Below are 72,089 nucleotides of genomic sequence, written 5' to 3'. Positions count from 1 at the left end.
TGATGCTATAGTAGCTTCATTCCCATTTTCGCTCTGGAGGAGGGTCGTCTGATTGGCCCAGATTCCTGCCGGTGTCCAACCTGAGCCATCATTTGGGTGTCTTCACCTCACGACTTCAGTGGATAAAACGTGTAGACAGATGGGCAATTCTTGGTCCTTGAGCTTGGAAGATCCTCCAAAATCATCCCCCACACTGGATGAGCACCTGGCAAAAATGTTTGTGACAATCAGGCATCAGATGTGATTTTCAAGCAAATGACCTTGCAGGTCTCCTCTGATGCCACTCTAACAACATGGTGGACAAGGAAAATTGAAGGGACCGCAAGAGGAGAGGACAGCACTAGGGTTGTGCCTACCTTAGTGACATGTTGAAGATTAATTCCATGTTTTAGTAAGAGCTTGAAAGATGAAAGGGGCTGGAAACGGTTTTGCATCTTTCCTACCAATTCCTGGGAATGTAGACTGAGAGAGGAATTTGTTTCAGGGCTCTGATTTGTAACAACATTCACTTAAAAACTGCCTTCGCTGTGTGTTACGGGGTATCTTTCACCTCAGAGGAAACTTATATAAGGCCAAGAAATTGGATCTCTGAAGGGAGAGGTAACGAGGTTTTAGGATTACCAAGTGGCCCCGGGTTAAGCTCACTGTACTCACCCGATACATAACCAATCCTTCACAGATGGGGTGTCGGGGCTGGAATGGTCCCTGGAAGCGATCTGGTCTCCCTTCCTCATTTTACAGGTGAGGAACTGAGAGCCTGGAACTCAGTGCTGTCATAAGGGTCTTATTGTGCTCATTTGGATCATAGAAAGCACAGGAAATCTCTCTACATGGTGTGATTTGGGGGATTCTGGGAAGCCCTTTCTCAGCGACTTGAAAATATCTTAGGTACTAGGCTGTTACCCATGCTAGGAAAGTTAAGTAATTCTTAACTTTCCATTAGGCACTACTTGCTACTGCACATCCTCTTGTAACATGGAAGTATCTGGAAGACAGACACGAGATGGATTTAGCAACCATGGAGGTGTTTATTGAAATAATAAAGGAGATGGACTCAAAAGTCACACAAATGGGATACTGAGTCTCCACTGTCTCACTCACGCGCTGTGGGGCTTCTTACAAATTATTTCCACCTGGGAGTGTCAGTTTTATCATCTGTAAAATGGAAAAACAGAGTATCTGTCTCATAGGATGGATAGGATTACATGAAATACGGTGCAAAGCCTGACCTGAATCAGCACTGAGTAAATAACGTGCGAATGGTGAGCACCGAATAAATAGAAGGCACTGTCCTCATCGTCACCACTGGGGTCCTCATCATTTCCGGACATGTGTCTACTTGAAACAGTGTCTTCCAGTGAAGGATGGGTCTTCCTGGAGCAGGACGTAAGAAGGAAAGCAGGAGCAGACAAGATCTGGGGCGTCAAAGGCAAACCTCATACTTCATAGTTAGGTGGATGATCAGTTCTGGCTTATGTATTGGCCAAACCAAGATGCTTATGGATTCATGGCATCCCTGAGTTCAAGAAATCCTCAGTGATGGTTACACTGATATCAAAGTCGCCACCAGTCACATTCCAAGCCCTTGATTCTTAAGAGGTCTTTCAAAAAGAAAACAATACATGACCAATGGAAGCAAAAGTGGCTGTATATTCTTTTCACTGTTTTGACCTCGTTTTTCATTTTGAGCGTAGAAAGTTTTGAGAGGCTCTTGGATTCACTTTTAGCCAAGGATACGAGGACTTATGAAATGGCCCTGCATCAACTGCGTCTGACTTTGGGAGCTACAGATAATTCCTGAGGCCGGTCTGAGGTCAGTTCCTCAACGTGTCATGGAACCCAACTGACCAATTCTGGTGTTGAAGTTAATGCACCTTATTTATTTAGTATTTGCTGACTCGTGTAGTCAACAAACTTTTATGATCTACACAACCCTAAACGTGGCTTCAATCAATTTTGCAGTGTATTCTGGGCTTTGCCGCTGGAGCACGAGGTCTGCAATTGTAAGCCCCCCATGAGGCAAACTGCTACATCCTTCTCTGCTGCATTTTCTTCCTGTAGGTCCAACTACTTCCAGAATTTCCAAAAAGGCAATTGTGCACAGAGGGCATTCAAAAATGATGGAGCTTGTTTTATTTCTAGCTCCCTCGTGGTTCTTACCACCCTCTGTGTTTCCCAAACCCAGGGAGCTCCTGTATTTCTCAACATCGATGTGACTCCTTTTGCTCCTTTAGCAGAGTCTATAAGTGGAGGTGGACTGAATGACCTTACCTAGGGCCCTTGCCTCAAGCTTATACCCTGATCTTGGTACTCTAGACTTGGCCATCCTCTTAGTGAGAAAAGAAAAGGCAAAGGAATGGAGAAAGAGAAGCTTATTTATTTATATTCTCTGTGAGAGCCAGTAAAAGTGTTCTAAGATATGTTCTCCACGTCTTCTCTCCTAGATACTCTGCTGGTCCTTGTAGGCATTCCAGGTGTCCACTGTAGGCAGAGTCATATCTTTCCATCTTGGTCAAATGTGAACAAAACATAGTTGAGAACATAAGGCAATCCACGAAGAGAGCCCAGTAAGCATTGCTCAGTTGTGATAGTAAAATCCTTGTTTTTCCTGCTAGAAGACCGCTCCCAAGGCACAGGGTCCGCTATTGTTCCTGGAAGGCCATTCAGTTATTGACTCATACAGAGGCCTTTTTCTTACATGGGAGAGGTGACGAGGTTGACAGAGTGTACAGAGAAAGAATTGAGTTTACCCTCAGATTGCATCCTTGACCTATTTAAGAGCATCAGGTGAGAAGGAGAGACAGTGGGTTGACAGTGAGTTGTGACCAAGTGATGAGGGCTTTGTGAAGCTTGCTCAGGAGGCTGGACTCCATCCTGCATGCCATGAATGGAAGCCCATGGGCAGTGTCTATGGACGGGAGTGACATGTTCGAGAAGGATGATCTTGCCAAGAGAAGTTTACTTCGGTGAATTGCATCAATGAAAATGACCCGTTTAATTTAGGCTGTAGAAGCCACAATACTCCAATTGGCAGGTACTCCGAGATTCAGTAGCTGAGTTGCTGGGTCCTCCAGTAGAGACGACCTTACCTATCCATCATGCCACCAAGGAACCTGAAGTTGTACATCAGGAAAATCCGTGGCAAAGTGGAAAATGTACTAGGCCTGGGGGAATGTGAATTTAAGCCCCAGCTCTACTATTTATTCCCTTCATGACTGGAAACAAGTCCCTTAAAATTCCTGGGTCTCAGGTTTCTCACCTGCAAAGGGAAGATAAAACCTGCCCTATAACACTTAGCTGTTGTGTGAATAAACGAGATCATCAAGTGAAAATGCTCGATCATTGGAGTACGGATGAAAGCCTGTGTGTGTCAGCTCCGACTTCTGGCTCGTTACTTTATCAGCAAAATCAAATAGCCTTTCATTCAGTCTTCTGTGGATTCTTTGGACTACAAAGGTTTGTTGTCGAGAGCTAAAGACTGATTACCTTCTGTGCGAGGTTTATGAGACTTTCACAAAGCAGTCCCAGCAAGAGAAGTCACTAGCTCAGTAATCACTGTAGACTCTTGATTCCTCTAAGGTGCACATTTTCCCACTATTCCCCTTCCCCATTCCATCTCCCTTCCAATCCTCTAGTAATGACTTCCAACCGTGTGGCTCGAATAGGACCTGTCGTATGTCTTGAACAGGTGGGCAGATGCAACACGAAGGGGGTGTCTGAAGCATTCTCTTCAACGTGTCGAATGTGAACCAGGAAGAGGAGAACCTTCTGGGTGGCATTGGCTGGTGCTGAGAGTATTGTGAGGGTAAGGGTCACAGTGCGTGACAAGTGGCCAACATGCAGAGAGAGGCAGATGTGGTTTCAGGATGAAACTCCCACTGGTCACCACTCTTAAGGAAAGCCACATTCATCCTTTCTTTCCTGTGATCTGCCTCACAAACCTGTCACTCTTTTAGTCTTGGCCTCAGTAGCATTAAGTTTCATCATTTGCGAATAAAAATATTCCTTTCCTCTATCTACCTTGAATTGCAATCAGAGGTTTTGTTGTTTATAATACATTTGAGTGAACTCTTTCTGGCTGTTTCTGAGCAAGTATGATAATTTTAAAATACAGCCCCAGCAGAGTCTGACATTGTTTTTACCAAAAAGGGGGGTTATGTGCTTTTCTTTGGAGTCTTTGGCGGGCTTCTCAGTGTTCCATCCAGTCGAGTACAGCAGAGTGATGCTATGTGATTCCTGAAGCTGGTCACAAAGGGTTACATGGCTCGGACTCGGTCCTGTGGAGCGCTCATTATGGGGAAAGCCAGAAACCATGTAAGAAGTCTACTTGTCCTGAGGCCACCACTCTGGCTGGAGAGGCTATGTGCGGGTGTCTGGTCAACAGCTCCCAGCTGATGGGAGTCCCAGTCCAGCCTAGCCTTTCAAGGACTGAAGCCCCACTGACATCTGACTTCTACCCCCAAGAGGCAATGAGAACTGCCGAGCCGGGCTTCTTCCAAATTTCTGACAAATGTATCTTGAGAAAGAGAGAAAGAATGTTGTTTTAAACCCCTACATTTTGGGACACATTCTTAGGCAACAATAGTAATTGAGCAACAAGTCACTTAAGAACTAGGAGGCTCTGGGAGATTATCTGTAAAACCCAAGTACCACCTCCTTCACAGGGTTGATATGAGAAATTAAGGACGTGGTGTCAGAACAGTGCCTCCCAACGTGTCTGTACATCAACAGCTCTCATTAAATGCTCCTTCTCTCTGCCATCCTTCCATTAAGTGATAGGATCTTGGTAAGAAAGATTCCATAGACTCTAGATATTTTGCTGATGCTATTTTTTTCTTTTGGACCCACTATCCCAGAGATAGTGGATTCCCAGAGAATTCCTATTCAATCATTAGTCTGAGGCATACTTAGAACTTTCTTTGGGTTCATTTATTCAGGATCCTTCTTTGGTGTCCACAAGTTCTTAGTAACTGTCATGTTCGTGTTAATTTTCTGTCCCTTTTAACTCTTTAATGAGTTAACAGCAGGGGCACTATTTGGTAGAATATTCTTTTAGCTCCGTAAGTAGATCAACAGTCATAAATTCTTGTTGAAGTTCAAGACCAGATGTTTGAATGTTCAATGGTAGGAGAAAAATCATATGCCTCATTAGAATGAAGAATACCAGTTGTTTTCCTCATATACAGTGACTTCTTATTCTACTAGTTGACAGATTACTATTATTTTGTTGTTTAAATGATGGCAGAAAAAGCTATCACAATTTCTCTTTGCTTTCAAGTTAAACAAATGTTCAAGATTTCTGGTGAGAAAACCACAGTAGTCATGAAAACTGACAGTAATCCCAGCAACAATATCTCCTTCTCAAGTAAAAAATCCCAGATATTAGGAAAGAGACAGGAAAAAATTATATAGGCATAGACTAAGGTAACAAATGGTGCATCTCCTGCCTCCCTCTGAGTCTTGGACATTTGGAAAAGTTTGAGCGATTTCATGATGGGGCGAGGGTTTTAGGACTCTATTTGTTGAATTTATTTTTCACGGTTCAGTGACGAAAGTAAGTTCCACAAATAGATTTCAAGTGGATCAGGCATTTTCAGTTTGGAAAGCTAATCTCCTGAGCGGCGAGCTCTGTGCACGCCTGGAAAGGCTCAGAGCAACAGTGACGTGAGACAGCCAAGCATCCGAGTTCTGGGCCGTTCTGGTCCTCGTCCCGCCACGTGGGGTTTGGGGGGTGGGGGGCAGAGAGGACCAGAGTGATTTTTTGTTGTTGTTCTGTTGTAGCCCTTCTTTCTGTCACTGCTGCCAAACTCTGTGCTGGAAGCACACGGGCTTTTTGGTGTTGACGTAACTGGTCCTAATGGAGGAATCCTCACTCTACCTATTTGCCTCCAGACACCACTTGGTGCTGTCAGGGCCCCTGGGTGGAGAACCGAGCCAGGGGGCCCATGGCCCCCTCAGGGATGGAGTCCCAGGGCTGGAAGGAACCACAGAACCCTTAGTCTCCCCTCTGAGGACCAACTCTAGCCCTCCCTCTGGATGACCCCCTCACTGTGCGCTCTGGTTTAGATGCTCTCTCCTCTCCTGCCCTCCATGGATTTGTGGCCACACGTGACTTCACGTATGGTCATCGGGCCACCTTTGGACTGCCCCTTAGATCTCTAAGTTGAGAAGCCCTCATCCATCAGTTGTACCAGGTTCTCTAACCCACGGGGATCTCCTGTGTCGGTGTCCTGCTTGCCCGGACTGCCTCACCACATAAGAATGTCATTCTTTCCACCTAGGCAGTCTCCTCTATTTATGCCTCATAACATACAATAGCAGTGGTTTCCTGGGCAGAATTCTAAGAAGGCTGCCAAGATTCCTGGCCCTGTATGCACCTCGTAGAATCAATCCCTTTCCCCTGAGTGAAGGTAGGCCTGTGGGTGGCAGTCACTCCCGTGACTAGGGTGCATGTTGGCTGACTTTGAGCTAACCACAGTGGGGAGGATTCTGGTAGTCCTGACCTAATCAGGTGAGCCTTTCTGAAGTCACAGGTATTGAAAGGATGAGTGAGATTCAATGTGGATGGTGGTTGGGGGAGGTCTCTGTCGTGGACTCTGACTGTGAAGGGGACCCGTGACAACAACTTGAGCATGGCTCCTAGCAGGTGAGAGCAGTCCCCAGCAGAAACTGGCAAGGAACTGAATTCTGTGGAGAACTTGAGGTAGCTTGGAAAGGATCCTTCCCTAGTCAAGTCTCTAGGGGGAAAGGCGTGGAGAAATCAGCCACAAAGAGCCTGGTTATCTTAAACCACTAGATTTATGGTAATTTGTTGTGCATCATAAAAGTAAGTAGGGGCACTCATCCACGTGCTGAACATTGTGGTAAATATGCTCATTTCATTCCTGTAGCAACCCTCGAGGCCATCACTGTGTCCACCACTAGGACAAGAAGACTGAAGCCTGGCCCAGTGGACAGAACTGGAAAAGATTGCTTCCCGAAATCCTTCTGTGTCCCCCTCACTTTCCTTGAATTTGTAAGACCCACTCCCAAGCAATGCTGTGTCCTCTACATTGCTTGGTCTGTCCTTAGAATTTGAATGGTACAGGCCGATGCTGGCACCTTGCCTGAAGGATTTCGACCCAACCCATTTCGTCTCTTATAGGTAGCAGCCAGTGAGGGTGCTGCTTTCCATGTAACCATGCCTTTGAAGAATCTCATTCTGCCTTGAGTCTTCCAACATGAAGCTTACACTCTTTCTTTCACAAAAGACAAACTGAGTGAAGCTATCTCTGGCCTTTGTTTTGAAGAAATGGGCAGTATCCGTATTCCCAGCTTGCCCTCCCAGCCCTCACACTACGTTCCCCAGCTAGTGAGCCCCTACACCACGGCGGGCCCCTCCCTCAGCTCCAATCTCCCACCCAGGCTATGACAGCAAAAGTGCTCAAGGGATTTCTCTATTTTTAGAACCACCAGAAAGTCAGTCTTTCCCCACCAAAACACAAGATTTCCAGAGAGGTGGAAGAAATGTGCCCTTGCTCCCACATGGGAGGGGAAGGAGGGCATGGTGAAAATTGCAGGACGAATTGACAACAGAGCGGAGGGCAGGGGCCAGTGTGGGGACAGGCAGAATATAGAAAATGACATTACAGCGAAATGAACAGGCAAGATCAGCAGAGTAGATAAGCACAAAACCACTCCCGCCAAACGATGAGTAAGGAAGAAGATTCAGCACAAAGTCCAAGTGCAGAAGACACGCCAGCAAGGGCTCCAGAACCCAGCAGTATTTGAAGTCTGTGAGTTGTAGGTCTCTGCAGCGAGGGGTTGTACAGATGCTTCCTAGGAAGAAGCCACGAATTAACAGGATGCTGTCAGAGATTATTGTCAGTTCAGGAGTCCAATCATTAGAGACTTCGGGAAAATCAGATGAAGGTAATAAAAAGTATGACGGTAATGATACAATATTGAGCATTCAATCTACTGTTGAACTGATTGAATCCTAACAAACATCTTCTGAAGCTCTTACTCTTATTATACGCATTTTACAGACAAGGAAATGGAGGTGCTGAGGACTTAAGTAATTTGGCCCGAGGAAGGGCAGGGACAGGAATGGTGAGGAGCCCCCTGTGGCCAGAAACAAGTGAGAGAAGATGGAAAAGGGATGCAGAGAAACAACAAGACATGATCCTGGAGGGTCTCACGGGGCCATCGCAAGAAATGTGGCTTTTACGCAGAGTGATATAGTAGACCACCGGAGGGTTTTGAGAAGGGTCCTGGGGTGTGACCCACATTAGAATATCATTCTTCCAGCTGCGAGGGTGAGAAGAAATGGGAAGCAGGGCTGGGGGCAACGGGTGAGGCGTGTGGATCAAGAGTGGAGCCACGCAGGAACGCAGCCCAGGGGGACGGGGCGCCGGGTCACCAAACGGATGCCGGGTGTAGACTGACCCTACTCGATGGGCATCCCTGCATCTGTCCTATGTGTGGGGAGGACGTGGTGAGTGATGCCACATGGATTTACGGGACGCTGTTGCAGCTGTGTGTGCTCCCTAGTTACAGTGTGCAACATGTGCACGCGTCTCACTGAATGTTATCTTTGCGCGCTTTGGAAAATTCATGGTCAGCCCATGGGGATAAGCATATCTTACAAAGCAACTTCTCGTGAATTGTTTTGGAAGCAGCCCGATCAGGGAAGCCGGTCAGTCACACATTATTCCTGCCACCGGCCACAAGAGAGTATGAAAGCGGTGAACACGCAGGCTGACCCGACCCGGGTCACGGGAACTGCGGGTCGGAAGGCGGTCCTTTGTCCCCCACACCCAGCTCCCAACTCAGCTTGTGACAAGCAACATCTGGAGATGACCCTGGAAAACGAGGTGACGAATTTCGGCCTCCCCGAAGATGTCGGTGTCATAGCCCGCGCCCGGCAACCCTCTTGGCGGTCGTCTGGGGGGGGTCACCCGCCTCTCGTAACAGCCGTTAAATTACATGCCTTACAAGTTCAGCTCTGACCAAAGCTGCAAACTGCTGTAGGAAGACTCGCAAAGAAGAGGAAAAGCCAAATAAACTAAAATCTCATTCAGTCGATTCCAACGAAGGCTTTCCTTTTGTAAGGTGATTTTAAGGTCTGGCACAGAAGGGCCTTTTGAGAAAGAGTTCAAAGTATTTCTCTGCAGCTTCAGGAATCAGCAAAGCATCCGCACCCTATTGGCTTTGGTTGCCAGTTCATGAAAACCCATCGTTTTTTTCTTTCTGTTCAATATGCAGTGACACTAACTCAGCCTTTACAAATCTTCTTATAAGTTACATAGATGATCTCCTCTCTAATGGCACGGCCAAGACAAAGGCCAGGTACTGGTCTTGGGCACAAAACTTATGGGGCAGGGCATTAAAAAACTGGAACTCAAAATAAGGAGTATTTTCATCTGATTTTTTAGCATGTTTATTTTTGAGAGACAGAGTGTGAGCAGGGGAGGGGCAGAGAGAGAGGGAGACACAGAACCCGAAGCAGGCTCCGGGCTCCGAGCTGTCGGCACAGAGCCCAACACAGGGATAGAACCCATAAACCACAAGATCATGACCTGAGCTGAAGTTGGACACTTAACCGACTGAGCCACCCAGGTGCCCCAATTTTTTTTAATGAAGTTTATTTATTATTTTGAGTGAGAACAAGCGGCAGAGGGGCAGAGAGAGAGGGAGACACAGAACCCGAAGCAGGCTCCAGGCTCCGAACTGTCAGCACAGAGCCCGATGCAGGGCTCGAACCCTCGAACTGTGAGATTATGACCTGAGCTGAAGTCAGACGCTCAATCGACTGAGCCACCCAGACGCCCCAGTGTGATGTTTTTAAAAGTCGAAATGCCCAAATGTCCATAGGGAACGAAGCGTCGCGAGCGTAAATGAAGGCTGCATCAGCGCGAGGGACTCTCCCTTCGCCTCAGGCTTCGGGATGGCTCGGCCCAGCACTGGAAAATGTGCTGCCTTCTGCTGTCTTATGCTTCAATATTCTTCCCGCCTGCAGTTTGCAGCGCAATCCAGGGTGGTTTCTCCCGTGGAAGGCTGAAACAGGAAGAATGAGAACAGAGACAGGACAGGTGTCGCGTCTCGTAGAATATATTGGGCCCCACACGATTTCCCTTTCACTGGTTCCATTTCCCTAAAGCCTCATAAAGCACAACCTGCGCGCCTCGCCGTCTCCATCACAGGAGTGGCACCAGGTAGACACGACGTCCTCGGGGTGACCGTGGACGCGCCATAGTATGACACGTCAAACCCAGTCGCCCGGCTGTGTGGCAGCCTCTCGCCTGTGGTCTCGGGGCTGCAGGAGATGCTGAGTGTCTGCGGATGATACTAAGAGGACTTGTGAGTCAACAAAGGCCCCATGGCAGTCATACAGTTAACACAAAGCTGTGACCGTCCGGTAGTGTTACATTCGGCACAACCGCCTGAGCCACTAAGTAGAGTCCAGCGTTCCCTCTTGAGATGATGCAGATTAACATGAACAGACACACTTCTGGAAGATCACTTCAGGGCTGATGTGAAAATGGCCAAGAGAGATTTCAAAGAAATACCGTTGAAAGAAAGGGCATGTTCGTGGAGAGGAAAATGCGGGTCCTCTCGTCCTGCTGGGCGCGGAGTATCCCAGAGCCATTTTGTGGTTGGCTGGGCAAGTTTTCCTGAAAGATGAAAGAGAGGAAGAACCATCAGCTCAACCCCCAGGAGCTCCCAGAATTTTCCTCGGAGTCAACTTTCTTCTTAATCTTTGGGAATCACGGATACAGAATTCAGTGCACTTGCATAAAATTTGCGTGTCGTTTTCCCTGTCAACAGATGTGAGGACAGACGTCACCGGGCAGCGAAACCCACAGACTCCCTGGTTTCGCTGACCCCGTGTGCATCTGCGAGTCCCTGCCGTGTGAGTCAGCTGGGCCTTTTTGGTTTTTAATAACTGGCCAAAGATCATAGCTAGGTGGGACTCTCCTGGGGGCCAGCTCAGAGGCATTGCTGCACTGCTCAGAGATGACAAAAAATTCAAGGTGCCAGGAAGCCGAGAAGACACCCCCTCTCCCCGCCTCCTTCTGTGTAGCCCCAGACCCTGCTCTGCCAAGTGTGCTCTGGGACCAGCAATGTTAGCAACTCCTGGGAGCCTGCAAGACTTGTAGACTCTCAGACCCCACTCCAGACCTCCTGAGGCACAGTCTCGGTTGTGACTAGACCCCTGATGATTCCGATACACGCAAGAGTTCGAGAACATGGCGCCCACGAGCCTGGGCTTTCAAAGCCGTCCTCGTGACCAGGAGGAGCTACCGGATACTATCATACGCAAAGCGGAGGTGAGCCTTCAAAAATGGGACAGCCCTTCTCAGCAAGAAGGGGCTCGCAGGGCTCTCTGGCTCGATGGGCACGTACCCTTAGTTAAGGGAGACTTGGTGGTAGATGAAACCATTCTTAGATTTCCGGGAATTTTCATGGAGGGCGTCCATAGCCCTGAGGTTCAGGGGAGGTGAATGCTGGAGGATTCCTGAGGACTGAGCATCTGGGAGGAAGAGAGGAGGAAAGACATCTTCTGGTGTATTTTTGGCTACAGACTGGGCCATGCAGGACTTGGCAAGCTGGCTGATCCCTGTCGGCTTGGATTCTATAGAGCCCTCCTGGTGGCTCCTAGCCGGTGTCTGACTGACCTTTTTTGCACTTTTTCTATACAGATCATTAAACTCTTGGGTTTATTTTGCAGCATACAAGTTAACATAGGTCTCACGCAAGTAAATATCAAAGCTAAGAACAGTAGCTTCCATGGCAAAGCATCCACTTTATATCAGACACCATCCCAGATGGCCTGAAGTAGCTCTTTAAACCCACATGACCCCCCCCACCCCCTGCCAAGAAGCCATTCTCCCATCTTATAAATGAGGGACCTGAGACACAGGCACTACTTTTTAAATTTTGCCCCAAACCATTTGATTTGTTTGGAGAAATCGGCGATTGTTGTTGCTGGTTCCCCTCCTGCGGTCAGTCTGTCTTCTCCGTCGGTTTGTCCACAACCAGCATCTTGGCTCAGCTTTGTCATCTGTCCCCTGACCAGTTGCCATTCCTTGCCTTGGGGTAACCCGGGGTTCTTTCAAACACACCCTTGTCTTGTCTCCACCAGACTGAGGCAGACCCCCTCCCTCTCCCCACAGAACATTTCATGGATTGTGCTGTCCCTCCCTTTCTCTTTCGGGAAGGACTTGTTGGCTAAGAACACCTGCTGGTCTGGACTTCTTCCTTCTCTCCGTGCCCACTGCTCGGATAAGAAGCTTCTCTCGCCTCCTGCTAGTGATTCATCATCCAGGTATGCAGAATTTTGGAAGTGAAATGACCCCCGGTGTAGGAAAAGAAAAGTTATTTTACGGGAGCATACAAATGTGAAATTTATTTGAAGCCTAGAGTTGAATCTTTTAAAACGCACGCAAATTAGGACTATCCTAGCAAAATGTGTCTTTGTCTCACTGTCGGCATGATTTGAATTTCAGACCAGATTAAATCACCTCAGTTTTCACCTCCACGTTTCTGAGTGAAGTTCAAACTCCTGGATGATGTGCTGTGTTTATTCTGTGGCATTTAGCATCCCCAGCACACTGCCCCGTGTGCTCTGAACAGCCAAACACTTGGACATTATGGTCCCCTGATGATTTTCCTAAATAACTGTTATGGGGAATGGGACAGTCGTTCGAAACAGGACAGGTGGCTAAACACCGCTCTTACAGAAAACACCGGAATAGTAGTGAATGTATCTGCTGCATGGCCCGCGGAATCTTAACATCCCTTTTAAACGAGAAGAGCCAGAATGGGAACCCGTGTCACCGAAGCAGGTGTTCTTACCGATCTGCAGATCCTCCCGGTGACCACTCTTGAGACAAAATGTCTCACAGTACCTTCCCTCCCCGACCCTTTGAGAAACATCTTGTTGTGAGTATCACTGAAAAATTATGTTCCCTGCCTTCTGCAGCAATGAGTGAAAGCTGCTGAGTCGCTGGAGTTGTGGATGTGAGTGCTTCAATAATCTTAAAATAAAAATAAGTCCACACGACTTCAGTATTTTACCACAAATCTTCTTTGGCGAAGGAGCACCTCCCGTCATATAAGAGGGGAGTTGGAACTGGTGCTTTGGGGCCCCCATTATCTCATGGTGACGTGCACTGTCCCTGGGGAGGCCACACAATGATTTTGCCAAATACATGCCTTTGGCTTAAGGCATTTAAATAATTCTAGCTTCGAAATTAATGAAGAGATTATTGAAAACATCCTGACAGTAATTTGGAAGACAATCTGTTCGTATATTTCTATTTGGAAGAATGGCAGTTTTTAAGAAGCTAAATTCATCTTAAATCTGAAACACAAGTGTCACACAATGAAAGGCCTGGTGAACTGGAGAAAGAGAAATTGAAAACCAGACCTTAAAAAATCAGTCAGAACATCTTCATGGTATGAAATAAATGAGACAATAGAAATGTAGAAGTTTCCCTAATTCATAATGTAGTTCTTTGTTCTAGAGATTTGTACAGTATTGTGAAAATCAGCCACACTGAATCATTAAAAAAATTTTTTTTAAGTTTATTCATTTTTGAGAGAGAGAGACAGAGCATGAGCAGGGGAGGGGCAGAGAGAGAGACAGACAGACACAGAATCCAAACCAGGTTCCAGGCTCTGAGCTGTCAGCGCAGAGCCCGACGCGGGGCTCAAACTCACAAACTGCGAGCTCATGACCTGAAACCCAGTTGGATGTTCAACCGACTGAGCCACCCAGGTGCCCCAGCCACAATGAATCTTTTAAATTGTTAGAAGAATACTTTCCTGCATTTCTTTTGAAATATTCCCTGCTGAAAGAAAGAATATATAGACACACATACCCAGTTTAGAGAATAACATTAAAGAAACACTTACCTACTCGCAGGCCACCAAAGGGAAGAGAACATTATTTGTTACCATGATATCTCTTGTGTCAGATGATTTTACTCCCTCTCCGTGCCTAATAATCATCTGATACTTGGTGTTTGTGTACATCAATCGCTTCCTTTAAAACCTGTTCAACGATGTGTGTATTTTTGCCTAAACAGTAATAAGTTTAGTTTGGCTCGCTTTGAGCTTTATATCGGTTTTAATCTTCAAACGCTTGAAATGTTCTTCTCTCAGAATGAGCTTTCTATGCATCATCCGTGTTGGTGGGTAGAGCTGCTTAACATTCCGTTGTGTGATGCTGCAAATGACAAATCCATTCGTACGCCCACTTTTTAGTGGGCACTCGTATTCTAGTTTCTGCTCTTATCCGTAATCCAGCAAGAAAGACTCTTGCACACGAGTCCTAGTGCACAGGTACCAAGCTGTCCCTGCGGCAAACACCTGATAGCTCAATGTTGAGTCGTAGGGAATGTACATGTGTGATTTTACCTGCAATTGTGAGACTCTTCTCCAAAATGGCTCTCCCAAATCACCCCTCCACTGGCCATGCGTGGCTCTCGATCTGTATCTCCTCTGGGAACTTTCCATTCCTAGACGATGTAAATTCTCCTCCATCTCTTGGGTTTGAACTGGTATCTCATCGTCTTACACATTTTTCTGGTTAATGATCACACCGATCACGTATTTATATGTATGCTGTGAATTCTCTGTTCCTTAGTTGCTCATTTTCTATGTTAGGATGCAGTGTCCTTCTCATGGCCTTTTCTGGGCTAAATTGAGGTGTAACTGACAAAATTATATTAAAGTATACAATGGGATGTTTTGATATACTTTTCTTTCTTTCTCCTTCCTTCCTTCCTTCCTTCCTTCCTTTCTTTTCTTTCCTTCCTTCTTTCTTCCTTCCTTCCTTTCTTCCTTTCTTTCTTTCAAGAATGTTCCAGATTTCTTTTAGCAAACTTCATTGAGGCAGTACAGGATTGTAAACTCTGTTACGTCCAAACTACACTAGACCCTCAGAATTTATTCAGCCGTAACTGAAAGTTTATATCTTTTACCAGACTCTCCCCATGCTCTCCCCAACCCCTGCCGTCAGCCCCAACAGCCATCCATCTACACTGTTTCTGTAAGTCTGAATTTTTTTTTTTTTAAGATTCCACATATAAGTGATATCATGCCACGCTCATCTTACTCTGACTGGTTTATTTCACTCAACATAATGCCCTCCACATTCATCCTTCTTTTTAAAGACAGACTTATATATGTATCACATATCACACCATCTATCATAGATCATATACATCTTACTTTTCCTTACCCATTCATCCATTGACAGACACTTGTGTGAGTTTCACATCATGGCTTTCATAACTAACACTTCAGTGAACATGAGAGTATAGAAATTTCTTCAAGATAGTGACTTGTGTTTGGATATTTACCCCGACAGCAGATTGCTAGATCATGTGGTCCTTCCGTCTTAAATTGCTCGATGAGCCTCCACACTGTTTGCATAGTGGGCGCACCAGTTTACATTCCTTCCAAAGGTGTCAAGGGTTTCTCTTGTCTGCCTCCTCACCATCATTTATTATCTTTTGTGTTTTTGATAAGAGACATCCTAACAGATGTGAGGTGATATGTCATTGTGGTTTTGATTCGTATTCCCCTGATGATGAGTGAGTTGAACTCCTTTTCATGTACCTGTTGGCCATTCGTGTGGCTTTTATGGGGCGGGGGAGTGTGTATTCATGTTCTTTGCATGTTTTAATTTTTTTTTTGCCATTGATTTTATGAATTTCTTGTATATTTTGGGTAACAGCCCTTACTGGCTATGTGGTTTGCAAATATTTCCTCCTATTCCATACATTTGCCTTTTTAATTTTGTTGATAATTTCCTTTGCTGCACTGAACTGAAGCATTGTACTTTGGTGTAGCCCACTGCTACTTGTTTCTTTCATTGCCAATGCTTTTGATGCCAAATCTAAAAATCATTACCAGGGTCAATTTCATTGACCCCCCCCCCCCCGCCATAGTTTTTTCTTGGATTTTTGTGGTTTCAAGTCTTATATTCAAGTCATTAATCCATTTTGAGCTGATTTTTGTGTATGGTAGAAAGAAGGTTCCTGTTTCATTCTTTTGGGTGTTGTCCAATTTTCCCATTTATCAATATTCCCAGCATCATTTATTGAAGAAACTACCTTTTCCACTGTGTGTTTTTGGTGCCTTTGTAGAAAATTAACTCACCATATATACATGGGGTTGTTTTTGGGCTCTCTGCTCTGCTCTGTTGATATATGTGTCTGTTTTTATCCCAACACCATACTGTTGTGATTACTACCGGTTCGTAATACAGTTTTTTGTTTTTTTTGTTTTTTTTTTTAATTTTTTTTTTCAACGTTTATTTATTTTTGCGACAGAGAGAGACAGAGCATGAACAGGGGAGGGGCAGAGAGAGAGGGAGACACAGAATCGGAAACAGGCTCCAGGCTCTGAGCCATCAGCCCAGAGCCTGACGCGGGGCTCGAACTCATGGACTGCGAGATCGTGACCTGGCTGAAGTCGGACGCTTAACCGACTGCGCCACCCAGGCGCCCCCGTAATACAGTTTTAAATCTGAAAGCGTGTGGGGCACCTGGGTGGCTCAGTCGGTTGAGTGACCGACTTCAGCTCAGGTCATGATCTCACGCTCTGTGAGTTCGAGCCCCACGTCGGGCTCTGTGCTGACAGCTGGGAGCCTGGAGCCTGCTTCAGATTCTGTGTCTCCCCCCTCTCTGCCCCTCCCCTGCTCATGCTCTATCTCTCTCTCTCAAAAATAAATAAAAAAAATTAAAAAATAAATAAATCTGAAAGTGTGGTTCCTCTAGCTTTGTTCTTTCTCAAGGTTCTTTAGCACTGTGGGGTCTTTTTGTGGTTCCATACAAATTTTAGAATCATTACTTCTATTTCTTTCTGCCATTGGAATTTTGATAGGGATTACATTGAATCTGTAGATTGTTTTGGGTAGTATGGACATTTTCAACAATATTCATTCTTCAAGCCCATGAGCATGAAATATATTTCCGTTTCTTTACTCTACGTAGGACTTCCAATATTGTGTTGAGTGAAAGTAACAAGAATGTGTATCTTTGTCTCGTTCCTGTTTATAAGAAAAAGTTTTTAGCTTTTCATCACCAACTATAACGTTATCTGGTAGGCTTGCCGTACATGGCCTTTATTATGTTGAGATACATTCCCTCTGTACCTACTTTGGTAAGAGTTTTTGTTGTGAAAGAATGTTGCATTTTGTCAGATGCTTTTTCTGCATCTGTTGAGACGATGATATGATTTTTATGCTTCATTCAGTTAGTGTAGTGTATCACATGGATTGATTTGCCTATGTGTCAGTCGTGGTGTGTGACCATTTTTCTATGCTGTTGAATTCAGTTTCCTCGTATTTTGCTGAGAATTTTTGCATTTCTTTTCATCAGAAGTATTGGTCTGTAATTTTCTTTCCTTGTGACATCCTTGTTTACTAGGGACATCAAGGCGATGCTGGCCTCCCAAAATGAGTTTTGTTTGGTCGTTTGTATATAAAGTGTATTGCTTTTGAGAGAGAGAGAGAGCACAAGTTGGGGAGGGATGGAGGGACAGGGATGGTATATTCAGATTTCCTATTTCCTCATGATTCAATTTTAGTAGGCTGCATTTTTCTAGGAATGTATCCATTTCTTTCAGGTTACCTAATCTGTTGGCATGTGATCATTCCTAGTAGTTTCTTACGACCCTTACTGTTTCTTTCTTACAGTTGTAATGTCTCCTCCTCCCTTTTTGATTTTGGTTTATTTGAGGCTCTTGTTTTTCTTAGTTACTCCAGCTAAAGTTTTGTCGTGTTTTTAAACAACCAACTCTTATTGTTCTGATCATTTCTACTGCCTTTCCAGTCTCCATTTTATTTATTTCTGCTCCGACTTTCTTTGCTGTTCTCCCCTCCCCATAATAACTTTGGGCTTCATTTGTTCTTTTTCTAGTATTTCGAGTTGTGAATTGAGGTTCTTTATTTGAGAGCTTTCCTTTTTCTTTTTTTTTTTTTTGACTCTGTGCTGGTTTCTGTGTGTTAGATAAAACATGCACCTGTCTTAGTCTTGACAGACCGGCCTCCTAGAAGACAGGAACCTCTTCAGCAGCCCAGCCTGCACTGCCAGTTGCCTATTAAATCTTTGTAGTTATCCAGGCCACCATCTTTGTTTTCAGGAGCTCCCAGTAGATGAGGGTGTACCAAGAGTTTTCAGTGATACACAGGCTCGGGAGATGCAGGTATGCTTGTTAAGGCTCCCAGAGGACCCTTGACTGCCTGACACTTACACTCCCCAGTGAAGGCTAATTTGAAGGTTGACCTTCAGTAAGCACATGGGAATGGCACAAGGTTAGATATGCATCTCGTGGCTCTGGGGAAGAAGCTGGAAGCTGAGTGTTTTTGCCTCCTCACTCTGTACGGAGCTTCTGGAATGGCTTTTGTGCCCAAATAGAACCATGTGTTTGTTTTCTCTGGTCCTGGGGGACTTCTGAATGTCAAACCACATCAGCTCCTAGAACTAGGTGATTTGGAACCCAGTCCTCTGGGTGGCAGCTGTAGTAGTTGGGTGGCTAGCTGTGTGGACAACCTCCTTCCATGGAGACGCTGGAGATGTGGTTTTACTGTTGGAGTTTTACTAAAGGAGATGGTAGGGGATGAGCTGCCCAGCTCTTCTGGGCTCCTGGGAGGATCCCAGTCACCTTCCACCTGCAGATTGTTTGGATTGTTTGAAGCTGGGATCTCAGGCTGAAGCTGGGACAGTACACAGTGATATTCCTTCCAGGAAGAAACTGGGATATAGACGTGGGCACTTTTGCCCGCTTCCTCTGTGCTGAGTCCAAGAGGGTAACTATAGAATATGTTTGTGTGCTCATTTAATAACGTTGTTTTTGTTGTTTGATATGGTTCCTTCATACTTGTGCATGACAAACCCCATTTACCATCAAAGTGAGATGATTTGAGACCCTGTCCCTTGTGTGGCAACCACAAATGCTGGGATGATAAATGTGTGGACCAGCTCCTTCTGGGGAGAAGCTGATGACTTGATTTTATTGTTGGAACAAGCTAGAGGGAAAAGCCAGGGGGAGTACCCACCATCTCTTTTGGTCTCCTGGGGAGGATCCCAGTCAACACCCCAATGCTGGCTCATGAGAAGCTGGATCCTCAGGCAGCAGCTGGGGAAACAGGCACTTAAACCCCCTCCACTGAAAAACTGAGAGGTGGGTATTTCTGTCTGATCCTTCCACTGAGCCTGGGGAGGATAGCCTCAGGGAGTGTTGGTGTACCTTTGTTCGCTATAGTCCCATAGGACTTGAGAATACAAGCCCCAGTTGGATCTCAGAGCTAAGTGATGTGGGGGTCCACCCCTTAGGTAGTGGCCTTAGGAGTTGGGGCACCAAGTGAGTGGTTTCAACACACAGCTCCTCAAGGAGAAGCTGGCAGTTCCCTCTCAATTATGACGCTCTGTCCTGGAGTGGCGTTTAGGGTAAGGCCTTTCCTTACCCTATCCACTCCAGTGTGGGTATTTTCTCAGTTGCCTGATACTTGGGAGAAACAACGTGAGTAGTTTCTGATTTTGTCTCAGAAGAAATCGACCCATATGTTACACTCCGTGCATCCGTGGGAGGAGAGAAGGTTGGGGCCTCCTGTGCCGCCATCTTAGTGTGGTCTTGTTCTGACCAATTCTGGTACTTCTGGTAGTTGTGCATTAGTGAAGAGTTGTGTGTCAAAGTGGCTCACAGTTTCACTTCTTAGGTGATGTCTTTATTTTCATGCAGTAGACGTATTAATACTTTCCTTAATGAATTACGGTTTTGGCTGTTATGTAGAAACCCTTCTCTACAAATCCCAGAAGAATATTCTCCAATGTTTCCTTTTAAAAGTTTTGAAGTTTTGACTTTTACATTTATTAATCAAATGTCAGTTTGTCCGTTCGGACTCCCATGAATCGGAGATCTTATGCAAATTCAAGCTTTAATAATAATTTCAAGGCTACAAGTAATCATGAGGCAGAGCCAAAGCAGAGAGACATCCGGGACTGCCAAGGCTGGTCCCCAGGCTCTTTCTTACTGCATGGACTTGCACTTTAGCCCAGGGTAAGGGGGCTCTCAATTGTGTGTGCAGAGATCTTACTTACACAGGAAGGTGGTGTTTCAGTCAGTGAAACATCTCCATTTTATTTTTTATGTCTTTTATAGTTTATTTATTTATTTTGAGAGAGAGAGAGAGAGAGAGAGCAGGGGAAGGGCAGAGAGAGAGAGAGACAGAGAGAATCCCAAGCAGGCTCCGCCCTGCCAGCACAGAGCCCAATGCACGGGGCTCAAACTCACAAACTGTGAGATCATGACCTGAGTCAGACACTGAAACAACTGAGCCACCCAGGCACCCCACAACAGCTCCATTTCATATCTAGATCGATATTCAGCTCACATGACATTTCCAAGGATCTATGCCTGATGAATCCATGGATTCCAGGTTTGCTTTCCATCTGCAACCCTAGAGAGTCAGATATATCCTGCCAAAAGTCTTCCATCAGTAGCCCCTGCAAGCATCTGTCAGTGTTTTTCAGGAGGTCTGTCACCTGGGTAACCTTTTCTCTTGAAGGCATCTCCTTAACCCCACCATAAAGGGAGGGAAGGAATTGGAGACCCGTTTCTCATTGCCCATCTCCCGCCACGTACAGGACTTCCAAATCAGGCAGCCAAAGACAGATTCTGCTGGCATGCATCCATCACCCACCTCCAGGGTGTAGAGCAGAAAGTGAGACACTGGAGTAGTTGTGCAAGATGGGGAGAAGGTTCTTTGGTAAAGAGAGAGATGTTCCTGGAGCACTGCCACATTTCCCCTCCATTCCTTTGGGAAGAGGGGTGCTCTCCTTTTGTCACAAGAGACAGGATTTCAAAGAATCATTCAAAGCTCGTGTGAAGTTTAGGAATTTGGAGCTCATGCTCAGAAATGTCAAAAGTAAGAAGCTTCCTGGAACTGGCAGGAAGGGGCGAAGAGGTTACGGAGGGAGGGAGCTACAGTCCAATTAGTGGAAAGAAAACTGGGCTTGATTTGTCCCAAAGGAGACATTGCCCAGGAGGATTAGATGATCCTAACAGAGGTATTCTGTGTGGGGTAGACTGGCTGAGGCTGGAGGCTAAGGGGGAAAGTTGTGAGAAACTAGGAGGACAGGCATCGGGGCATTGCCCCCCGAGAACTTTAAGTATGAGGTCCTCAGTGGTTGTGGTTCTAAAAATCCGCCAAAATCACCCAAGAGAGAAGAACTTAGTACTTGGACCTCTGGCATATGTGGAGGGTTCCAGAGTCAGACCCGATTCTCTCTGCCCCTTTCCTGTTCTGTCCAGTCCTATAGGGTCGGGGATGGCTGGGGAGTGGAAGGAATACAGTGGGAGCGTGAGTATGAGGATGGAGAGATTACCTCACCCTCCTTCACTGAGTCAGGTGCAAGTTGAGGGCAGGAAGGAGTTTGCAAATGGTGAGAATCTGAAGACAGATATTAGAATGACCTGGATTTAGACACACTTTGTTAATTATCTAAATATGGTTTAAACTGTTACGGGGACTAAGATTCCATTTAGAGAAGGGGAAGAAAAAATGGGTATAAAGCAAAAGCCGTGAAAAATGGTAAAGTTGTCTTCTTGCTTCTGAGCAAGTTGTGATGGCCCAATAAATGGGTGATACGCACCAAAAAGCCCTTGTTTCATTAGTATCTGTACTGAAGGGCTGCGTGTGTGTGTGTGTGTGTGTGTGTGTGTGTGTGTGTGTGTTTGTACTTGTGTGCGTAATCTGTGTATGTACCTAAATTGTCATTGTTTCTTCCTTTTGGTGTGGGAATTCATCAGTAATACACATCATGCTTGAGAAACTCCAGATTTTTTTTAAATAAGTTTAGGAAAGAAGCAATATTTATTAATGTCCTATGCAATTTACCTTCCACTTATAAGAAAGTGATTCCTTAAGTGAGAAAATAATCTGATCGTTGGTTAAAAGTCATTGCTGGATAATCTAAGCTCTAGTTGAGGAAATCGCAGAGCCCAGTGGCCACCGAGACCCTTCCTGACAGGTGAACATCATCTTCACAGGTATGGAGAGCAGATAGGATTCAGCCTGAGGATGACATACCCCCAACGTCTGTCATCTTCAGTAGAAATAAAATCCATGGTTTCTTTGACACAGAAAACTGTGCTTCAAACAGATACACAAATACTCCCTGTTAATACACGTTTGATAAAATGTTGAGGTTTATTTTTTTTTAACATTTATTTATTTATTTTGAGAGAGAAAGAGCATGAGTGGAGGAAGGACAGAGTGGGAGAGACAGAATCCCAAGCAGGCTCTGAGCACAACCCGGGGCTTGATCTCATGAACCATGAGATCACCATCTGAGCCGAGATCAAGATATGGACGCTGAACCGAGTGAGCCACCAGGTGCCCTTAAGTTCAAATTCTTTTGGGCTCCTTTATTTCTTCTTCTCTCTCTACTCCCTGCAAACAGGGGTTTCTCAGTGGAACAGGCTCCTGTCACCTCATTTTGTGGCCATAAAACTTCCCGTAAGTGCTCATGAAATGATTCCCCTCCTCTGCAAGAAGAAACTAGAAAAATCTATTCAGAGAGTGATAAGAGAAGTTCTAACTATTTCTGCAGAAATTGGACAAAGGAACAAGCCCAAGTGATAGGAAAAAAACCAAAACACACACACACACACCAAATTGTCCTTTTTTGTTGCTGAATCTGGAAACTGATGATTGATAAAGGGCTGAGGACTCTTGGAGTAGAAGACTTTCATTTGGGTTTATCTGTGAGACCTTTCGATGTCAATATTGACTGGTAAGCGAGGGGAGAAAATCCTACGGATTAAGATACTGCTGATTTGCTTTCTTAAACACAACACAGTGTAAAAACAAAAACTTTAAAAGTGTATACATTTTTCAATCTGATGTTATTTAGAAAATCAGAAAGAAGAGAGGAAGCATTAATACAGCGTATTTAGTTCTATCCATTGGTTCTTCCAACAGAGAATTTCATTTTTAATATATTGAACAACTTAGATGGAAAGAATGATTATATAACTGTTCATTTCCTGTTTTCCCTGGCTTTCAGGTTACTTTTATAATGATTAACACCTTTTAAGCAAGAAATCCATAATTTGGACATTGCACAGCAGAAACTTTCATACGGGCTTACCACCTGGCAGTCATTTAAATGTGCTTCGTTAGATTCAAACTATGGAAACACACAGAAAAAGCTATTGCACAAGGTAGAGCTTTTGGGTTTTGATTAACAGTGAACCAAATGTGATTGAAGCAGATTATATGTAATCACATATTGGCTGAACAGATGTTTAAATAGAATGTCACATCCAAAGTTCCCTGCTTAGGAGTCAGAACTCCCTCAAATTTCATAACAAGAAATCTCCAGAGACAAATAGGTTTTGTAATGTTATAATCTCCTCATCTATACTATGCATCAGAGCTTTCTGAAAAAGTGGGAAATGTTTAAGCGAGCTGTTAAATAGTTGCTGATATTTTAATGACATAAGACTTTGGCTGGGTGAAGACTCTACCCGTGACTGAGATGGAAACCGACTTTTATGTCTTCCCCTATGTGGCTGCCTTCATTTGATGATGGCATTCATTGACCACTGCTTGGGACACATCATCCTGTCTATTTCAACCCCTTCTGTGGACATCATGCAGAAGCACTCTAGATTTTCCCCTCACACCCAAAGACCCTCTAATCCTTCTACTGGGCTCTCTTCCAAAAACACTTACACGAATATTGGATTTTGAGAAAAGATTAGTGTTTGGAAGAATAAAGAAGCACGGGTGAAAAGAGCAGCAAACTTGTCATTAGTTTGCTCTCCCATGAGCATTGCTCGTGCACTGGATTATAGCCCCCAATGCTTTGCTGCGTGTAAGAGAGGACATAACACGAATGAACGTCACACAGTCCTACCCCTCCATTTAGATGAGCCATGTAGAACACACACTGGACATGCCTGCATGCATTCACTAAGTGCTCCTGCTGTTATGTGTCTGTGCATTTATATGCGTGCGTGTCTCTACATGTGCCTCCCAGAATTAATGAATTCCGGTTTTATCCAGTGGTTGTTAAAGATTTTCTTTGCGGCAACCAGGCCACTCCATTTCTACAATGCTCAGAAAACCATGGGTCACAGCTTTGATCACAGAAGCCCCATGTATGTGTCCCAGAGAGTCACCTCTCCCTAAGAAGGAACATTCGTACAATCTCTCGGCATCATTTCTGGAGCGTCTACTGTGTGCCAGATGTTGATGGGGGCCCATTGTGTGGAAGGTGATATGTGTGTGTAGAGAAGGTCCCACAAGCCGGATTGAAATAATAAAAACTAAGCACTGAGTCACCAGAGGGAGTCTGTAGGTCCCCTGCCAACATCACAAGAAAACATCAAAATTAAAGGTTACAGTAGTTCAGAATAGAAGGAATGAAACATTTTCCTAATCATCCTTGATGAGAGAATGTTTTGTTTTTTGTAGTTGTGTATTTATTTATTCTGAGAGAGAGAGAGAGAGAGAGAGAGAGAGAGAGAAAGTTGGGGAGTGGCAGAAAGGCAGGGAGAGAGAGTGAAAACCCCAAGCATGATCTGAGCTGTCAGCACGGAACTGATCCAAGGCTCAAATTCACAACCCATGAGATCATGACCTGAGCTGAAACCAAGAGTCAGACGCTTAACCGACTGAAACACACACGCGCCGACCCGCCCGCCCGTCGCCCCCCTTGGTGAGAGAACGTTGAACTATCTATGCACCAAGTGTGGTCAGTGGTCAGTCCTAAATTTGTTCTTGTATTTTCATAATGAGTTAGGATGTTTCATTGAAGTGTTTGGTAAATTCATTTCATATAACCAGTGTGAGGAATTTACCCCCAGGCAGATTCCTTTTTGCCCTGAGCCTGGAGGAAAGGATATCAAGTTTTACTCGGTCTACATTTATCCCGACTATGGGTAGACACAAAGAAGGAGGTTAACCTATTGGCTTCCTGAAAAAGAGTGGTCATAAACTGAGTCAGTGCCTAATGGAGGAGATCAATAAAGCAGCGGTGTGGACGGTGATAATAACAGTTTACAGATGCTCTGAAGCCTGGAGTCATCATCATTAATTTAGCTCCACATGTGTGTAGGCAGAATAATAGGCTTCAGACAGGCCTCTGAGGGGGAAGATCTATCATATTGATCAAAACCAGCAGGCAGAAAGCTGGGCTTTTGGGTCTTGTGGCTGACAGTGTTCTGATGCAGTGAAAAGCAATCCATGGGACCTCCTAGCAGACTGGACCACCCACGGCATGGAACACAGCCTCACATTATAACTCGTTCACTCTCAAGTCTGCTTTTAGCTTGACACTTGTCATCAAGTCCCCTCACCGTCTCCACCCTTGAGGGTGGGCTTCTGCCTGACCCTTGAGCCACTTCCCTCTTTAGTACCTTATGTGAATATGGGTAACCTTACTTTGTTCTTTGACCTCAGGTTTCTGAAGTTTGTCAGCAAATTTGATGTCCATTCCTTCTAGAAATGAACCTCTGTCCTTTTTGTCTGTCAATCCCAATTCCTTGTCAACTGGCTGGGCTCCTGCTCAAAACCCATCATGCACACCCGCCTGCATGTGCCCCCTCATGTTACCTGCTGCCTCTCCATCACTAGGTTCTGTCCTCTGGCTTGGGGACTAATGACTACTTCAAGTTGGACTATAGATGCCAACTGTAGACCAAGTGTCGTTGGTGGTTTAGAGCCACTCTCACCAGATGCTGAATTCTGTGTAGCAGGCTGCTCACTTTCTACAAAGAGGGTGTTTCCCCCTTTTGCACTTGGGCCACACCCCATCCTGTCACAGAATATGGTAAGAGGTATAGAAGATGAAAATTGTCCTTCACATTGAGAAGGACCATTAATAACAGCAACTACAATTTAGTGCAGTCATTAATTCAGTGAGTACCTTTTATTAGCTACCACACCCTAAATGTTGGGAATCAGAGCACCAACAACAAACAGCAAGACTCCCACCCTCGTGGAACTTATATTTTCAGGTGTGCATGTAGGCATGTGTGTCTGCGGCACTCTTGTTGGAAGGAGTGATAGAGCAAGTTCATACTGGGTGGTGAGGAAGCCTTTCTGTCGAGGTATCATTTGAAGTAGACCTTTGAAGTGACATGAAAGAGCCAGTCATTGGATGATCAAATAGAACATGTTTCCAGAGTGAGGAAAGGCTGGGCAAAAGTCCAAAACCAGGAATGATCCTGAAGATCTGAGACTCACAGTGACTGGAGATAGTGGGCAAGAAAAGAGGTGGGTGGGATGAGGCTGTAGGCTTTGCCTGAGGCTGGATGTTGAGTGGCTTTATGCACCATGGTAAAGAGCTTGATCTTAACTTAAATACAGTGGGAAGGAGACAGGAGACATTCTCCTCCACGAGGGTGTGGCTATGACTCAGCACCTGGCCGGAGCCTACAAGGACTCCACTCCAAGGTGGGCAGAACTCCTTCTATAGAGGACCTGAGTCGGCAGACGTGTGCCCTGCCAAGTTGAGTGGCTCCACAGAGTTGCTTTAATGAGCATATCAAAGCACACTCTGGAAGATCCAAACCACCACTATGAGTATGAAGATAAAGCAACCAGAGTCACAACAACAGAGAACATGCTACACACCGCAAAAACACCTCCTGAAGGGCCCGGCCCTAGACAGCATATGACCCCTTTTTAATATAGCAGTGCTCACAGGCAGGACACATAACAAGCTATTAAAACATGCAAAGGACAGAAAACAAGCCAAAATGATGAAATGGAAGAATTCTCCTCAAAAGAAATCCTAGGAAGAAATGAAAGCTAGAGAATTGCTCAAGACAGATGTAAACAATATATTTAAGCAAGAATTTGGAAAAATAATCCGAAGATTAATAGCTGAGCTTGAAAAAAAGCATAGAAGATGGCAGGGAGTCTATTGCTACAGAGAACAAGGAACTAAGAAATAGTCACAACAAATTAAGAAATGGCTGTGAATGAGGCGGAAAAGAAACTAGCTGCAGTGACAGCAAGGATGGAGGAAGCAGAGGGGAGAATAAGTGAAATAGAAGATAAAATTATGGAAAATGATGAAGCCGGGGAAAAAGAGAGAGAAGAAAATACTAGACCACAAGGGGAGAATTAGAGAACTAAGTGATTCAATGAAATGTACTAATATCCATATCATAGGAGTTCCAGAAGATGGAGAGAGAGAGAGAGAGAGAGAAAGGGGCAGAAGGTTTACTTGAACACATTATAGCTGAGAACTTCCCCAATCTGGGGAAGGAAGCAGACATCCGAATCCAGGGGGCACAGAGAACTCCCTTCAGATTCAACAGGAATATCATATCAGGAACACAGCATATCATAGTGAAACTGGCAAAATATAAAGAGAGAATTCTAAAAGCAGTTAGGGACAAATAGGCCTTAACCTATAAGGGTAGACACATCACGGGAGTAGCAGACCTGTCCACTGAAACTTGGCAGGCCAGAGGCAGTGGCAGGATATATTCAAAGTGTTTAATAGGAATAATATGCATCCAAGAATCCTTTATCCAGCAACCCTGTCATTCAGAATAGGAGAGATAAGGCTTTCCCAGATAAACAAAAACTGAAGGAGTTGATGACAACTAAGCCAGCCCTGCAAGAGATCCTAAGGGGGATTCTGTGAGTGGAATGCTGCAAAGACCACGAAAGACCAGAGACATCACCACAAACATGAAACCTACAGATAACACAATGACACTAAATCCGTATCTTTCAATAACAACTCGAAATGGACTAAATGTCCCAATCAAAAGACAGAGGGTATCAGAATGGATTAAAAAAATAAAAATAAGATCCATCTATATATTTTCTACAAGAGACTCATTTTAGACTTGAGGACACCTTCAGATTGAAAGTGAGGGGATGGAGAACTATCTGTCATGCTACTGGAAGTCAAAAGAAAGCTGGAGTAGCCATAGTTATATCAGACAAACTCGATTTTAAACTAAAGACTATAACAAGAGTTGAAGAAGTGTCTTATATCATAATTATGGGGATCTATCCATCAAGAAGAGCTAACAATTATAAATCTTTATGCCCCCAACATGAAAGAACCCAAATGCATAAATCGCTTAGTCACAAACATAAGCAATCTTATTCATAAGAATATGGTAATTGCAGAGGACTCTAATACTCCCCTTACAACAATGGACAGATGATCTAGGCAGAAAATCAGTAGAGAAACAATGGCCCTGAATGATACACTGGACCAGATGGACTTGACAGAAGTATTCAGAACTTTTCAGATTAAAGCAGAAGAATACACATTCTCCTCGAGTGCACATGGAACATTCTTCAAGATAGGTCACATACTGGGTCATAAAACAGCCCTCAATAAATATAAAAAAATTGAGAACATACCATGCATATTTTCAGATCGCAATGCTATGAAACTTGAAGTCAACCACAAGACAAAATTGGGAAAGCCCCCAAATGAGTAGAGGTTAAAGAACATCCTACTAAAGAACAAATGGCTCAAATGGGCAATTAAAGAAGAAACTAAAAAACTATATGGAGACAAATGAAAATGAAAAGATGCAGTCCAAACCCTTTGAGACGCAGCAAAGGCAGTCCCAAGAAGAAAATACATTGCAATTCAGATACCACCTCACACCGGTCAGAATGGCTTAAATGAACAAATCAGGAAACAACAAATCCTGGAGAGGATGTGCCGAAGTGGAACCCTCTTGCACTGTTGGTGGGAATGCAAACTGGTGCAGCTGCTCTGGAAAACAGTGTGGAGCTTCCTCAAAAAAGGTAAAACGAGAACTATGCTATGACCCAGCAATAGCACTGCTAGGAATTTACCCAAAGGATACAGGAGCGCTGATGCATAGGGGCACATGTACTCCAATGTACTTTCAACAAGAGCCAAATTATGGAAAGAGCCCAAATGTCCATCAACTGATGAATGGATAAAGATGTGGTTTATATATACACTGGAATGCTACTTGGCAATAAGAAAGAATTAAATCTTGCTATTTGCAACAATGCGGATGGAACTGGAGGGTGTCATGCTAAGTGAAGTAAGTCAGTCAGAGAAAGACAGATATCATATGTTTTCACTCATATGTGTAATTTGAGAAACTTAACAGAAGGCCATGGGGGAGGAGAAGGAAAAAAAATAGTTACAAACCGAGAGGGAGACAAACCGTAAGACTCTTAAATACAGAGAACAAACTGAGGGTTGATGGTGGGGGGGGCGGGAGACAGGGAAGAAGGAGTAATGGGCATTGAGGAGGGCACTTGTTGGGTTGAACACTGGGTGTTGTTTGTAAGTGATAAATCATGGGAATCTACTCCTGAAGCCAAGAGCACCCTGTATACACTGTATGCTAATGAGCTTGACAACAAATTATATTAAAAAAGAACACATTATAAATACATGCTTTCCATTTTCTAAATAAAAAATAAAATTCTTTATCAAAATACATACATACATACATACATACATACATAAATACAGAGTGAGAAGAAACTTGAGGATTTTAAGGAGATGAGTAACTTAATCTGAGTCACATTTTATTTATACATATTTTTTATTTTATTTTATTTTTTATCCTCAAGTTAGTTAATATACACTGTGGTCTTGGCTTCAGTAGAGCCCAGTGATTCATCACTTACATAGAACACCCAGTGCTCAACCCAACTAGTGTCCTCCTTAAAACCCACCACCCATTTAACCCATCCCCCCCAACCCTCATCAACCCTCAGGATATTCTCTGTGTTTAAGACAGTCTTATGTTTTGCCTCCCTCTCTGTTTTTATCTTACTTTTCCTTCCCTTCCCTTATGATCATCTGTTAAGTTTCTCAGATTCCACATATGAGTGAAATCATATGATATCTGCCTTTTTCTGACTTATTTTGCTTAGCATAATACCTTCCATCCACGTTGTTGCAAATGCAAGATTTCATTATTTTTGATGGCTGAGTAATACTTCATCGTGTGTATAAACCACATCTTCTTTATCCATTCATCTGTCGATGGACATTTGGGCTCTTTCCATACTTTGGCTATTGTCAGTGGCGCTGCTGTAAACATTGGGGTGCATGTGCCCCTGTGAATCAGAATTTTGTATTCTTTGGGTAAATAGTAGTGCAGTTGCTGGATGGTAGGGTAGTTCTATTTTTAACTTTTTGAGGAGCCTCCATACTGTTTTCCAGAGTGGCTGCACCAGTTTGCATTCCCACCAGCAGTGCAAGAGGGTTCCCCTTTCTCCGCACCCTCGCCAACATCTATTGTTTCCTGAGTTGTTCATTTTAGCCATTCTGACCAGTGGGAGGTGGTGTCTCCGTGTGGTTTTGATTTGTAGTCAATGAGCTTACCACTTCTGGGCACACGGGATTTATAGGAAGGCCCTGGAGAACGTTGAGAGACTCTTTAGGTGGCTCCTGGGGTAGTTAAGCAGGAGGGTGGTTTGGACTAGACTATATATGTACAAATGGAGAAAAGGTGAGGAAGCATCTGGAGGACTTAGAGAAGGAGTTGACATGGGATCAAGAATCTTAGATCTTTATCATGAGCAGAAGGGCTGATGGCGGCTCATTTTCTGAGGATGGAGAAGATAGAGGAAGGAGAAAAATCTAGAGTGCTGTTTTTGGCTGCAGAAGTTTGAGTTGCCCCTTAGATGATGTAACATGACAAATAGGCAGTACAGTGTATGGATCGGAAGGACTGGTAGATGTCAGGGTTGGAAACAGAAGCTGAGAACTGGGAAATAAATAAATAAATAAATAAATAAATAAATAAATCCTGGTTCCTGACACAGAGCTCCTAAATCCCCTGGAATTTCCTGGGTCTTTTGTTGTGATGAGGCGACTCCTTGTGGGCCCCTGGATAGCTTCTGGATGGGAGCTGGTCATCAGAGATACGAAGCCCTAAATAGAGTCTTGGAATTTTCAGTCCCATCCCCCATCTCCTGGAAGGGGAGGGGGGGGGGTTCAAAATTGAGTTAGTGATTAACATGCCTACATGATGAAGCCTCCATAAAAATCCCCAGATTACAGGGTATGGAGAACTTCTAGGTAGGGGCAGGTGAACAAATCCACATGCTGGGACAGTGGTGCACCCCAACTCCATGTGACAGAAGGTCCTGTACTCGGGACCCTTCTGGATCTCGCCCTACGTACTCTTGTAGGTGGTATCTGAGGTGGGAGTCGGGGGCCATCTTGTGGGACTGAGCCCTTAATCTGTGGGATCGGAGGCCATTACCAGATGGATAGTGTCAGAGTTGAGCAAAAGGTAGGTCATGCAGTTGGTGCCTGAGAATTGGTTGATGAGTGGAAAACACACATCAGATGTCAGAAGTATTGTCAGCTTATCAACACAGGAAAAACACAGGACTGTGTCTTTCTTCTCAGAGCCATCTGCACCAGGATGGTGTCTACAGGTGTGGAGTGAAGGAGTTCGCATGGGGAAAGTATGGGTAGGGAAGGGGCAGGAGAGACCTCTGAGGTATGTCAGTATCTTGAAGGCTTAGCAGTGGTCACAAATGTACATGACTTATTGTGTGTCCTGTCACATGCTAGTCTTTACTTCAACTTCTGTAACTAGGTAGAAAGTGAAGTCTGGCATCAGACTGTCTTCTTGGGACCTGAGGCCCTCCGCTGGCCAACTGGGAGATCTTGGGCAAATCAGCTACCCTGTCTGTAACTTAGTTTCCTCACATGCAAAATGGATTTATAAAAATATCTACGTCACAGGGGTGCCTGGGTGGCTAGGTTGAGTGTCTGACTCTTGCCTTCGGATCAGATCATGATCTCGTGTCTTTGAATTCGAGTCCCGCATTGGACTCTGTGCTGACAGCACAGAACCTGCTTGGGGTTCTGTCTCTCTCTCTTTCTGCCACTATCCCCACCTTAAATAAATAAACTTTAAAAAGTAGCTACGTCATAGGCTTGATGGTTGGATTAACTGGATTAATGTGGACAAAGCCCCTAGAATAGAGCCTGGCACATTTTTTTTAAAATACGAAATTTATTGTCAAATTGGTTTCCATAGCGCTCATCCCAACAGGTGCCCTCCTCAATGTCCATCACCCACCCTCCCCTCCCTCCCACCCCCCATCAACCCTCAGTTTGTTCTCAGTTTTTTAAGAGTCTCTTATGCTTTGGCTCTCTCCCACTCTAACCTCTTTTTTTTTTTTTTCCTTCCCCTACCCCATGGGTTTCTGTTAAGTTTCTCAGGATCCACATAAGAGTGAAAACATAGGGAATCTGTCCTTCTCTGTATGACTTATTTCACTTAGCATACACTCTCCAGTTCCATCCACGTTGCTACAAAAGGCCAGATTTCATTTTTTCTCATTGCCCCGTAGTATTCCATTGTGTACATAAGCCACAATTTCTTTATCCGTTCATCAAGCCTGGCACGTTTTAAGCACCCAATAAATGTGATGTGGCAATTGCTAAATAACTATTGTCTGCATTTCACACCCAAGTCAGGCTCAGAGAAGTTTGAATCCTCGAGGGTTGTAGAGGTAGTAAATGGTGGAGCCAAGGTATATGATCGACCATCTAAACATGTAATGTGTTGACCAAGGGAAACAAGGAATCGTTTCTAAAAGCAGATTTGTTGGGGTGCCTGGGTGGCGCAGTCGGTTAAGCCTCCGACTTCAGCCAGGTCACGATCTCGCCATCCGTGAGTTCGAGCCCCGCGTCGGGCTCTGGGCTGATGGCTCAGAGCCTGGAGCCTGTTTCTGATTCTGTGTCTCCCTCTCTCTCTGCCCCTCCCCCGTTCATGCTCTGTCTCTCTCTGTCCCAAAAATAAAATTAAAAAAAAAAACGTTGGAAAAAATTAAAAAAAAAAATAAAAGCAGATTTGTTAATTTTCACCCCGTGGCCAAATGGGGAAGTCACTTTCAACAACATAATATTTTTGTCTTTTAATTTCAATTAAATAAATTAATGTGCGTTAGGCTAATTAAGTATGGTCAGGCAAGGGAGTTGGCTGCTTTAACAAATAGAGGAGAATGATTTGTACTTAACATACTGGTTGTTTACACATAAATTGGTGTTTTTAATTGTTTAGAAGCAATTTGTTCTCTTCAGCAAATTAAATGTTCCTCTCTGCAAGTGTTAGACTGTTTTATTGATGACTTTTTTTTATAAAGCAAAGCTAGCTTCGGCTTAATTCCTATCCAAATTAATGAAAGTTTCCTTCATTTATGAGATTCTAAATCTCCTCCGCTGGTGTTAAAATTAGGTTCCATTCCCAAATTTGAGAAAGGAGCGTTTCTCTGCCCATAATTCCACTATCCAATTACAATAAATTATGCAAAAGAACTGTTGTTCTGGAAGAAACTGTGAAGAACATCTGCCAACCCTAAGAGGTGACGGGTCTGACCGTGATACGATGTCTCAGGGTTCAGTCCACTTGGAATTCTGTCTGAGTATTCCACAGGTCACTACACATCCCCGACATTCTGGGCAGGTTGAGAGGAAGGAAAAAGGAAAGGAAGGGAGGGAGGGAAAGAGGGCAAGAGTGAGGAAGAGAAAAAATCTCCTCGATGGGAACATGATTTCACAGCACTGGTTTCCGAACAAGGCCAATCACCAAGGGCGCAACGCTGAAAAGGTTCCAACATTAGGCTGTTGTGCTGTGCTGAAAACCAGCCAAGAGCTGTGCACCTTCTTTTTCAGGAGTCACACCAGATGTCCTGTCCAAGGACTAACAGCGTCTATTCCTGTAGGGCTCCATCCATATGTGAGGAAGCGGAAGAGAGCGTTTCAGAGCTGGTTGGTCAACTGTAAGTTATGCTCAGTGCAGTGCGTCGGGAATACAGAAACCTTTTCCAGCTGGCATCGTAAAGTCAGTTCATTTTTGCAAAGCACCATCTCATTTTTGAGAAATAGCCCCTTGTTTTCCATTCCCCTTGGTCGTTCCAGAATAGCTTTTCCTTGCCATAAACGCAACACTTAAACTAGAGGGTCGGGTAGGATTTCTGCTGTATATTATGAAAAATGTCTAGCAGGCTGCGCGTGTTCCGATACGAATCGACCAGGAGCGTGACAAGATGTTGTCTCAACCGTGGGCTGGGCCATCGGGGAGACAGAGCGCCAGATGGGTATTGGGATTCTACTTTGCTCTTAATGATGTAACCTTGAGACACTCTCCGCATCGTCTGTGTTTCTGTGTCTGCACACGTGGGAGAGCTGGGCGACGCCTCTGAAATTCTTTCTGTGCGATCCAAGGCCCACCCATCGCTGGAGTCGTTTCTCTACCTGCTTATCCACACGGACTCTGCTGTAGCCACATTGTTCAACTCCCTTTCTTCCCCATACTCCTGCACTTTCTCAGATTCATGTCTTTTCATCAGGCTCTTTCCTTGGCCCAGGATGCACTCTCTCTCTCCCTGTCTGTCTAGCAAATCCTGCATATCCTTCAAGGCATTGGTCAGGTGTCCTCCTCAATGAAAGCGTGTATGTATCCTTATCACTCCCTGGAGGGATTTACACCTGCAACTCCCTTCAGTTACCGGAGGTATTTTATAAAGTATATTTATAAAACATGCTCATTTTACAGCTAAGCATACGAGACTCTGCCACCATGCATCTTGTCTCAAAGTCCGGAGGTGTTATCAGAATCTGGATTTGAACTCAGGTTTCTTGGACACCGTGAGTTCCTGCCAGTCTCCTAGTGACATTCCTTGCATCCTTTGTTGCAATTATTGTTGTTAAACTTTTTTAAAAATATAAAAGTTCACGCATCCTTAACTAAGTAGTAAATGCCTTAAAGAAAATAATACTTTCTTCATATTTCTTATTTCTAGAAAGAGAGTAGAGGATGTGATTCTGTGATTCATGGTTCTTGCTCCAGGACATAAGCAGTACCTGGCAGAGTAGACAGTAAATACACATTTACTGAAGGAACTTGTTGAATTCCTAGGTGTCTCTTATAGTGTCTGGCTTTGGACACATAAGTCTCCAGGAAATATTTGTTCTTCTGGTGCAATGAGCTTGTCACTTCATTAAGATTTTAGATTAAAATCTTCTAGGATATTTACAAAATACTTTCCTCTTAAAGCTTCCCAAGCCTCTTACCCCACTTCTGATACTGACCTTGTCTACCTAATGTAACTATTATCGAGTCATTAACCGAATGATTCTTGACTTCTCACGTTGACACCAGACTGTCACGTCTGTCTCCAGTGATTTAGAGTGAGAGGCACGTCTCAATAAAAATTGCGTACTAAATATCTTCTATGGATTGTTAATGATCCCATACTAAGTCCTTCGTTTATATTATTTACAAAAAAAATTTTAACGTTTATTTGTTTTTGAGACAGAGAGAGACAGAGCATGAACAGGGGAGGGGCAGAGAGAGAGGGAGACACAGAATCGGAAGCAGGCTCCAGGCTCTGAGCCATCAGCCCAGAGCCCGATGCGGGGCTTGAATTCACGGACCGAGAGATCGTGACCTGAGCCGAAGTCGGACACCCAACCGACTGAGCCACCCAGGCGCCCCTGTTTATATTATTTGATTTAATTCACACAGAAGAACAAAGATCCTTAACTCCATTGTACAGGTTGGGAAAGTAGGGCTCAGAGAGATTAAGCAACTTCCTCGGGACCACACAGCCAGTAAAGTGATGAGCGAGGGAGGGTTAACGCTCCAGCTCTAGTCACCAAGCTCTCCTACATCTATGTAGCTCATGATGTTGGGACAGCGGGGGGCTGAATATTCTTATAAGCTGGCATGATCCAATTACAACAAGTCCTAAAGGTCAAGTCAGATGCAGTGAGTAATGGCCACGCATTTTGGAGCTTACTCATTGGAAACATTTCAAAATCACTGATAGCCGCACAAATACCAATTGTTTCCAATAGTTTTGTTGCCACAGTCTTAGAAATTATGAAACATTCTAACTAAAGTTCCACCTTTGAGTAATGTGTGTTTAGTTTGTGAAAACTATACTAGAAAAAACTACATATTCTAGAAAACTAGAATGGCTTCTATTCATTAGTGGGTGAAGTCATTGATACGTAGCATTCTTCTCTGTCACTTCACCCTAGCAAAGGTCACGTGGTGTTTGTTAACATTTTGAATGTAGATAATAGTTCGCTAGGCTTACTTAACAGGACCTCATCAGCTACATTGACTTTAGTTTTGGCTCGACGCTGAGTCATATCTTTTTGTTATTTCAGGAAGTCAGAAAGAGTGAAGGAGTAGGCGTTCAGTAAATATTTAAATGAGAACATGAAAACACGGTGGAAAACATGACTTCTGAGTGTGTGCGGTAGTTTTCACAGCTTTTGTGATTTTGGAGCTGGGGAGAGTCTAGCTGTTTTTCTTTTGTCTAAAATGAACTGAATTTGGAAACTCAGTGTAGCCTATTTTTAATTCTTTCCGGGAAGTATCGCTAAAGTGTTTCTCGGTGCACGTAGCTTTCAAGAGACAATATAACAGTCAGACAAAGAGTGCGCTAGGTTGCGGGTTTTTACATTTTCAGAATTTAGACGCTACTTGTTTCTCCACTGCCTGCCACGACGCTGAGCAAGTTCCTTCTAAAACAAGTGTTAGTTTATTCAACTCTAAGTGAAAGTTAATATATAATTCAAAGAATTTGAAAGGGATCTATCAACGCACAAAGGGCTGGCTGTGTGTCGAGTTTAGTCTCCCTGCAAATGGTGGGCAGACTGTGACGTTCTGCTAATTTTTCCGTTTGCTGCCTTGATTTCTGGGTATAAGGTAACAGAGGGACAGCAAGCAGGAGACTGAGTTCGCGACACCTATTGCGTAGTTCATTCCCAGAAGATGGGGGAGGGGAACCCCAGGGTAGCTTGGGAAACCATTTTGTTGTTGTGGCTTTATTGTGATGTTAGTAAACCGGCAGCTTCTGACAGGTTCAGCCACGGAGCTGACTCTTATCTTCTTGTAGGAGTCTCAGAGCTCCGGATCTGCAGGCTTTGAATCCTTGCTTGGAAGAAGATTAGACAATATCCCCTTTTACCGCACATCAGTAATTAATGATAAATTATTTAAATGACTGTTGATTGCCTTTGGCTTTCACCTTGACTGTCAGCACCGTAAGCAGCGGAGTCTTTTAAAGGGTGCCTGACATGCTCCTACGGAGAGGCGGAGAGGAAGCCTTCATTTACGGTGCGCTGAACGTGCATTGAGTACCGCCGTGTGTTTGCCTCCGCACAGGGTGCTGAATTTCAGTGCTCATCTGATCTCCTCCCTACCTGTCAGGAACTCACGGTCTCACGGAAGAGAAAGGTACAGCTGCGAATTGCAACACGCAATCCTGCATCCTGTCCTTTGTCAAGAGGCGTCCGAAGCAGAAGAAATAACGCGGGCAACGTGGCAACCTGCCCAAAAGGTAGCTCTGGAGGGGTGGAGAATAAAAATGATGAAATAATACCATTTAGGAAGGGCAGAATTCACGCGTGGGGCCCCTGATGCAGAAGCAGGCGAAGCAAAGAGGTGGGTGGAGGTCGGAGGTGTTGTGGCAGGGGGGACCTGGCCACGGAAGGCAGGGCAGGGGCACTTGCGGAGGAGGAGGTCCAAGATGGAAGCTGCCTTCTGGCCTGTGCTCGGAGAAGCAGGCTTCGAGTCTTGGAGGAAGCCAGCACCACAGGAAAGAGTCTCCCACCCACAGGAACCTGGGGGAGCCGACAGAAGCCTTAGTCTCTGCGCCAAGGAAGAGGGAGAATTGCAACAGCCCAGGGCAGGGGGGAGGCCACCTCTCATACCCCTGTAGGCTCGTCCTCACGCCCCCTTCATAAGCCTCCATCAGGCTTGTACGGTGAGATAATACGTGCTACAAATACCGCAAAAAAAAAATGTGGCATTGTTCTCGCTTTTGCTTTCCTCCTCCGGCAGACTCTGCCCGCCTGCCCGCACCCTTAGCCCAGAGACATCAGGCTGACGTGGTCCAGCGGTGGAGGGAGGGGGAACCACAGGCGGTCCCCCTGACCACAGGCCCTGGCAGCGTCCAGGCCCTGAAACGTCCACCGTGTGCGCTGAGGGTAAAGGGGCCGCTCCCTCGGGCTGGGGCTCTGGGAAGGGAGCAGAGGGGGCAGTATGCCTGGGAAGAAAACCAAGGATGCAGAAGAGGAAGAAGCAAAGGAGACTCCAGGCTGAGATCTTCTAGAAGGAAACCCATCACCAAAGTCACTTCCACGGGGGGATGATCTCCTCCCCCGGACCCCGGGAAATCGGGAACTTCCTCAGCAGTGTCGCCGTGACGGGGACCCCGTGGACCCACTGAGTGAGGGTCCCGCTCGGCTGTCTGGTTGGTTAGTTCCAGAAGAGAGCGATGGCCTCCATCCCGGCGGCCTGGGCTCCTAGCAGGCGAGCTTGTCCAACCTGGAGCCCGGATGTGCCGGCGGGGGCCCCACAGGCTGCGAGAGTGGCGTCCTCTACGAAGCGGGATCTGTCGTGCCCGCTGCACGGTCCACAGACTCTGATGACACTATCACGCCTTCCCGCTCTCTCTGCACTCACAAACTTCTGGTGCAAACGAGATGAGGGTAACAGGTTCACCGCCTCCTTTTAGCCCTTTGTGCTGTACTTGGTTGGTGGCAGGGGGGTTGGGGTGGTCCCCAGGGTCACTCACGTCCACATTCTCCCACTTCTCTCCTGGTCTGACCACGTACAGCTCTGTTTGTCCTTCTGTCCGATGCTCCATCCCAGCGCTCCATCAGATACGAGTAGAAACAGCCCAGCCGGGACCTCCAAGCGCTCTAGATTTTCAGTCACTGCCCCCCTTGGGCCCTGCTTTGTGGTTACCAGATGGAAACTCCTGGTGTCTGACTCCATCGTCCCTCTGAATGAGCTCTTGATCAGGACACTCCTCAGTCATGAACTTCGGCCACAGGGGAGCCTCCTTCTGTCATGTTGAGGCCCTCGGGGAAAGGCGACCATGGCGCTCACTGTCCCTTCAGAGATGGGGGTCACCTGAATGGAAGACCAGGGAACACGTTCCCTTCTGAGCTCTTTCTGGGCTTTTCTCGAATGTCTGAACCTACAAGGACCCAGAGGGCTGGTGAGGATTGAAGGGACAAAAGAAAAGGGGGGTGGGGTTACTTTCTCTTTCTCAACTCTTGGGTTAAGAGGTCTGCACGGGCTCTAGGATTTATTCTGAGCCTATTTTAAGTGTTCATCCGAGAATTGCCCTCTTATTTCTTATATTTTATTAAACACCGATCTTCTGAGAAGAGAGTATTTAAAAACCTTAGCTTATTTGGGGCACCTGGGTGGCTCTGTCACTTACGCCTCTGAGTTCGGCTCAGGTCATGACCTTGTGGTTGACAAGTTCGAGTCCCACATCAGGCTCTGTGCTGACAGCTCAGAGCCTGGAGCCTGCTTCAGATTCTGTGTCTCCATCTCTCTCTCTGCCTCTCCCCTACTCGCATTCTGCGTCTCTCCCTCTCTCTCTCTCAAAAATAAATAAACAACAACAAAAAAAGCTTAGCTCATTTCAAAACTAGAATTGTTAACGGACAAGTAAGGAGGCCTCCATTTCAGCCTTCTCAAGGGTATAATAGGTGGCAATTACAGTTTTCTGGCTCCTCAGGTAACTCCAGGAATAATTTGCATCTCAGGTAATCGTCTGGAGTTCAAGCTTCTGAGATATTCAGCTGTATCCCTACCCCGCGAAGAATGCGCTAGACCAGCCCCTACTGGGCTCTGAACTCCCAGAGAACAGGGATTGATGGCGTGATTCACTTGTCCCCCACACCCCAACCATCCCAGTGTCTGGCCCAAAGTGAGTCATTACGGATCTTCAGTGGTTCTTTCAGGGAGTCGGGAAGCGTGGGGGTGGGGCAGGGGAACAGCACACACGCAAGACCTCAGAGAAGGTCTGCAGAGAAGCCTGGTACAAAGGGAAATCTGGGACACTTTCAAAAGGGCACAGACTTGTCCGATCTTTAGAAGTGCAGAGATGTGGAAAATCTGAACTATTTCTGACTGTAACTCAAGGTAAAATACATAATAACTGTCAATCAAGGCCAGAAAAGGAGAAGAATGTCAGAAATCAACGGCCAGGGCCAGAGAGATTCGAAGAGGCAAATTCCTACTGCAACAGTCACAACGACAAAAAGTTTGAAGTTCACATGCATAAGATGGGAAGAATGGCCTGGTACAGATTTATCAAAAGTATGTGAAAATCCTAGTGGTCTCACGATGTCCATCAGTAACATTGAGGTCCTGTTTCTTTGTTTTTTTTTTTTTTTTTTAATTTTTTTTTTCAACGTTTTTTATTTATTTTTGGGACAGAGAGAGACAGAGCATGAACAGGGGAGGGGCAGAGAGAGAGGGAGACACAGAATCGGAAACAGGCTCCAGGCTCCGAGCCGTCAGCACAGAGCCTGACGCGGGGCTCGAACTCACGGACCGCGAGATCGTGACCTGGCTGAAGTCGGACGCTTAACCGACTGCGCCACCCAGGCGCCCCTCCTGTTTCTTTGTTTTTAACGTAACATGACGCTCCACTGTGACAGGACAGAGTTCCCCAAAGAAATGCTTCCAGTGAACTTGGAAATCGTTATCCATTTTTTGAAGTCTCGTGTCCTGTCTGTGGATGATCATGTCAGCAAGAAGAGAAGGCCACCGGACGGTCACCCTAAGAACACAAAGCTATGGATTCAGGACAGCAAATCCAAGAGTAACTGCTTGGGAGTTTGTATTGTTCAGCTGAGTGCTGGCTGAGAGATGATTTAATATGTGTGTCGAGTCTATAAAGGGTCATTATCTGGTGGTTTACGGCCATCTGTTCCTTACCTTCCCCAAGGATGGAAGAAAGGAAATGAGCTTAAACTACAGGAAAATAAATTTAGGTTAGACCAAAGGGATTTCCAGACTGAGGGCTGTGGACACGGCAAGCCCGGTGGTGGTGGCATTTCCTCCTCTGACCTTGTCTGGGACACGGGTAGAGCTGAGTTCTCCATAGCCCAGCTGGGATCAAGTGCTTGGATATTTCCGTATTTTGAAACATGCCTGATGTCGCTTTGATATAACTTACTCTCTCCTGCCTAAAAGCTTTGGTCCAGACGGAGACCCTTCTGATGTCCTGAGCAAGGACTTTTCTGCTGATGCCGCAGCTCCACTTTTCCTCGATCACTGCTAAGGTGTGGGCTTGTTCATTCACACCCCTCTGCCCCGGTACCCAAATATCGCAGATTGCCATTCCTTCAATGAAGTCTGGAACATCCCCTCGCTCGGGATCTTGAGGTCCACACCAAATCCAAAGGTCTCAGCCATCTGTACCTTCCCTTAGCTGACTCATACAGCCCACTAACACGCGACCCCTGTCTTCCTTGAGTTCAAGTTCTGTTCAACCACGGTCTCAAAGTTTGACATGGCGCCTCCCACACTGTGCCTTTTCACACCCATCTCATTTCCCTAGAATGCTGTTACCTCCTTGTCTGGGTGGTGACCTCCCATTTCCAAGATATTGAATTCTCAGATCTGGTTGTTTGAGAAAATAAGATGTTAATGCATTTCCGTCCTCAAGAAGCTTACAATCTAGGGACACCTGGGTGACTCAGTCAGTTGAGCCCTGACTCTTGATTTCTGCTCAGGTCGCCATCTCACAGTCCGTGAGTTCAAGCCCCACGTCGGGCTCCGTGCCGACAGTGCAGAGCCTGCTTGGGATTCTCTCCCCTCTCTCTGCCTTTCTCGTTCTCTCTCAAAATAAATAAAGAAACTTAAAACACATTGTTTAAAAAGAAGCTTACAATCTAGAAGAAAAGGAAAGACACGTGCACAAGTGACTGGAGAATTAGGGAAGTAAGAGGAAAAACTGACAGACCGTGGCAGCGGGTAACCGGAGGCGGGAAGAGGTTTTGGAGGTGAGGCATTTGGAACTGGCCTCTGCAGCTGCCGTGGATGTTGACAGGAGTGCCAGCCAGACACTGAGGTGTGTTTTCAGGAAAGTCAGGATCCCAGAAGGCTGGAGTGCATGTAATACAGTCTGAGGCAAAGACAAGCCAGGGCAGCGACCCTGAGGTTGAGGAGTCTGTGCCTCAGCCAGTGGTTGACGGAGAGATGCTGAAGGTAGCCACCCGCGGGCAGAGGGATGTCATGACACGCGGGTGTCCAGAAGTGGCAGAGAAGTTGAGAGCCCCGTTGCCACCACCTGTAGGAGGCCCGGCTGGTCGGAGGCGGCACTGGGGACAGCCGCGAGGAAAGCGAGCCAGGTAAGGTGTTTTATAGGCAAAGGCTACAATCCACGGCACGGATTGGATAAAAGGTGATAGGCAGCAGATGGATCAAAGGTGAACAAGAACACAGAGAGTGCAACCAAAGTTTACGTTGCCATTTGGGTTTACGGAATAGGTGCCGCTAAATAGCACGATACGGAGGCCAAGGGGAAGAGGGAACCTGAGGTTTGGGTGCAGGTGCCGACGAAACACGCACGTGGAGGTGCCGACACGCACATGTACGGCTAAGCCTCTCGCGGAGCTCAGGGGCCATGTTGAGGGTGGAAATGTAGAGTCATCTCCAGAGAGGGTGGCTTACAATTTCCTTTCTTCTTTCACTTGTGTGCTCATCCCCAGGACGCTGTGCCCTGTGAGAGGCACGATCCGCGTCACTCGTCCTGTGCCGTCACCTATGAACCAGGTCAGCATCTTCAAGCTCATGCAAGACAAGTGCTGTGACTAAAAACGATAAATAAAATACCTTTGTGAAGACTTTACAACACACGAAATGCTCTGTAAATATAAACTGTAGGGGCATAATTATAGATCTGGATCGTGAGCAAGGAGGACACAGTAGCCTGTAGGATGTACCGGTGACTAAAAAGAGGTTGAATGATCCCCATTGGGGGGGGGGGTGTGAGAGAGAGAGAGAGGGGCGGGGGGGGGGGGAGAGAGAGGGAGAGAGAACAAGGGAATGAGGACTTATCTGTTAGTATTCAACGTGAAAACACACCAGTTTTCCTTCAGTTCTGGGGGTGGGGGAAAGTTCGTGTTTTGCAGAGGGGCACTCGGATGTGCTGTGGTCCTCGTGATTGTCGTTGACCGGAGAATGTTCGGGTGTATGCGGTAAACTTGGCTTTTCTCGAGAAGCTGTTTCTCTGCTTTCTTCTCTTGGAGCTCTTCAGCTTGACCGAAGACGTAACACCCAGGTGAGAAATGATAAAATACGTTTTACAGTCGAAAGAACCTCAAGAAAAAGACTTTTATTCCTATTACCCATTCTCTGTTCTTTGTGTGGGTGTTTTTTATTCCCTAATTTTTTCCAATTCTGTAAGTCTCAAGGTCAACTTCCTTCCATAAACCAGAGCGGGAACGTGGCTACATTCGGTGTTATTTCCATCTCTGCTCGTGTCATTTCTCACTATGGTCACATAAACTCTGGGTGTCGTGTATTTCCTACTAGTAAGGTGTTGCTTTTATTACCCCTAGAAATTAACTTACTTTTCATTCATTTTAATTTCCTTACCGTGTTAATAGTTACACCTTAAAAAATTTCTGTATACAACCTATGAGAAAATCTCATGGCTGTGAACCCTTGCGATCTGCTCTTTAAACATTATTTACATTATAGGGATACCTGGGTGGCTCAGTCAGCTAAGCATCTGACTCGTGATTTCAGCACAGGTCACGGTCTCACAGTTCATGGGATTCTCTCTCTCTCTCTCTCTCTCTCTCTGTTTCTCTCTCTGTCCCTGCCCAGCTCATGCTCTGTCTCTCCCTCTCAAATAAACATTTAAAAAACTGAAAGAAAAATGAAAGAAAAAAAAAACCAGACTGTACTATGCTCCAGAGAGTAATTTTTTCCTTAAATATTACATCATCTCATTTATCATTCTTTCAGAATATCTGGCAATTGATTTTCTCACAGTATGATATTGAATATGAAAAGTCAAGAAAAATGAGGACAAGAATTCTTAAATAAAATGAGTCATCGCTTTAATGTCTTCCCTCAGTTTTTAGAAAAGTTAAGGCCAACTCTAATCGTAAATGATGTCCTGCAAAATTTCATCTTGCGATGGCTTCAAGTTTAAGGAACTGGGTAGTTGGGTACGATCCACAGTGGAGAAGCCACATTTCAAAGTAAACCTCTATTTTTGCTGGAGGGAGGGAGAGGTAGGAGGGCAGAAAGAGGGTAGCAGAGTGCTTACTAGCTAATCATTGTGCCATATAGTAGGCACGCCAACATATCTATATGTTAATATGAGATACATACTTTTTTAATTAAACTTAAAAAAATTTTTTTTAATGTTTATTTATTATTGATAGAGCATGAGCATGGGAGGGGCAGCGAGAGGAGGAGACAAAGAAAGGAGGAGACAGAATCCGAAGCAGGCTCCAGGCTCCGAGCTGTCAGCACAGAGCCCAACGCGGGACTCGGACTCACAAACCGCGAGATCGTGACCTGAGCCGAAGTCGGACGCTTAACCGACTGAGCCACCCAAGCGCCCCTTACTTAAACTTTTTATTTTGAGATCATTGTAGATTCACTTGCAATTCTGAGAAATAATACAGAGAGATCCTACGAGCCCTTTACCTAGTTTCCTCCAGTGATAACACGTTGCACAAACATGGTACAATGTCACACCAGGATGTTGACACTGATATGGTCAGGATAGCGAACATTTACGTCACTGCAAAGATCCCTCATTTTACCTTTTTAAAGCCACACTCACTTCTCTCTTTCCCCCAGCATCACCTCGACCCTGACAATCACTAACTTGTTCTCCAGATATATATTTTGTCATTTTTAAGAATGTTACCCAAATGGAATCATGACTTATGTGATGTCAATATATCAGCTTAATATATCAGCTGTCAGTATTTAATCAGCTTTATTCTCTGGAGACTGAACCGGGTTGCTGTGCATACCAATAGTTCATTCCTCTTCATTGCTGAGTGCTGTTCCGTCCTATGGACATACCGCAGTTTGTTAACCATTTACCTGTTCAAGGACATCAGGGTTGTTTCCAATTTGGGTCCGTTATTAGTAAAGCTGCTATGAACATTCATGCTTAGGTTTCTTTGTATGAACATAAATCCTTATTTCTCTGGGGTGAATGCCCAGAAGTCAACTTGATGGATCATACTGTAAATTTTTTTTTAATGTTGATTTATTTTGAGGGAGAGAGAGACAGCGTGTGAGCAGGGGCGGGGCAGAGAGAGAGGGAGACAGAGAATCCGAAGCAGGCTCCAGGCTTTGAGCTGTCAGCACAGAGCCCAACATGGGGTTCGAACTCACAAGCTGTGAGATCATGACCTGAGCTGACGTTGGACGCTCAACCGACTGAGCCACCCAGGTGCCCCGCGTAGTTACCTGTTTTCCAGAGGGGCTGTGTCATTTTACATTCATGTCATCAGTATAGGAGTGAACTGCTGTCTCTGCCTCCTCACCAAAATTTAGTGTTGCTACTGTTTTGTTTTTGGTTGTTGGGTTTTTTTAGCCACTCTCATACGTGTGTATCAATATTTGATTGTGGTTTCAACTTGCATTTCTCTGGTGGCTAATGATGTTACACATCTTTTCATGTGCTTATTTTCCATTTGCATATCCTCTCTGATGAAATGTCTCTTTATTACTTTTGTCCATTTTCCACTGGATAGTTTGGCCTTTGACAGTGTAAAATTTTTTATTTTGATAAAATCCAACTTATTAATTTTTCTTTTATGGATTGTCCTTTGGGTGTCATGTTTTAAAACTATTTGACTTGGTAGAGGTTCCAAAGATTTCCTGTATTTTACTCTAAAAGTTTTATTAAATTTTTTTTTTATTTAACATTTATTTTTGAGACAGAGAGAGACAGAGCATGAACAGGGGAGGGTCAGAGAGAGGCAGACACAGAATCTGAAACAGGCTCCAGGCTCTGAGGTGTCAGCACAGAGCCCGACGCGGGGCTCGAACTCACGGACCGTGAGATCACAACCTGAGCCGAAGTCAGACGCTTAACCGACTGAGCCACCCAGGCGCCCCTACTCTAAAAGTTTTATAATCTTATGTTTTAATTGAAGTTTGTGATCCCTTTTGAGCTAACCTTTTTTATACCTTAGGTCAAGGTTTTTTGTTTTGGTTTTGTGTTTTGTGTTTGTTTTTTGCTTATGGAAGTCCAATTGTTCAAGCACCATTTGTTGAAAAGACCATCTTTCTTCTAGTGAACTGTCTTTACACCTTTGTCAAAAATCAGATCTGTTCCATTCATGTTTCTGACAATATCATGTAATTTTGATTACTGTAGTTATATAAGTCTTGAAGTTGAATAATTCATCCTACTTTCTTCTTAGCAAGGTTATTTTACCTATTCTAGTTTCCTTTGGTTTTCATATACATTTTAAAATAATCTGGTCTATATTTACAAAAACTCTTGCTAGGATTTTCATAGGAATTGTGTTAAGACCTTTATGCCATTTGGGAAGAATTGACATCTACACTATATTGACCCTTCCAATCCAAAGACCTTGTATGTCTTTTCATTTCTTTAGATCTTTTTCTTTATTTCTTTCATTAGTGCTTTGCAGTTGTCAGTGGAAGAGTCCTGTGTGTGCTTTTATTAGACACACACCAAAGTATTTCATTTTTTGAGCAATTTTAAACGTTATATTTTTTTAATTTTGGTGTCCACCTGCTTACCGTTAGGATGTAAAACTACATTTGATTTTTGTATATTGATCTGCTAAACTGTGACTTTACTGAGCTCACATTTTAGTTCTTAGAGGTTTTTTTTTGTAGATATCTCTTAAAGTTTTTTATGTCGACAAGGGCATCATCCATCTTTCTTTCGTATCTGTATGCCTCTTATTTTCTTCTGTCTATTCCTTTCTCACCTGTATGCTTTTATTTCCTTTTCTTGCACTAGTGCACTGGCTAGAACTTCTAGTATTATGTTACATAAGAGTGGTGAGAGTTACATCTTCACTGTGTTCCTCATCCTGGGAGGAGAAGCATTCAGTTTTGCAACATTAAGTATAATGTTGCCTGCAGGATTTTTGTATTTGCTTTTTATCAGATAGAGAAACTTTCCCTCTATTTTTAGTCTTCTGAGCGTTTTTATCATGCATGGGTGTCAAATCTCATCAAATGCCTTTGCTGCATTGATTGATATCATCATGTGATTTTCTACTTTAGCCTATTAATGTGGTGAGTTACATTGGTTGATTTTCAACTATTTAACCCACCTTACATGCCTGGAATAAACTTATAATGGTGTATAATTTTTTATATATATTGCTAAATTCTGTTTGTTAATATCTCATTACGGTTTTCAACATCCATATACATGCAGGATATTGGTCTGGGGTTTTCTTTCATCCTTTTTTGCTTTTTTGTGAGTGTTATATCTTCATTTAGTTTTTGCCATCAGAGTAATAATAGCTTTATGTGATGAATTAAAAAGTACTCCTTCTTCTGTTTTCTGGAAGACATTGCATAGAATTGGTGGTGTTAGTACTGTTTTTAAATGTTCGGGAGAATACTTCAGTGACACCATCTGTGCCTAAAAATTTCTTTTTTGGGGGTTTCAAAGTCATGAATTCAATTTTCTTAATGTTTATAGAGCTATTCAAATGATACATTTCGTATTGGGTGAATTGTTAGTTTTGCTTTTGAGGAATTAGTCCATTGCATCTACACTGTCAAATTTATGCATGTGGAGTTGTTCATAGTATTCCTTGGTTATCCTTTTATTATCTGTAGAGTCTGTAGTGATATTCCTTGCTTCATTCCTGATATTGGTAAATTCTCACCCTGTTCCCCCCTCTTGTTCCTCTTCCTGGAGATCTGTTGGTTTTATTGATCTTTTTGAAGAACCAACTCTGTTTCATTGATTTTCTCTACTGTTCTGTTTTTTACCTTCATTGACCTCAGCTCTTACATTTGTTATTTCCTTCCTTCTGAGCATTTTTAGTCTATCTTGCATTTTTTCTAGATCCATGACATGAGAATTTCTATTATTGAGGCTTCTCTTATTTCTAATGTGTGTATATAATGCTATAAGCTACTTTTGCTTAGTGGTTTTAGCTGTATCCTGCGATTTTTGATGTCTTGTGTTTCATGTTCATTAAATTCCTTGCATTTTTTTGTTTTCCTTTAGACTTTTTCTTTGACCTGTGGATTATTGAGCAGTGTGTTCTTTACTTTCTGCATGTTTGAAATTTTCCCTTTATCTTTCTTGTACTGATTATAATTTAATCCCATTGCGGTCAGAGAACACAGTCTATATGATTTCCGTCTCTAAATATATTCAGGTTTGTTTTATGATTTGCGAGCAATGGAGAAGAATGTGTATGCTGCTGCCTTTAGGTGAAGTGTACTATAACTGTCAGTAAAATCTTGATTGATGATATTGAATTATTTTATATACTGGGTGATGTCCTGTCTAGTTGTTTTATCAACTGTTGAAGTCTCCACCCACAACTGTGGATATGTCTATTTCTCTTTTTAGTTTGATTACTTTTTGTTTCATGTATTTTGTAGCTCTGTTGTTTGGTGCATACACGTTTAGGATTCGTATGTCTTCCTAGTTGATTGGCCCTTTAATCATTATACAGTGCTCCTCTTTGTGTCTAGTGGTTCTTTTTGCTCCAAAGTTTATCTGATATTAATGTAGCCACTTCTGCTTTTCTTTGCTTAATGCTTGCTAACATATCTTTTTTCATCCTTTTGCTAGCAACCTGCTTATGTCGTTATATTTGAAGTGAGATGTGGTTTTGGTTTTTGTTTTTTTAGACAGCATAATTGTTGGGTCCTGTTTGTAATCCCCTCTGCCAATCTCTGTTACCCTTACCTTTTTTTATCCGTTCCTCCTTCTGTTGTCCCCTTTCACTTGCTCTGCCTCAGTCACACAGACCCCACTGCTCTTCCTCGAACTGAAGAGGCATCTCCTCAGGGCCTTTGCTGTCTCTGGCCCCTCTACCAGGAAAGGTGTTTCCTGTGGCAGAGGCTGCTCCTTCATCCTCCTCAGGCTTACCCAAATGTCAGCACCCTACATAAAATAGAAACTTACCACTCCTACCATGCTCCCACACTCCTTCCCCAATGTAGTCATCTCTCCGTCAGTGACCACAAAACATGGTTTTCCTACTTCTTTTGTTTACAGTCTGTGACACCCAGCATAATAAAACCCGGCTGCTGGGTACCTGGGTGGCTCAGTCAGTTAAACGTCCGACTTCTGCTCAGGTCATGATATCATGGTTCATGAGTTTGAGCCCCGCATTGGGCCCTGTGCTGACAGCTCAGAGCCTGGAGCCTGCTTCAGATTCTGTGTCTCCCTGTCTCTCTCTGCCCCACCCTTGCTTGCTCTGTCTCTCAAACATGAATAAACATTAAAAAATTAAAAAAAAAACTCAACTGCTAGATCTCCTGAGTCTAGAGTGGAGTTTGGCACCTAGTAAATTTCAATACTTACATGTCGAATGAATGCAATAATTAAAGAAATGCCCCCTGGCTCGCATTTGTGCATTCTTTCCCTCTCGTCTGTTCTCCAGTAGCAATGACCTTCTTTTACATCCTCCAGTGAGACAAGCTTTATACATCAGGCCTCAGGACCTCAGTGCATGCTGGTCCCTCTGCCTGGGGTCTGTCTCCTCTCCATTCTCAACCTTGCTGCCCAGCTAACCAAACTCGTGCAGAGGCCAACAGTACCTCACAAAAGCTTTCTCTGACCCCTCCTACTAGGTCAAGTTCACCAGTGAGAGGCTTGCTTAGCGTTGACCACATTTTGTAATTAATATTTGTTTGGAGGATTATTTCATTAACGTGTGTTGCTTCTACTGGACATGAAAATCATTGAAGACAGAGAATGTCTGGTTTGCTCAGGATTATATTCCTAGCACCTCGCATAACACCTGACATATGGTGATAGTAAACATTTTCCAAGTGAATAAAATAGTAAATCAGTGAGTAAATGAGTACTCACTTAAAATTTGTCTACCTTGCAGGAGTGATCGAAGGGATCAAAGATGGTAGGAGCAGTTGTGTGCTGCTAACCATAGAGGTCTCACCTGTCTACGGAAACCTAACTGAACAGGTAAGAACATGTTTGGATACCCGAGAGCGAGGTCGGAGGGGGCAGTGGGCTATCTTTCCTCTTTGAAGCTCACGTGATGTCCTCTGCGGAGTTGGGGAAGGTGGCATGGAAATACTAGTGTTTCTCATCCACAGCTCTACTGACGTTTTGGCTAAATAATTCCATGTTTGGGGGGCTTCCTGTCCCTTGTAGGATGTTCAGCACCATCCTCGGCCCGTACCTACTGGATGCCCATAGCAGACATATCCATTGCCGTTTGTGACAACCAAATTGGCTCCCGACACTGCCCAATGTCCCCTGGGGGGAAAAATTGCCCCAGACTGGCACCACTGAAATAGATCTGATGTTGAGAGAGCATGAAAAAAAAATATTAAGAGAAATGAGAGAGGAAGAAAACGAGCTCATACGTGAGAGAGAAAATGAGGATGACAATAAACGAATGGAATCAGGTCTCATTTAATGACAGTTAGAAACAATTGAGGGCCCTGCCGATCTGGGCCAGTGACTTTGTGGTGCCCCAACACATCAGGATTTGCAAGTGCATTATTTTCTGTGGAAGTGCACGACATGGCTAAAGAAGTTAAAAATACAGCTCATGTACTGGCCCAAGCTTGGGACTTTTGCTTACCAAATGCCAGTGAAACACTAGGGTGAGAATAAGGGCTTTAAACTTCTGGGGTGCCTGGGTGGTTCAGTTGGTTGAGCGTCCAACTTCAGCTCAGGTCATGATCTCACAGTCCTTGAGTTCGAGCCCCACGTTGGCCTCTGTGCTGACGGCTCAGAGCCTGGAGCCTGTTTCAGATTCTGTGTCTCCCTCTTTCTTTCTCCTCCCCTGCTCATGCTCTGTCTCTCTTTTCTCAAAAATAAATAAACGTTAAAAAAAATGTTTAAACTTTTGCAGGAGAGGCAGAGAGAGCTATACCTGTCATTACCAGTTCCCAAACTTTGCCGCCTTTTCAAATCTCATAGGGAGCTTTGTAAAATCCTAGTGCTCAGTTCACACCCCATAGCAATGAAATGGGAATTGCTGGGGACGGTGCCAGGCAGCAGTGATTTTGTAGATCTCTACGTGATTCCAAAGTGCAGAATAGTTTGGAAACCCCTGCACTCTTAGCATGAAGCTCTGTATCACCCGGGAACCTGTTAAAAGTGGCAGTTCTCAGGCCTGCCTGAAACCTACAGAATCAGAATCCCTGAGGATAAAGACCTGAGCAAGATCTTTGGATTAATGTACACTCGATTTTGAGATTCAGTGTTCTCTAAAAAAGAGCTCTTGGCGATGCATGAAACAAATCGTTGAGAAGTAGTGCACCCTCTGTTTTGTCCTTGTGGAACGGGGAGACTAGGTGTCCTTCGGACGCTGAGGGTGGCATCCACGTGGGCATGTAACGTACTGTAAAGAGCAGCCAGGGGCCAGGGGAGGGCCACTCTGTTCCGTGTGGTGCCACACACACGCACACAGGCAGGGTGTTCTTTCAGAGCACACGTCACATATACAGTTTTGTTTCCTGTTCCCGTATCGTACAGTTTTGTTTCCTGTTCCCGTATCAAAGATGACTGTATCATCCTTCCACGTGAGAGGACGTGCAAGTAGGAAATGTTCAGCATGTTATTTGCATCACCTCATGGAGTTCCTGTTCATGGTGCAGACTTTGTGAACAAAACCCACAGGACCCTCAGTCTGTCCAGGTGAGGACTGTGCAACCCACATGTCAGGTCTCAAGCTTTGGGAGGCTCACTTGTGAGCTACCTACCACCTTGTTGGGGGGGATTTTGTTTGTTTGTTTGTTTCTGCTCTGAGTCTGTGCTGGTACGTGTGGGGGTGGTGAGGGAGTGGAGGTTTTCTTAGAGAATCCTGGGGCTCTCTAATTTGCATGAGATACGATAGAGCCAAATTGTTTTTCCTGCCTTTAATTATTTCCTTATTTGCCTGGGTTGGAATCCTCCTACCTAGTTCCAGCAGCATCCTTCCTCACTTTCCTGTAGGGGGAAATTACTTGCATAGCCTTTTCATCTGCAATTACCCACGGCTGCCAAGAAATGACTTTCAGTAGACTGCAGTAGAATCTGTGAATACAAATAAAGACAGGGCTTATCAAATAGCATTCAGAGCATACCCCAGTTTCCGCTTGAGAAGAAAAATAACAATTAATGAGGAATCTGAGTTGAAAATTCAGCTGATGAGAGAATTAATATATAGATGTGTGGGCAGGGAGAGAAATACATTATATTAACTGGGTTAATGAAACCCCCCCAAAGAGTGAGAATAATGGTCTACTTCTCCAAACATAAAAATGAAACAGTAAAAAAAGGAAAATATATTTCCTTAAATTTCTTTTCTGTTATCTTTAGATTACGTCTATTATGTTGCCTTTACATTAAATGTCAATCCCCAGAGGTGGTGTTATTTCATACGGACTTTGATTCAGCCCCTACGTGCAAACCATATGCATGTAAATTCCTAACACACTGTAGAGGCATCTCTTTACAGAATTTCTGAACCACCCAGAACACAAGTCAGAACCTGGAAGGGCTTTAGGATTTTCTCTGAAACAACCAAACAAGATGTCTCAATTTATCTCTTCCAGAGCCATGGTTCTTAATGGTTTCAGTTAACCCAAAATAGTGACAGACCGTCTTAAGGACAGCTTGTTATGTAGTGAGCCTTTGGCATCCGGGATGAGTGTGGGGCCCACCATGGGTACTCGGAAGCATTCTCAGTGTTCCTTGTCTGATTTCTTTCATCCTCACAAAGGTCCTATGGGTAGATATTTACCATTGTTAACCTCATTGTACATGAGAGGGAACTGAGACAGAGAGACTAGGTAACCAAGGCCTCCCAGCTGGACAGTGATAGAGCTGGGATCTGAACTCAGGAAATATAGCTTCCGAGTCTGTGGCATATCCACACCGCTGTGCTGTCCTTCTCTCCACTAATACACAAGACAGGCTACGAATCTATGAGCACATTTTAATCAGTACCTTTGTTTATTTTTAAATGCTTATTTATTTTGAGAGAGAGAGCAGGGGAGAGGCAAAGAGAGAGGGAGAGGGAATCCCATGCAGACTCCATGCTGTCAGCACAGAGCCCCACGTGGGGCTCAAACTCACAAACCATGAGATCTTGACCACCGAAACCAAGAATGAGAGGCTCAACCAACTGAGCCAACCAGGCGCCCCTAAATCATTACCTTTAAATACATACATCTGTGAACAATGGTTCACCACTGGTCAGTTGGTCCTGAGAGAAGGGTGAGTGCCGTTCCAAAGGGACTTAAAAAAAAATACATACATCTGAAAAGTGGTGATACGTGTATTGCAAGCTATTTTACCTAGTTTCATAGACCCAATGCTCCTGCCCCAACACCGACTGGAACCCACCACTCCAAAGCCCAGATACATTGCTATCAGGAGAGTTTCTTAATCATAATACAGCACTTACATACTTTATCTTCAGATACAGTGGCACTGAGCTTGACCACCTGGTTTTTAACTCCACGGCAGATTATAAGCAGAGCATATTGTTAAAAACCTTGAATTTTGACATCAGAGCGCCTTAGTCTAATCCCAGGCAATGCCAACTTTGTACCTCGGTTCTCTTGCTCAGGTGAATTAACGTATCCAAATGTGATCTCTCACATATAAAAGGTCCACAGAGAACTTAGGATTTAATGAGATATAATGCCTGCAAAGGACACCGGCGTGTTGGACGCAGTGAGTTCCCAGCCATGGCAGCTGGTGATAGTCCGGCAGGTGATGGCATGACAACAGCCATGACAGGAGCTGTGAAGATGCTAGATGGTCATTAATAGCCAGGCAGCCTCAAAGCCAAATGTCAAGATCCATAATTACATTTTTTTTGAGCGTCAGAGTTTTCTTCAGAAACACAGCTTTGGCAATGTTAATAAAGGCTTTTTAATGGAACCAGTTTACAAACTGGCAAAGAGGAGCTTCGGGGAGGTACTTGGATCTGTTTTTGATAAGTCATGTGGAAAGTGGAACTTTGTCTCCCTGCTCTCAAACACAGGGAAGAAGCATATTTTTCTCAGGTCCCAGAATCACCAGAGTGATGGCTTCCTCTCCCGCCTGCACTTTCTCCACATTATCCCCTCGGGCGCTACGTCATCTCGTCTTTTCCACAGTCCCCCGACAGGAACTTCTGGAACACCAATCAAGGCCACATATAAAAGAGGATCATATCAGATCAGACCGTAGGTTGCAAACGAAATAACTAGTTACATTTATTACCAATCAAAAACGTATTTGCACAGAAGATATACTTGCAGGAATTATTCAAATAGAAACCTTCAGCTGGGTTAAGAATGGAATCGTTGCTGATCAGACCCATCAGTCACTTTTGCAATGATATACAATTCCTGTAAAAGCTCCCTCGTCCTCGTGATTATGTAAAAGACCTGCTTTTGAGAAAGCAATCTTTATTAATGAGCCATAAATTCAGTCTCCCCACTGCCTGCTGCAGAATTTGGTAGGAGTCTGGTGAAAAAAAGATTCAGAATCATGAATAGGCTGTTTAAAAGCCTCATTATAGCTGTTTTGTGATTAAATCTTCATTATGCAGCCATTTATGAGGGCGTCTCACCACACGCAGTAGCTGCCTCTGTACCTTCCTTCCTCTTCCCGTCATTGACATGGTTGTCAGAAGAGAAAGCGGCCGACGTGGGCTTATCAGGAAGAGTCAAGCAATCCCACCCATTAGTATGATGTGATTTTATTTTACAAACTGTTTAACAGCTGGGTGAAGGACAGAATTGTGCAGGAAAGCCCAGGTGCTTATCAAAAGGAAAAGGATCATTATCAGTTCTGCAAAGTGATCGCCTACAGTCCGGCTGGCAGTGAGGAAATCGTAAACCGCTTCTCCCCTGGAGCAGGTGGCAAGTTCACTCCTGAGGTTTGGGAGAAGGGTCCCTTTACTCCCGGATCCTTTGTGCCACGGAACACATAAAGTGTAATCCTTATGCACAATCTCGAGAATTTCTCTCTCATCTCTCCCTGCTGTGCCCACTTGCCTTGAACTTCATGTCAGGACTCGCCCCCTACGAGGCCAGGCCCCTGAACGTACAGTGTCAAGAATGTCAGAGGTTGGAGGATTCTACCGGAAAGACAGCCGGGCTGGGTCAGAAGGTCTGGGTTCTAGCCATACCCACCATTTACTCGCGGTTGGTGTAGGTGGTGTCAGAAGTATGAAGCATGTCTCCGTAGTATGTGCGTTATTATAGCGAGTATAGACAATATGGACAGAAGACGTGATAGAGCTGGTTCTCAAAGCCTTCATGAAGACATGAGAATTTGAGCTGAATCTGCAGGACGGGTGTAATTGAAAGTCTCCACTGTGGAAATCCGTATTCAGTGAGAACACTTGAGAATGAAAACCCCACAATGTGGGAAAAGCTTAGAGAAAGAGACGGTCAGCAAATAATTGTAGTGTGTTAGCCATTCTGCTGTGGCTCAGCATTCCTCCTTGTGTGCCTCAGCTACTGGGTAAAACCCATTATGTAAGGTTATTTTTATCGGCGACCTTGAACAAAATAAACTTGCCCTCAACTCCAGGTTATAGTTCCCACATACGGGTTATTGAAGGCCGTCAAGAAGGCATTCCTGAAGACTGTGTCTTTAGGAATGCTCCTTTTAGGAAAGCCAATCATTTTTATCTGTTAGCTTTGGGTCTATCTTTTCAGAGAGGTATAGAAATACTGAGGTCTTAGAGGGTCCCGTCCAGATCGGTCTCCATCTCAGTCCCCCAGGGGCCATCCAGAAGGCAGTTTCTTCGGAAATATCTAGGCTAAGGAACAGGTGGGAGTGTGCTATGTAGAGTAAGATAAACAAATGATTTAAGATTAAGGCCTCACATAGAAAGAGGCTGTTGAACCACCAAATGGCCGAGTTTTGAAGGAGGCCCTCAGGAAATGGTGGTTTCCAGCAGCCGTGGCTGGCTTGTCCGTCTGCGTGTGCGTCCATAGGTAGATTTACCTGCTCTGGAACACATTGAAGTGCTTTCCAATTAACTGTAGTGGTCGCCATATTTTATTTTTCTCTTCTATTTCCTGCTGCTACATATGTTTGTAACACTGGGATGGCCCCGAAGTCACTGGATGGTTGGAAGCTTCAATGAAAGAGTCTGTGAAACCCAGATGGTTTCACCAGCAAATTTCACAAACATTTAAGGAAACAATGATACCGATGTACACAAAATTTCCCATAGAATAAGAAAAGAAAGAATATTAACCACTTTGCTTTATGAATTGCCATAAACTCACAAGGGTAATGCAAGAAACAAGATCTATGGGCCAATCTCACCCATGAATACAGATGCAAAAATGCTAATCAAAATATTAGCAAATTGATTTCAGCAATGTGTAAGTATATATTGTCATGGTCAAGTTGGATTTATTCTAGAAATGCGAACTTGTTGTCAATGTGGTAAGTCACATAAATAAGAGAAGACTATGTGATCATCTCAATGGGCACCAAAAAATAGGTGTTTGATAAAATTCAACATCTCTTTATTATGAAACTTTCAGCACGTTAGTAGTAGAAAGTATATTCTTTAACCTGATAAATGGGGGCGCCTGGGTGGCGCAGTCGGTTAAGCGTCCGACTTCAGCCAGGTCACGATCTCGCGGTCCGTGAGTTCGAGCCCCGCGTCAGGCTCTGGGCTGACGGCTCGGAGCCTGGAGCCTGTTTCCGATTCTGCGTCTCCCTCTCTCTCTGCCCCTCCCCTGCTCATGCTCTGTCCCTCTCTGACTCAAAAATAAATAAAAACATTAAAAAAATAAAAAAATAAAATAAAATAACAGCAGTATCATCAACGAGGTAGAAGGCATAGCTAACAAAGATACCTGGCAGGAAGAATGGTAACAGTGGGCTTATATACAGCAGGCTTTTCCAGAAAGGAGAGTAATAGAGATCAGTCCCCTGGTAAACCCACCAGTAACCCGCCTCCTGGTCAGCGTGCTCCTGGTATTTCGCAGCAGAAAGAGGAATGAGTCTTTTTCTAATAAATTGCTTGTAGTGCTATTTACCTCTTGTAAAAACAAACAAACACACACCCTGGAACATATTGTGTTTGGCGGGCATGATAGACCGGAGAATGTCACATGAGCTACACAATTTGTTGAGTGTACGATGGGGACGATCTCTAACCAGCGTGGTCTCCTTTACATAAGCAATATTCCACAGGCATCGCTGACACATCAGGTGGTGAATCTGAGCCCCCACACACCCGAGCCCGGAGGAAGAAGAATCTCTCTGGAGCTCTGTGGATGGCTTTGGACGTTTCCAAAGGAAGAACACATCGCCCGCGTCTTATATTCTTATCCTGCATCCTTTGAATTATGAGTACTGTTTTCTGTTGAATCCAATCTGTAATTCACATATGCCTGAGTTGACAGTTCTACCCTTTGTGTTCTATTAGACCTGTACAGAACACCATCAAACATTAATGAGGTATTTTAAAGAAGGCCTTCCTATGTGGACAGGTGTACTGTGTTATGGATTGCAAAACTTGACACTGAAAACGTATAGATTCCTTGCAGTGGCATTAACATTTCTGAAATGTGTGTGTATAAGAAAACTTGAAAGGCTGACTGTAAGATTCATTTGAAAACGAAAAGGCTGAAGGCAGCCCAGACATTATTGACAACGAAGGAGTATCAGGGCTTGCTGTACAGATATTAAGATTGCTGTAAGCCTGTACTCATTAAGATAATGTGGCATAGACTCAAAAATCAACTCATGACTGAAATGGCATAAAAACCCAAAGGCCAGGACTGCATATCTAGGGACATTTGATTTATGACAAATGTGTCACCACAAAGCAGTGGGGAAAAAACAGTTATTTCAATAACTATCCCGGGGAGTATGCACTAAACTAAATATACATATAACACATAAAACCTCTTTCTCACCCATATATCCAAACGCTCCAAGTGGACTACAGTCCTAAAACGAAGGACAAAACAATAAAAGCTGTGTAAAATAACATAAATGATTGTCTTCGTGATTGCAAGGTAGAAAAATTTCTTCAACAGGACATAGAAAATGTATACATTTCATCAACTACATTACAATGAAAAACTTATGTTCAGGGGCACCTGAGTTGCTTAGTCTGTTGAGCGTCTGACTCTTGATTTCGACCTGGGACATGATCTCACAGTTCATGGATTTGTGAGATCGATCCCCAAATTGGGCTCTGTGCTGACAGTGCATAGCCTGGTTGGGATTCTCTCTCTCTCTTTCTCTCTCCCTCTCCCTCTCCCTCTCCCTCTCCCTTTCCTTCTTTCTTTGCCCCTCCCCTGCTCATGCTCTCTCTCTCTCAAAGTAAATAAAGAAACTTAAAAAAAAACGTTCATTAAAGACACAATCATGAAGGTGAAAAGCAAGCCACAGATAGGGAGAAAATACGTGAACTTGAATAAGCTACAAAGGGATCATGTCAAAAATATATACAGAACTACACTACAAGAAAAAGACATCCCTGTGGAAAAGTGGATCGGGGACCTGACGAGGCACATCACAAAGAGAGGATAGTTCAGTGGCTGATAAACACATGAGAAGCTACTGAACCCTCTTGGTCGTCGGAGGAACGCAGATCAAAGCCACAGTATGATCCGTCCACCGGTCACCAGAATGGCTACGATTAAAAAGACGGACAATACCAACTAATGAAGAAAACGTGCAGTAATTGCTGCTCAAGTACAGCGTGTGGACGCGGAAGTTTCTACCAATGCTTCTGAAAAGAATTTGATGTTCTCTCCTGATGTTGAGGACGCTTACACTCTGTGGCCCAGGCGCTGCATTCCTTTTTTTATATATAAAATTTTTAAGGTTTATTTCTTTATTTTGAGAGAGAGAGAGTGGGAGAGAGAGCATCCCAAGCGGGCTCTGCACCTCACTGTCAGCGCAGAGCCTGATGTGGGGCTCGAACTCAAGAATCCTGAGAGCACGACCTGAGCTGAAACTGAATCAGACAGGTGAGCAACTGAGCCACCCAGGTGCCCCCGTTTTTTTTTTAATTGTTTTAAAGTTTATTTAACAGGAGCTGCATCCCTAAGTATGAACCCAATAGACCAGTGTGCACGTGCGCGTCAGAGCAGACCTACAAAAATGTCCGCAGCAACAAGCGCGATAGCCCCAAACTCGAAACAACCCAAACACCTGTCAACCCTACGAAGGATGCGGTGTGAGCATACAACACACTACCACACGGCAGTGAATGGCACCTACTGCTGCTACGTGCAGCGGCGTAGACAGAATGCACCAAAATGACGAGGGAAGAAAGATAAGAACACACGCATCGTGTACGTCAAGGTCAAAAACAGATAAAACCAAAAAAGGTCTAGGGGTAAATAATTGCCTGGTAATTTACAAAGAAAACCTAGGAGGCAAGAAAGGAGAATGTGGAGAAAGGAAGCGTCTGCGCCGTCGAGGAGCCCCGCAGTGGACGGCGAGGTTCTCGGCTCTTGGCCAAAGCCCCATTTCTTGACCTGGCTGGGGGTCATGCAAGTGTCCTGGGCACAGCCATCCATTAATCTGTACACTCATGTTTTATGCGATGCCTTTGTAACACTGGGTTACCAACGCTGTCCAAAGCAGAGGACTGTGAAGGACTTAGACGCTACAGCAGACATCATTTTCTCCAACTAGAAAAAGATTGGGTTTGCAGAAATTATGTGTCATACAAGGCAAGAACTCTCCATCCCGATCTGCCTGACAGTTGGGGGTGAATCAGTGGGTAACTTTTCGTGTGGGAGTGTGCACTGTGCATTGTAAGATGGTCAGCGCGGTCTCTGACGTCTACACCCCAGACAACAGAATCCCATCTCTCCTGTCTATCCAGCAGATGCCAGAGTCACCCGCTCCCCTAATTGTGACAGCCGGTGGAGAACCACCATCTTGGAGGAATTAACACTTTGAGGTGTTGCTTTTCTGTGCTCTGGTTACACATTTTCTAGAGCAGCCTTCTCAAGAGTTCTGTGTTTTTGGAGTTTTCTGTTCCCTTGTGCTCATCACACTCTTCCAGTTTTCTCTGGCCGTTTACTTGCAACCCCCCTGAGATTCATTCCTCCGTAACTTGTTTGTCAGCTACACGGACCCATGTGACTTGAAGAACGGGCAAATGCCTCTCATAGTTATTGTAAATACCATGATGCAAGTTTCGGTACCATCGCTCGAGGGGAGATATTTTCAAATGGAATGCCATGCCAGTGGGAACCAGCTGATGTCCGAGAGACTCTAATCTCAGTCCTTATGAGCCACACAGATTGGCAGGACACCCCGGGCGTTAGCCCACCACTAATCCTGATGAGGGATGAAGATATAAGGGGGTCTTCTCCTCCATCTGTAGAAGCCCGCCATGCCCCCACACCCCCTTCCCACCCATCCCTAACTCCACGCCTTCTCTGGCTTCCACGTCAACAAAGACAGATTTCAGCAGCCATGACTCAACCCGTGATTCCAATTATACTTCTCAGGGAGCCACATCAAGAACCAAAAGTATAGGGTGAAACACCAGAGTCTGCCGTGGCATTTTGTGTTGTTTTCTTTTTTTTTTTTTTACTGCTCTATTTTAAGTCACTACCAGTAACTGGAATCTGTATACCTCACTGAACTTTTGAAAGCAAGCTCCTTTACAGCACATTCAGTGTGCAGTTTTGGGAACATGAGTAACCGGTTTTGCTAACTTTGTGTATTTTCATTGGCTGACAATTTGCAAACCCATCTGTGGGACAGTGATAAGCCACCCCCGGTTTTTTCAAAAAAACAAGCAGAATCACGATTGGGCTGAACGTATTGCTTATTTTTCGAGATGAAGTCAAGACCAGTCCTCCCGTCCCTGAGGATGGATTCTCTCTCGGGTTTACGCCCTCTTTCTGGCACCTTCCGCCCCAGCCTCTCCTTCCGCAAGTGCAGCTGGCTGGGGTCAGTGCAAGGATGCTGGGCCCACAGTCTGGGGTGGATGGTTCCAGGAGCCTGGGCTTCCCAAGCCTGACGCCTCCCCGCGGCCTGTTCCCTGGCTTTGCACCTGCAGACCAGCCCTGCTAGCGGTGTCTGTACAATCTCTGGGACACTTGGCCATCATGCCTCCCTATCTGAGCAGTCAGAACCCAGTTCTAGAGCGACACGCTCTCTCGGGCCGATCAGTCCCTGAGTTCCTCCCACGCCTCCTTCTCTGACGCACGTAGTCAGGACGAAACGTGACTTATATATGTGTGCCTCCTCGTTTCCCAGGGCCCATTCGTAGCCCCATTGTCTGTTTCTTGGATCTCAACTTCTTCCCCCATGTGCTCTGAAAGAGTAATTTCACGCATCAGAATGACTGAGACTCCTAAAACATACGTGCACCGGAACGTTCTGAGCACTTGAATCTTGGTGACAACCCTGTGACGTAGATTCTCCTGTGATTGCCACTTTACAGATAAGGAAACTGAGGCACAAATGAGTTAAGTCAGTTGGCAAAGGACACAGAATCGAGACATGGTTTGAGCTCCGGATATGTAGCTGTGGGAGCAGTTTCCTAGGACCAGGACGCTGGTGGGGGGCCCCCACAATCACATGTCCAAACAGGCCTCCCCTAAACCACCGTGGCTCGCCCGGTCTGTGTCTCCGTGCTGTTAGTGCTATCTCTACCTTTGTCTTGTCCGCCCGAACATCTTATGTTCCTGTGGACGGGTCAGACAGAGTCATCTGAATCTCGCTGTCCCTCTGTTAGGGCCTCACAAGGCCGAGAACTGTTTTTGCTACTTACCAAAACCGTTTTTTAATTGCTTCGAAATATCAGCATGTTAAAAACTCAGTTTATATCAACATGCTGTTGAATCTGTGAATGATTTTCCAAATGAATGTTTTTGGCCAGAATGCTCTGCTCCCTTCTCTTCCTGTGTTCAGGTCGTTTAGGATGTACCCTTGTCTTTCTTTGTCTTTTCTTTCTTTTCTCTTTTTCTTCTTCCTCCTCCTCTTTTTTTCCCTTCATTATTCCACCTTTACCCATCTTCCCAACCACACTCTCTTCTTTGTTTCTTTTTTGTCCTGGAATATTTTCTGAATTGATTTCAAGTGCTGACCGCATCCACACCGGGACCTGAGTGACCCCGTGCAGATTGCTCATAGTTGTTCTGGAAAAAACGGCAAGGAGGAGGGGGGTCCAAAAAAAAATAAATTTAAGAAATACAGCATTAAGGAAATATAAACAGATTTATATACAGAAGCCACTAGTAAGCCCGGAGCCACTGCTAGAATAATGTAGGCTATAGATCTTTAAGAGGAGGACACAGCCTGGAGGATTCCCCACGTCTGCGTGACACTAGACTCCAGGGAACATTTTTGAGAGTTACTCTGTGAGGAGTAAACATAGATTCAAATGAAAGCTTTCATTTCTGGAGCCACGGGGCCTGGGGTTGAATTTACCTTCCTTCATGACATAACTGGAGGCCTTTGGGCAAGTCGCTACACTGTTTTCGGGAATAACCACACTTATTTCTTGGGATTATTACAACAGACGTGTGCTCGAATGACTTAATGAAAGATGTTTTAAGTTTTTATTTCTTTGTTTTTACTTTATTTATCTTTACTTGATTATTTCTATTGACCATGCAAGTACCCAAAACAAAAGAGCAGATGTGCCCATGACAACAAGGGCTCCGAGAAAAGCATGGGTCACTCCATCTTTCTTGACGCATTAGCTTTCACAACGACTGACCTGGAAGAGAGCTACCGTTTTGTGGCTAGCTTGGGCCGCGTGTCTGGACTTGGCGATGATTGTGAGGAGCGAAAAATAACAGAGAACGTACCTTTTAGGCCCGGCAGCCATCAGTTCCAGACGATCCCCAAACCAGAGACCATTATGTTGACAAGTTTTGAGCTGGAGCCATTAAGAAGAATAAGTAAAATAGATTTATTTGCTTGGATGTGATTCAAGATTGTTCATAAGTTGCTTTTGTTTTTTTAAGTGTGCCCATTTATTTTGAGAGAAAGGGTATTAGTGGGAGAGGGGCAGAGAGAGGAGAGAGAGAGAATCGCAAGTGGGATCCGTGCCGTCGGCACCGAGTCTGATGCAGGACTCGATCTCACGAACTACGAGGTCATGCCCTGAGCAGAGGTCAGGAGTCGGACAAACATACTGAGGCACCCAGGCGCCCCCTCAAGTTACCTTTTAAGGTAGTTTCAAGGTCACCACTGTGTGAGAAGTGGCTGCGGCTATCGCTCTGAATATGGAAGAGCCACGGTATCGGTGTGTCCATAGCCACTTCTCTGTGAACTCACAGAGCTTGCTTGGCGGTGATTTTTCTCTCTTCCGCTTCCCAGATTCTCTTCACTCACTTATTGACTGCAGTTTATTCTTGAGTAATCCAAGCGTGCGATCTTCTGCAAACATATTAGGTATTAAGATACTGGTGAGAGAGGTGGGTAGAAACCTTACAGCATTTTCTCTTGTGGCAGGTGTCAGGCTGACTGCAGTGATGAAGAACGGTATTGCAGGTCCCGTCTGAAGATAGCAAGCCCTCACAGTGATGGAAAATCTCCATAGACACTCTATCGTTTTATTTCAAAGCAGGGGAGACGAATCTGTGTGTAGCAGAGAAACATCGATTTTAATGTCCAGTTTCAAGAGATTGTCAATTAGCAAATAGTAACGTTTGTTTTGAATGCTGTAAGTCACAGTTTTCCTCTGCACATGGGACAAGTCCCATGCGTGTGACAACACCCTGATGCCATGATAGTAGGTCTCAGTCCGTTTATGCTGCCAGAATCAAATGCCACGGACTGGGTGGCGCCTACACCACAGAAGTTCATTGCTCACAGCTCTGGAGGCTGGAAGGTCCGCTCTCAGGGCATCAGCACGGCTGGGTTCTGGCGAAGACCCTCCTCCGGGCTGCAGGCTGCAGACTCCTTGCCGCGTCCTCCCGTGGTGGAAGGGACACGCTAGCTCGCTGTGTTGCCGCAAAAGGCAGAACCTTCGTGATCTAACCAAACCCCCCAGAGCCCCATCACCTTTGGGGTTAGAATTCCCACAGAAGAGTTTTGGGGAGACGCGAATATTCGGACCCTAGCAAAGTGTGAGGGTGAACAAGAGCCGGGGGGGTGACTCGGCCCGTCATTCTGTAAGAGGAACCATTGCACAAGCCCTAGGTTCACGGCCTTGAAGGCCTGCAGGGCGCCACACAGGACCTTGGTGAGAGAGAAGGTCCGTGTCATTGAGTCTACTCCCAATGAGAAGGCTGATCCTGTGAGGTCCTAATAGCAACGAAAAAAAAAAAAAAAATTCTAGAGGCTAATTGACTCCTATGAGTTCGAGGTTCCTTCTACCCCAGAAGTTGGCAGACTTTTTCTCTAAAGGGTCAGATGGAAAATATTTTAGTCTCTGTGGGTCATTTAGTACCTTTTGCGACAACTCGACTCTCCCATTAGAGCGCAAAAGCCAAAAAGTGAATGAACGTGACTGTTTCAACGGAACAGAGATCATACCCTAAACGTATTTTTTCTAGCCTTTCTTATGCCTGTACTTCTGGGCACTGGGATTTGAACTTCACGGAATTTGCCTACGTCAAGAAATACCATTCTTCTTGTGATTTCTTAAAATTGCTAACCACTCTTAGCTCATGAGGCATACCAAAGGTGTGTCAACCTTGGCTGAAACCGTGCTCCTCACCATGTGGTCCACAGACCTGTGGCTTCACCCGGAGGCTCATCAGGAATGCTGATTCTCAGGCTCCGTTGCAAACATGCTCTGTCAGAACTAGAAGACTAAATATCAGGAAGGCAGAGACCTCGTCTGCTCTAGATGTAGACCCAACACAGTGCCTTATACACAGTAGCTTCTCAGACAAATATTTGTTAAAAGAATGCCTCCAGGAGTTTGTTCAGGCTCCCCCATTATAAACAAGTAAATCTTCTGGGAATACGTGCTCGAAGGGTTAAAATGAACTTCTGTCATCAGTCAGAAGTTTTTGCTTGTTGAAGGGCTAGAAATACATGTCCCCCTTAGCCTCACAGTATATCCTTCTCCAGGATGACTTAACCATGATGGATTTTTGCCACATACACAACAGAAGAGTAAACTTACATGAACTAAGAGGCTGGACGTTCAGCAAAATTAATACACTGGATACAAATCAAGATGCAAATAGATTTTGTGGGTTGTGTTGAAACCGTGGTAAACATGACGCAGAAGACAGGCGAGAAAAAATATGTGTAGAGTATGATCTCTTGAACCAAGCACGGAGAGAGAACAGATCTCCCCAAGGAAGTCTAAAAAATCTCTAAGCCTCCTCAACCCAGCCTCCCGGGTACTGACTTTTCTTGTTCTGACACAGCTCTTGGGGAGAATACCCTTCCTCGGGGAAAAGAAGGCTTTTGAGGAACAACACAGAAGAGTGATGGAGTGTCATCAAGGCTGGCTTCGTCGGTTGGGATCTGAGTCAGAAAGGAAAGGCAAGTGGGTATGTACGAGGGACCCCCGGGAGAGGAGGCTCACTTGTCACGCACACAGTGACACTAACTAAAGATTCCAAGGAGGAAACACGGACAATTTTGTCTTGTTCTGCTACGAAATTGCATTTCCCTGTCAAGAATATTAGATCTCCTGCAAGTTAATAAAAATCACAATATCATTAATTTTAGAGCTGCAGTGTAATTACAAATCATTAGTTCATCTGCGTCATACATTCTAAGGCCTGGAAAGGTTCAAGAATTTATTTAAGCAGCCAGCGCTACAGGTGACAGCCTCCTAGCCTCGTTCCTTGCATGGAAAGAATGCTTTCTAATCAATATTCACAGACAAGCTTTCAGTCTTTATGATATTATTAATTCAGGTTATAATGAATTGCTTCAGATTTCTTAGATAAAAAGACATAATATTGGGATTCAGTTTGGAGGCAGTATACATTAAGAGGTCAAAGGTTGTCCATAGGAGTCGTCGTCGTTTACTTTTAATTTTTTTTTTAACAAATATTTATTTTTGAGAGACAGAGAGAGACAGAGCATGAGCAGGGGAGGGGGAGAGAGAGAGAGGGAGACACAGAATCTGAAGCAGGCTCCAGGCTCTGAGCTGTTTGTTACCACAGAGCCCGATGCGGGGCTCGAACTCACGAACTGCGAGATCCTGACCTGAGCCGAAATCGGACATTCCACCGACTGAGCCACGCAGGCGCCCCAAGACGGCTAAACAAGTGGAATTTACCCTGGGTACTAGCCTTTCATGTCAGTAAATGTCATAAAATCTGGGTATGTGTTGTGTTTTACATACTGAGAGAATAAGATTATGATCGTTAACGATTTCTTTGTCGTTTCACAAAGACGCGTTCTAATGCACTTTCCATGACCTCTTCAGACGTGTCCAGTCTCTGCGTTCCCCCGTCAGACTCGAAGGTCTGTGCAAGGAAGGGCCGTGCGGCCCCAGGCAAGCACAGCGCCTGGGACGTGGTGGGGACGCAGCGGTATTGTTCAATGAGTGACCCGTGGATGTTGCCAAAACTTATTTCTGTCCCACCTTGGTCCTTGTATTTCCCACTCTGAGGCCTGTGTGGCTGAGCTTCTAATTCATAAAATCCCAAAGGAAGAAACCGACTTAGTACTCCTCACACACCCGTTCCTTTCCAGAAAGTAACCACAGGGACACGGGCAGCAGTAGGAGATAGGAGCCGTTGTCTGCAGTTCGTGGGTTCGTGGCACCCACGCATGTTTCGGTAAAGGAGGAAAAAGCACTGAATCACCAGATCCTTCTTTTCTTAAAACACAGAGGTGAATTATGACCATTTCAGTGTCTACTCAGTGAAGTGTCTAATATTACCGTGCAATACTACACGAGGATCGGTACCTAAATGAAAAGAAAAAAAGGGAGAGCTTAATTTCCCAGGACCGATGTGAGAGCTGGAGAAAGAGCAAGGAGGAGGCCGGCCGGGAACACTAAGAAATGCCGAGAGTCCAGCAGGGCCGTGGGCCCCTGCAGAACCATGAGGCCCCACCGTGACCCTGCTCCCGTGGGGGATGGGCTGACAGGCCGGCAGCACGTGGCCACAGGCTCCTCCCCACACACCGTGTGGTGGCCACAGTGCCACAGGCCTCACGTATCAGGAAATGATGAACAAGACACCCCCACAAACCGGAGCCCCCACCTCCTCAGATGAAAGAATTTTAAGGAAGCTTTTACTTGGACTTACAATAAATTGTCTTGTTTTCTGGAAGGCCTGCGGTCTTGCTTACTTCTTGGCCAGTGTGCACGTTGACCGGCGGGAGAAACGCAGGGGAGGGAAATGGTCTCAGGCCCAGGGGGGGCACAGCTTACAGGGATGGCCCCAGACCTCTCCCTTCAAGGCGTGGCACCGTTTTTGTTTGGCGTCACTTCTGGGTTTGGGTGTTGGACACTTTCTTCCTTCAAACGTCACGTACCAGTGGCTGATTTGCAAATCTGCAGCATAAATTCAAGACACTCTCCAGTTGCTTTCCTAGTAAATCGTATTGTATGATAGCAAATATGAAAGAAATCCTGCTAAATGGCTTCTCATTACTGTAGTAATAGTCCGAAAGGGATTATAATAGCACCGGAGCTCAGGTCTTTAAAGTCATGGGTAACTTCTGTCGTAAGATTGGATGAACACATCTCGGTGGCTTTAACCTTATTATTTCTCATTTTAGCCAATTTTCCAAAATAACCTGATATGAATAACAAACTCTGACACTGAGATAGTTTAAGGGATTTATGCGGCAACACGAACTAGACTAGCATTCACATCATCTGGGAGGGTTTCAGAAGGAGAAGACAGAGAAGAGGAGGCAGAAAAGTTACTTGAAGAAATCAAAGCTAAAAATTTCCCTAACCTGGGGAAGAGAACAGACATCTAAGACCCGGAAGCCCAGAGAATTCCCTATAAAATGAACCTAAAGGAGATCCACATGAGCCAATAGTAACTCAGAATGGATTAAAGGCTTGAATGTACGACCTCAAATCCTAAGCCTCCTGAAAGGAAACAGGTGGTAAGCTCATTGGCGTGGGTCTTGATCCTTTTTTTTTTTTTTTGGATCTGACTCCAAAATTAAAAGCAACAAAAGCAAAAATAAAGAGGTTAGAGGACATCAAATTAAAAAGCTTCTGCACGACGAAGGGAACATAATGGGATATTTGCAAGTCCCATATCTGATAAAGGGTTCGTACACAAAATATATAAAGAAATCATAGAAGTCAACAGCAAAAACAAAACAATCTAATTAAAAAATGGCCAGAGGGTCCGAATAGCTTTTCTTCCCCCAAAGATGACCTACAGATCGCCAATCGGCACATGAAAAAATAGCATCGTTAACCATCAGGGAAATGCACGTCAAAGCCACAAGATTACCACCTCACGCCTGTGACAGTGGCTATTGCCAAAAAGACAAGAAACAACAAGAAGTGGGAAAGACGGAGGGGAAAAGGAACCCTTGTGTCTCGGTGGGCGTGTAAATTGGTGCAGGTACTGCGGAAAGCAGGATGGAGCTCCTCACAAAACTGCAAATGGAACTCGCATGTTGTCGACCAATAGCAATTCTGGGAAAAGAGCCAAAGGACGTGAAAATACGGATTCAACAAGATATGTGCACCCTCGCGTCCACAGCAGCATTACGGACAGTGGGTGAGATCCGGAGACACCTGGGTGTCCATCGATGGGTGAACAGACAGAGGAAATGCATATACGTACACTATGACGTACTACTCAGTCAGAAGAGTGAAACCTTGACATTTGGGACAACGTGGCTAGAACATGAGGGCAGTGTCCTGAATAAAAGAAGTTGGAGAAAGACACAGACCGTATGTTCTCACTTACTTGTGGAATCTACACAAACAGAGCAAACTCAGACGCAGAGACCAGGCTGGGGGCTGCCAGGAGTGGGGGCTGGTGGGTGGGCAAACGGGTAAGAAAGTCCAAAGGCACAAAGTTCCAGTTATAACATAAGCCGTGGGGCTGCAGGTACAGCAGGGCCACGTGGCAACTGCGGTGGAAAATACCGCAGTCGTGTATTTGAAAGGTGTCAGAGTAGATCTGTTCTTCCGTATTTATTTATTTTTGAGAGACAGGGCATGCGAGGGAGGGAGTGGGGGAGGGGCAGAGAGAGAGGGAGACGCAGAATCCGAAGCAGGCTCCAGGCTCTGAGCTGTCAGCACAGAGTCCGATGCTGGGCTCGAACTCACAAACCAGGAGATCATGACCTGAGCCGAAGTCTGACTTCGGCTTGACTGACTGAGCCACCCAGGCGCCCCACGAAGACACAATCTTGAAAGATTGTAGGCCAGGAAAAATTTGCCATTATGTACGGTGACGGGTATCAACGCGGCTGATTTTGGTGATCAGTTCACAATGTATACAAATATCAAATCATTGTGTGGTGCACGCAGAATGAATACGTCAGTTAGTCCTCAGTGAAAAGAAAAAGTACTGACCTTCTGCTTTAAAGAAGTTCGAGTCGAATACAGATCTACGAATACCCACGTTCGTTCGCATTATTCACAACGGCCAACAGGTGGAAGCGAGCCGCAGGCCACGGGTGGAGAAGTGGCTAAGGAAAACGTGGGGCATACATACAGTGCTGTGTGATGCTGCTTTGGAAACAGACGTCCTCTCCCATGAGCCACCACGGGTGAATCTTGAGGACATTATCCCAAGCGAAATAAGCCAGTCCCCAAAAGCACGGCATAATTTCACTCACATGAGGTATCTACGGTGGTCAGACTCAGAATCGGCAGGTGGAAGGGTGGTCGCCAGAGGGAGGGACCCGGGAAAGAGGGCCGTTCAGGTGGCGGGATTCTCGGGTCTACAAGACAAACAGTTCTGGACGCCTGCACGCAACGATGGGAATAGACCGGATGCCCCCGAACTGTATGTTTAACATGGTGACGATGGCAACTTTTATGTTCTGAATTGTACCACTGTTTTTAAAAAGGCACTGAAAAAGAATAACCCTTGCCTGCCTTTCTACCCTTCCCACCTGCCGCTCTAGTCGCCAGACCAGCATTCCTAACACACACACACACACACACACACACACACACACACACACGAATGTTCTGGCAGCATGAACACTCTCCACGTCACGTGGCTTTTCTCAGGGTAACAGAAACGGTTGCTGTCCAGCATCGTCGTCGGACATTCCATCGATTTTCCTAAGCTTGAGGCTGAGGCTGTCTCGATGAGAAAAACTCCAAGCATAGAGAGTGGATTTAGACATCCACTGCGGCCATCCAGAGGTCCACTTGAGGGCCGGAAGTGATCCCGCAGCCACAGGCTACACCGTCTTGTTTTGTTCTGTCAAGTTTCTGGAAGGAGAACGCGACAGCTGGTAAGAAAGAAACCAGCAAAAAGCCCTAAAACGGAAGGCGTCGGCGGGGCTCCGTGCGCACACAGAAAGTCATGTGGCTTGGGTCTTCCTCCAGGCCATTCAAGAAAAGAAATATTTATTGTTTTTCACGTGGGACGGTGTAATGTTCCCCTTTGCGGAGTTAGTTTCTTTTCTGTCAAATTTGGGATTCTAGCCCATTTCGACAGGTGCCACTTTTTTTTTGCCTTGTGAATCCCAATGACCACGTTGGAGTGTGAATCAGCACAGCGTCCTTACAGGTGGAAACACGCGTCTCTCAATTAACATATCAGCCCAGCTCTCAGCTGCTACCTGACTTCTTTTGATGTGTCCAGAAGGCTCTTTGGCTCTGGCCAATCAGGGCCTCACCTCTGACCAATCATCCTCGCCCACCTTCTATTTAAGGGACATCCCCAGGGCTCGGCTGTTTTTTAAACTGCAGCCTGAGAAGGCATGGGGCTGGAGTGGGTCGGGTCGGGACTGGGGTCTCTGTGTTTTTAGTTTCTGGTTTTCTGTTTCTGCTTTCTTTGAGGGACAGGGAGTTTCCTGCTGCCTGGCTGGGGGAGAGGGAGGCAAGATAGGTAGGGAACTTTCCTTTCTCAGAATCCCAAATTCTCGAGAAGTCACGATTTGGGCACCAACATCCCCTGTTTGTGCTATAGAGAAAGCCCCGTTTAGTACTGAAGAACTTCCTTGGGCCAAGAAAACGCCAGAAGTGTTATGTCGGGCCCTGCTCTTTTCTTCTGGGTCTTTGCTTGTTGGTTGAGGGTGGTTGGAAAATCTGGGCCTGGGATTAACCAGCCTTGAGTGTGGGATAGGAGCATTAATCTTTCACAGGAAGGGCCCTAATTTTTCTGACACTTTCTACAGAGGCTACCTGCAGGAAGGAGCCTCTTAGACTTGCTGGAGCTTCATTTCTAAGTTTGGCATAATCTGTTAAAAAGGAGCCGTGCTAGCTTCCATAGGAAGGGTTTCAAGCTACTCTGTGTGTCCTTATCTGCCTAGAAGCCTCTACCTACTTTGTTTCAAAAGGCCCAAACATTTTTTTCGAGAGCGGGGTGACTAGTTAAAGCTAACGTTCCTGACTGTTGGCTTTTTTAGATTTTACCTTTTTGTGTGTGGTTTCAACCACCTGGGAGCAGCATGGGTCCGTCTTGTTGGGACTGGGGACACAGGCTGGCGTTAGGGAAGGACTTTTCCTGGGACCCAGAACCTAGTCCTTCCTGTTGCCTTCCTCCTGTTGGGCTCTGCCTTTGGCCTTTCAAGCTCCCCTCGTCTGTTAGGCTCTGGGAAGAGTATACGTGATTCCCTCCCCTAGTCCGTAGGCGTTGGAGTCCCTGGCGTTTTTGAGCCGTTTAAAGAAGACCGCTCCTACAAGACCGAAGAATCACTGGGCTTTTAAGTTAAACGGCAGCTCCGGTTCATTCCCGATCGGAAGGCCCTGGGGCTGGTTGAAAGGCTGTTGTGTCGCTTTCAAGCCTTAATTGCTTCCGTGAAGGGTCATTTTTTGAGAGTGCGAGTGGGGGAGGGGCAGAGCAGCACAGGCAGGCTCTGAGCTGCCAGCATAAAACCCAGTGTGGGGCTCAAACTCCTGAACCAGGAGATCATGACCTGAGCTGAAACCGATCAACCGGCTGAGCCCCCGCCCCCTCCAAGCGCCCCTATAAAACCTTAATTTTTGGAAAGCGGTTCATGTGTCCACCTGACCCTAATTATGCTCTCAGGCTTTAATTTAGGCCTTCCTTTACCTGAG

General features: G+C 45.1%; 1 long non-coding RNA gene across 1 annotated transcript; it reads left to right on the top strand.

Moving 5' to 3' along the window:
* Positions 1–11,615: 11,615 nt before the first annotated feature.
* Positions 11,616–65,378, top strand: LOC121020766 (uncharacterized). Its single transcript, XR_005786273.1, has 4 exons — positions 11,616–12,310; positions 49,908–49,996; positions 51,524–51,685; positions 63,452–65,378. It is a non-coding gene; the product is annotated as an uncharacterized LOC121020766 (long non-coding RNA).
* The last annotated feature ends 6,711 nt before the right edge of the window (positions 65,379–72,089 follow it).

Source organism: Herpailurus yagouaroundi, unplaced genomic scaffold, assembly GCF_014898765.1.
Source record: "Herpailurus yagouaroundi ecotype Mexico unplaced genomic scaffold, PumYag 251, whole genome shotgun sequence".
Taxonomy (NCBI): domain Eukaryota; kingdom Metazoa; phylum Chordata; class Mammalia; order Carnivora; family Felidae; genus Herpailurus; species Herpailurus yagouaroundi.
Note: the sequence above shows the minus strand (reverse complement) of the source record. Positions and strands in the feature narration are given on the sequence as shown.